Here is a 72,089-nt window from a genome sequence, read left to right as displayed (position 1 = left end):
TTTAGCAGATGCGGCGCCAGGGTGCAAATATCAGCCCAGTGCCCCCAAATTACCATGGATAGTGTTGGGGTGGCCATAGCTGCGCACTGCCAGCCATCGGGGGGGGGGTGTGCAACTCCTCCCCCATACCGCTGCGGGAAAGCGATCCCTGCAGAAGCTTGGGAGTGAAGCTGTGCGCCCCCCAGCCATATGGTTGGTGGGGCACAGCTTCCATCCTAAGCCTCTGCAGGGATTGCTCTCCTCCCGAGGAGGCTTGGGAGGGAAGCTGGTGGCGTGCAGGGAAAGGGGAGGCAAAGCCACACAGCTCCCCCACTTGCTGGGGTGCCCCTGAAGGGCCAGCGCCCTGGCACAACGCACCACTAAGCCCTATGGGTAAGACAGCTCTGATTATGTATATTGTCTTTACAATATTTCATGAGCCTAATGATCACCAATGACACAAACAATAACTTTTCAAGCAAGTACTATATGCTGGGCCTTGGGTCTCTTTGAGGTGACCTTTTTATTGAGCATTCATCCTGAGTCATTTGCACAAAGTTTGTGCGGAGGTTATATACAATGTCTGCTGCCTGCAGGGCAGCAGCTGAAGAAGGAGCAAAAAGGGTTTTCTTGTGTGTGTGTTTCTTTGTGTCTGATTAGCTGCTCTCCCTGTGCAAAGGTCAGAGGGGGCAGGGTTTCTGTTGAGGCAGGTGATTAGCTGTGGGAGGAGCTTATCAGAGCTTGCAGGAGAGCAGCTGAAGAAGGAGCAAAAAGGGTTTTCTTGTGTGTGTGTTTCTTTGTGGCTGATTAGCTGCTCTCCCTGTGCAATGGTCAGAGGGGGCAGGGTTTCTGTTGAGGTAGGTGATTAGCTGTGGGAGGAGCTTATCAGAGCTTGCAGGAGAGCAGCTGAAGAAGGAGCAAAAAGGGTTTTCTTGTGTGTGTGTTTCTTTGTGGCTGATTAGCTGCTCTCCCTGTGCAATGGTCAGAGGGGGCAGGGTTTCTGTTGAGGTAGGAGATTAGCTGTGGGAGGAGCTTATCAGAGCTTGCAGGAGAGCAGCTGAAGAAGGAGCAAAAAGGGTTTTCTTGTGTGTGTGTTTCTTTGTGGCTGATTAGCTGCTTTCCCTGTGCAATGGTCAGAGGGGGCAGGGTTTAATCCATCTTTTAGATTTAGGGGAGCTAGTCTCAAACGTTTGTTGGGGGAGACCTAGGTTTTTTGGGGGGGGAGTTATTTGTCCTGTCTTCACGCTTTTTATGATGGAGGACCGCTGTAGCCACCCCCAACGACACGTTCTCAAGATGGAGGGTGAGGGAACAGCTGCAGTCGCCTGCGGTTCCTGCACAATATTTGCCATCTTGCCAAAGGTTGCAGGCAGCTTTACCTTTAGCAACTGCATGTTGATTGCCCTCTTCGAAGACAAAGTCCAGCAACTGGAGGAACGTGTAGCTACGCTCCAAAGAATTAGAGAGCTGGAGCTCTTCTTGGAAGCAACAGAGCACACTGTCTCCACCAAGGAGGAGACAGGGGACTCCCCTGAGAAGGAGGCTAGTTCACCAACACAGGAGCCAGATATATGGAGAAACGTGACTCAAAGAAGTAGGAGGCCCAGGGTTCGCTCTGATTGTTTAGAAATACACAATCGCTTTGAGGTCCTCTCTCCTAGCATGGAAGACGACCTTGGAACGGACAGCTCACGGAAGAACCCCGACCAAACCTAAGAGGAGGCGTGTAGTGGTGATAGGGGATTCCCTACTGAGGGGAACAGAAGCAGTGATCTGTGGGCCTGACAAGATGTCTCGGGAAGTGTGCTGTCTCCCCGGGGCTAAGATCCAAGATGTAACTGAACTGCAAGGAATCATAAAACCCACTGACAAATACCCCTTCCTCTTGGTTCATGTGGGAACCAATGACACTGCAAGCAATAGCCTCCAGAAGATCAAAAGAGACTACGAGGCTCTGGGCAGGAAATTGAAGCAATTAAATGCACAAATTGTCATCTCATCTGTCCTCCCAGTTGAACGACGTGGCCCAGGGAGAGAGGGAAAAATAGTGGAAGTGAACAGCTGGCTTCGCAAATGGTGTAAACAGGAACGGTTTGGATTCTTAGATCACGGACTGCAGTATCTTGAAGATGGACTTCTGGCAAGTGATGGGCTGCACTTCACAACGGTTGGGAGGAATGTTTTTGCCAAAAATCTCAGAAACCTCATCAGGCGGGCTTTAAACTGACTAATGTGGGGGAGGGAGACAGTGCTCCTGAAGGTAGGAGTCTATCAGTTGATGAAGATGATCATCCAAATGTCATAGACCAAATGGAGCAAACAGCACACAGACCTAGTGGTGGGAGGAAAAAATCCTTAAATAAGAGACACGGGGGAATGAGTAATGGACTTCAATGTCTGTACACTAATGCGCAAAGCATGGGTAATAAACAAGATGAGCTTGAGCTCTTGGTACAGCAAACTAAATATGACATAATAGGCATCACTGAAACCTGGTGGGATAAGTCCCACGATTGGAATGTAATAATGGAGGGATACAATCTATTTCAGAGAAACAGACCAGACAAGAAAGGAGGAGTGGCGTTATATGTCAAGGATGTGTATACCTGTGAAGAGATCCAAGATTTAGAACCTCAAAGCCAAAGTGAGAGCATTTGGGTCAAAATTAAGGGAGAGAAGAATAACAGTGACCTCATTGTGGGAGTTTACTATAGATCCCCAAGCCAAACGGAGGACATAGATGATGCCTTCCTGGAACAGATGGCCAAGCATGCAAAAGGAAGGGAGATAGTAGTAATGGGGGACTTCAATTACCCGGATATTTGTTGGATGTTGTAATGGTTCTAGGGGTTGCTTGTGCGTAAGTTGCCGCCACTCTTGGCTTGGTTGCCTGGTTGAACCCTTTCTGTCTGGACAGCCCTTCACTGCGTGGCTGTCTCAGTCGCTGGCAGAATCCGTCAGTGGGCGTTTTTTGAATCTCTTCCAGCAAAGAAGTTCTTTGACGCCAAGTCTCCTCCTACTCTTCCTGCGCGGAAGTCTTCTGCGCAGGGAGGGAGTGGGCAGCGGAGTACCCGTGCTCTCCCCGCTGATTTCTGGCGAAGAGTCTTGGAGCCTCCTCTCCGAATCCCCTATCTGCCCCCCTTCTCCACTGGTGTTACGCTGATTTCCTTCCCCAGCAGATGGGCTGCCTCTCTCCCTACTGGGACCCTCTCCGGCATCCCTCTGGAGCCTTCCCTCCGCCTCTGGCTCTGATGGCAGTTCCCTGACATCCACCTCCCCCCCCCAGGACCCCCTCCACCCCCGGCCTGACCTTCTGATCCAACCTCGTCCCTTTCCTCGGCCGACGATGCGGGGAATCCATGGAAGGAGCTGTCGCCCTCCTCGGAGGATTCAAAACCCACTTCAGGCAATACCAATGAGACGGAAACATGGAAGGTGCCTAAAGAAGCCAGGGTGGCTATCTAAAGAACTTTTAACTGAGTTAAGATTAAAAAAGGATGTGTACAAAAAATGGAAAAGGGGGGAAACCACCAAAGAGGAATTCAAACAAATAGCCAGCACGTGTAGACACAAAGTCAGAAAAGCTAAAGCACAGAATGAACTCAGGCTTGCTAGAGAGGTTAAAAGCAACAAAAAAGGCTTTTATGGGTATGTTCGTAGCAAAAGGAAGAACAAAGAAACAGTGGGGTTACTCAGAGGAAAAGATGGTGAAATGCAAACAGGGGACACAGAAAGGGCTGAACTCCTCAATGCCTTCTTTGCCTCAGTCTTCTCCGATAAAGAAAACAATGCCCGACCTGAAGAATTTGGAGCAAATGATTCAGCAGAGGAAACACAGCCCAGAATAACTAAGGAAATAGTACAAGAATACTTGGCTAGTTTAGATGTATTCAAGTCTCCAGGGCCAGATGAACTGCATCCAAGAGTATTAAAAGAACTGGCAGATGTGATCTCAGAACCACTGGCAGTCATCTTTGAGAATTCCTGGAGAACAGGCAAAGTCCTGGCAGACTGGAGGAGGGCAAATGTTGTCCCTATTTTCAAAAAGGGGAAAAGAGAGGACCCAAATAATTACCGCCCAGTCAGTCTGACATCAATACCAGGGAAGATTCTGGAGCAGATCATTAAGCAAACAGTCTGTGAGCACCTAGAAAGGAATGCTGTGATCACCAATAGTCAGCATGGATTTCTGAAAAATAAGTCATATCAGGCTAACCTAATCTCGTTTTTTGACAGAATTACAAGCCTGGTAGATGAAGGGAACACAGTGGATGTAGCCTACCTTGATTTCAGCAAGGCTTTTGACAAGGTGCCCCATGATATTCTTGTAAAGAAGCTGGTAAAATGCGGTCTTGACTATGCTACCACTCAGTGGATTTGTAACTGGCTGACTGACTGAACCCAAAGGGTGCTCATCAATGGTTCCTCTTCATCCTGGAGAAGAGTGACTAGTGGGGTGCCACAGGGTTCTGTCTTGGGCCCGGTCTTATTCAACATCTTTATCAACGACTTGGATGATGGACTCAAGGGCATCCTGATCAAATTTGCAGATGACACCAAACTGGGAGGGGTGGCTAACACCCCAGAGGACAGGATCACACTTCAAAACGACCTTGACAGATTAGAGAACTGGGCCAAAACTAACAAGATGAATTTTAACAGGGAGAAATGTAAAGTATTGCACTTGGGCAAAAAAAATGAGAGGCACAAATACAAGATGGGTGACACCTGGCTTGAGAGCAGTACATGTGAAAAGGATCTAGGAGTCTTAGTTGACCACAAACTTGACATGAGCCAACAGTGTGACGTGGCAGCTAAAAAAGCCAATGCAATTCTGGGCTGCATCAATAGGAGTATAGCATCTAGATCAAGGGAAGTAATAGTGCCACTGTATTCTGCTCTGGTCAGACCTCACCTGGAGTACTGTGTCCAGTTCTGGGCACCACAGTTCAAGAAGGACACTGACAAACTGGAACGTGTCCAGAGGAGGGCAACCAAAATGGTCAAAGGCCTGGAAACGATGCCTTATGAGGAATGGCTAAGGGAGCTGGGCATGTTTAGCCTGGAGAAGAGGAGGTTAAGGGGTGATATGATAGCCATGTTCAAATATATAAAAGGATGTCACATAGAGGAGGGAGAAAGGTTGTTTTCTGCTGCTCCAGAGAAGCGGACACGGAGCAATGGATCCAAACTACAAGAAAAAAGATTCCACCTAAACATTAGGAAGAACTTCCTGACAGTAAGAGCTGTTCGACAGTGGAATTTGCTGCCAAGGAGTGTGGTGAAGTCTCCTTCTTTGGAGGTCTTTAAGCAGAGGCTTGACAACCATATGTCAGGAGTGCTCTGATGGTGTTTCCTGCTTGGCAGGGGGTTGGACTCGATGGCCCTTGTGGTCTCTTCCAACTCTATGATTCTAGGTTAAGAACTTTGCTTCAGAATGAGAACAGAAATCGCACAGCGGCAGCAGGAGGCTCCATTAGCTAAAGTGATACCTCAGGTTAAGAACAGTTTCAGGTTAAGAACGGACCTCCAGAACGAATTAAGTTCTTAACCCGAGGTACCACTGTATATTAAAGGCAGAAGAGCTCTCTTTTCCTGCGCATGCCCTCCCTTCCCTTGGAGACAGGAGACCAGATAGAACTGATGGGCGGCATGTCCAGAACAGCTGTTCTTCTTATGTCCTTTTATCTCAGCCCTGCCACCTCCTGTTAGCAACGTCCCTTCTGCCTTCCTCTCCACCTTCTCATTAGCATCTTGCCATCTTGCTGCCCTCGTTTCCCATTTCTCCCTCGCTCTCCCTTCCTGCTCTTCACGCTTTCTACTCCTGTTGGGGCTAATGTGTGCTCCGTGGCTCCCAGTCACGTACGGCGCTTCCTGTCAACAACTTCCCCGAGATACACTATATTTCATTATGCTTTAATAAGATTGAGCAGCCGGGGCCTATTTGAATTCTCTGTGTGTCTGGTCCCCGCTGAACACACTGTGGCTTGAAGTGCTCATTTTACAGGAGACGGGAACCTTTCATTTCCAGGAGCTGGTAATTTCATCTGCATTGTTCAAGCCACTCCAGCATCCGAGGGGGGCAAGGAGAGACTGCCCAACCTGTAAAAGGTACATGGAACAGCTGTCTCACAATTACTTTTAACTTGAATGTTTTCTATTCCGCTCCGCTCCTTCCACTGATCGGCCCATTCTCACCCAGCTTCAAAAAGAAAGAAAGCACCGAGAAAGAATTCTGAAAAGGTTATAACTGTCATTGCCACACAAAGCAAGCTGGCAGAAGAAATGTTCAGCTGTCAGTGTGTGTGGACGCGCGCACGCGTGCATACACACACACACACAACACAAACACAGCAAAGTGAACCCCCAATGTACACCAAAAAGCTCAAGTTCTTGAACAAGCTGAATCAAATGTTCTTTAGCCTCTCTTTTCTGAGTACAGATAGGTAGCCGTGTTGGTCTGCCATAGTCAAAACAAAACAAATTCCTTCCAGTAGCACCTTAAAGACCAACTAAGTCTGTATCTGAAGAAGTGTGCATGCACACGAAAGCTCATACCAAGAACTGACTTAGTTGGTCTTTAAGGTGCTACTGGAAGGAATTTGTTTTGTTTCTCTTTTCTGAGGTTTGTCTTGATTTTCTAGTGACAGCCAAATGACCTCCATCTCTCATGAGAATGGAATTGACCCTGTTTGACCTCCCGTGTACGCACAGAATAGAGCAATTGCTGTCCATAATGGCCAGTCTTAACTTTCTATTTCATTTTGCAGCAAAGAAGACTGACATTTACTCGAAAAGGCTGTACGGTCATAATTGAACCAGCACTCAGACTGCTAACTCTTGTTGTTCAGGTTGCAATGCTTGCTCTAAAAAAGCATGATTTATTAATTAAGAGATTTCTTACCCACCCTTCACCACAAGGTCTCAGGGTGGGTTACAATCATGCAATATTAAAATCCAATAATACAATGGAAAACTAATCAAAGAAAATACATCAGGCAATTGAGGTGGTCTCACGAAAACCACAAAACTCTTAAGTGACAAAGGCCAGGTCAAAGCGTAATTATTACACCGCTGTTGCTATGTGGAATATGGCTGTCCTACTGCTGTGAATGCCTTTGGTTAAACGTATGTGACATCACAGAAAGATTCTTAACACACTTCCTCCTTCTACACCATGCTGAATTTTATTTCCCATTTTTTATCCTTCTCCCTTTTTCTTCATTAATTATGTGTGTACTTGTCCTTTTCAGTACAGGCAACTCCCCATTTATGCAGGGGTTGCTTTCCAAGGCAGTGCACATTTAAGTGAAATCGCATATATTGGGAACACCATTGAAAAAGCCTGCAAACATAACGGTCGCTCCCTCCCAACTGCCTTGTAAAGCTCCAACTCTCCACAGGCCTCAAAGGGTGGTGCAAGGGCTCCTGGTATTGCTAGACACTGTTCTTGCATCATTTTTGCCATTTTCAAAACACTGAGCCATTGCTATTACACCCAGAGCACCACACACAAACACACACACACACTCACACACAAACACAGAGCAAATCAAGCCTGCGCTTTCCATTATGTGGAGATGGAAATATTGATTTAGGGCAGAACCACATCAACCAGCATTGCCCCCTCCCAGGTAAGGGGCTTCATTTGGAAATACCTTTGTTCTCCATCTGCAAAGCAGTTATAACAGTTACCTGTGTCACAGAGTTGCGGTTACAGAAATGCATCATTTTGTGTGCGCCTGTAGGAAGGGCCTGTATATTCTGGTTCCTCAGTGACTGGGGAGAGTCAATGTGTCTGTGCACAAAGAGTACCAACACTCATCCATTTTTGAAGCCAGCTTCTTAGCATTGAATAGGACTCATGGTTTGCAGACACCGGGATAAGGGAGTGCAGCTCTGGACTCAGAGATGGTTATCATGCCTTTGGCCCTTCCACCAAGACCCCTTTATCTCTCTCAGCGATGGCTGTTGCCATGGCCACCAAGTGATTAATCGTTTTTTGAATCTGGCGTATGAATCTCTCTTGACAAAGTTGGACTCAGACCTGCACCACTCGCTATTTTTAGAGCCTTGCTGCATAATGCAGGAGCTGATGAATGTTCTCAGATCTTCATTAGTCAGCCGCTTCCAGCTGCGAGAGAAGTTGCTTGTCTATGGACTGCAGCTTGATGAGAAGAAAATGAGGGACCTGGGAGGCACCGCCTTGGCGGAGGTAGGGAGAAAGAGAGTCAGCGGGGCCATCCGGAGCCACCTCTGAAATGTTTACAAAAGCTGTCACCCATCACATACAGGCAATTTGTTTCAAAATTCATGAGGATCCCTGGCAGCCTTCTCAGAATGTCAAACACTAGGGATGCTTCCACACAGAGCAAAGCGAGAGGGAGACAGATCAGGCTGAGGCAAGTTGAAAGTTCAGACAGTGCTCTTGTGGCAAGTTCATAATGGTTGTGGCTGAACCAGATTTGAATGCCCATATGCTCCGCATTTAACCCAGCCCTCCAGATCTTGCTGGATGACACCTCGATTCATTCCTGACTGCTCGCCATGCTGGCTGGGGTAGATGGGAGATAGAGTTCAACAATATCTGGAGGGGCTTCAAGTTCCCCATCTGTAGTTTAGTCTGATTCAAAGTTAGCCTCAGATCCATAAGGTTAAAACTTACTGTACTGGGAAATGATATATAATGAACAGAAAAAGATGTTTAAGATAACACATTTTTTTTAAAAAAACAAACCCCAGAAGATTTCTTTTGGAAATTGTGGGATCAGAACTACCTAAACAGTATAGAAATTTATGCAACCACAGCTGCAATAATGTTATTTGCCCCAAAATGGAAGGGAGATGTGGTCCCAATGGGAGAACAATGGATACAGAAGTTAATGGACTACGCAGAAATGGTGAAATTTAAGGGGAGAATAAGAAATTGAGATAACATTTTTTAAAAGGAATGGAAATGGTTTATTATTTACAATCAAAATGTAAACCGACATTGGCGGGATTAATGTAAAAACCTGCAGTTTCAAAATATGTATGGGATATATGCGGGAACCGATATATAAAAGAATATGTTGAGATAATTTGGAGTATGTAGGAAGATGAAAAGAAATGTAAAGAACCACAGAAAGAGGGGGAATGGAGCCAGAGTTTGAAATTATGATTGAATAATTGTTGTTATATAAATGAAAATTATAAATAAAAACTTAAAAACCAAAACTAAAACAAAGTTAGCCTCAGATCCTGGACCAGTCTCAGAGCATGTGAAACAATAACATGGAGAGTGGTTTCTGTAGTATAATGGCCTTTCTAAGTTGCCATACCAGAGCTGCCTCAGTTGGCTCTCAGACATTGTTTTTTTTAGTTCCTGTTCTGCATGGTTTTTCCCTCCAAAAGCCATTTATCTAAAGTTGTTTTGTGGCTCTTCCTTGTGATATGTTTTGATATTAAACCTGAATAAAGGGCCTTTACCACCCCATAAACCCTAGTTAGATGGAAGGGCTTTTGGATAAGAGGCATTGTTTCCTCAGAGGAACTGAACACAGCAGCTGGCCATATTGTCAGAAGGAATCCCCCTCTCTGCCTTGGGGTGCGGGGAAGAAGCTCAGTTCATACTGCATTTAAAAGCAAATTTATGCAATTTGCACTTTCTGAAGCAATATGTGAACCGAAACGCAGCCATCTTCAACATTCACACTACTCTGAATTTTGCAATGCAGTTCTCCAACCAAGTAACACACAAAAATGCATATACTGCGGGTGGGGATGTGCATAAAATGCATATATTTGTGAAAACAACTTAGGCAAATGCATTATATTAGGGAAAACCTTTTGCAAAAATGTGTATGTATATGACAAAAGTACATAAAACAGGGAGTTTTACACTAAAATGCTGATGACTCTTCATGATGACTTTTTTAAAAAATCAGTCTGAAGGGGTAATGTGAGGAATTGAATTTAAGATTGTAAAAAATTTGAAACGGAGAAACCAAAACTGACAGATTCACCCATCCTGCTTGAACTTCCCTCAAGAAGCCAGAGTGAAATGCAATGGGGCCTCTTTGATTTGTGTCGGCCTTTAAGCCTCCAGCAGGAATTTGAACGGGCCACACAACAAGATGAGAGACAAAGGGCAGGGCGGGGAGCATTTCAGATGTTGGACAATCTGACCAAGCAAAGTTGCAATTACTGTTTTGGTAATTACTGGGCTAGGCCTAGAAAAGTAAAAGCTGCTGAAAGCAATGGTAATTATAGCTTATTTTCAGTATGTGAGGAATTGCTTGCCCAAGCATGCAAGCTGGCATAGAAGAAGCCAGCTCTCTCCCCCACAAAACATTCGTGGTGACGCAGAGCTTGTTAAGCCAACCAGACTTTCCAGAGAGTATCCATTCCTCCAGTTCCCTTTACGGCCGTGCTTTTCCCTTCAAAGCTCAGCTCATATGTTAGGCCAGGATAAAGCAAACAAAATATTTCCACTCTTCCTTGGTGTGCCTGAGTTGGGTCCACAAGAACCTCAAGTGGAAAGTCAGTATGTGAACAGAGTCCTGGAATGGAACCAAAATGGCCCGGGTTCAAATTCTTGCTTAGCCATGAACCGTGGCTGAGTGACACTGTGGTTGTCACCTGAGCACCTTCATTTAACACCTTTCCATTCTACTCCTTTCAAAGGATACCTGGGTACAGCAGATGTAATGACATAAAACAGAACCAATCATAAAGCAATAAATAAAATTAAAACAAGACTGAGTATCATACATTTTAAAATGCTGTTAAGGACTACGTTAGAAGAAGCAGGTACAATAAAACTTGCAATTAAATGGCTGGGATAACAGATGAGGTTTTATAACTTTCTTAAAATTCTGAACCTTGGAGGAAAGAGGGGAAAAGTGGGGGTGGGGTAAATAAACAATGCAAGCTTTGACTTATTATGGGGGGGGGGAGCTGTGCTCCCCAAATAGTGTCCCTGCTCTACTGCATTTAGGAGTGCGCTGCAGCCTGAGTTGTTGCCTCAGCCCAGCTAGAGACTCAGCTAGCAGGTTACAATCAGTGGCAAAGTGTCTCAAGTTCTTATTCATGGATCTGGCTGGAATAAAACCCTCAGCCTGTTGGAATTGTTTATCTTCCAGCTTCCTCTCAAAAACAATTCTCCTCATCTGGGTCATAAATAAAGGAACAATAGCTATGTATTTTTAGATTCTTTCTGTGTTTTGTTGGTTGGCTTCCATTTTGTCACCCTGACTTTCCTTTTCCTTTCCTTTTTTTTAAAAGAAAAGAAATACACCTTGTGGAAATAAATTAAGACAAAGTCACATGTTTTCACAAGAAAACTACCCTTAGTTTGCGCTTGCCAAAAGGGAGCTCCATCAATACCACATAGCCTCGGTGTCTAAATGAAACCTCAACGTTAAGGTTTCTTCATTTACGCATTGCCAAAACTGAGGAGGAAAGAAAACACAATCTGCATAGATTTTGCAAGCAGTAATTTAGACATACAGTTGTCAGCTTATAAATCATTGCCCATCCCTGCTGCATATTATACCTAGTACAGTGTTGTCACTTCATAAAAGTTATAGTATAAAAATATTACAGCATGAGTAGTGGATGTTGGCTCAAGAGGGCAGGCGGGGCACTGCCCTACCTAGATGATTCTGCCCTCAGACAGGTCCCACTTGCCTGCCTGCCATCTTTCTTTCATCCAGGCCAGGGGGGTGGCTGCCTGCCAGTCTCCTCCTCCTCCTTCATCTCAGTGTTGTCCTTTGTGGAAACCAACAGGCGGGGCCAAGGTTGGGGACGCAACTGAAATTAGTCGGCTCTGCCTGCGACTTGCTCTGGTTCTGCCTATTATTGCCTCTCACTCCACCTCCTCTTGGCACTTTCCACCCCACCAGTCTGAAGGGACACCAGCTACCACTGAGCCTGAATGTTCACATCAAGCACCATTTTGTGAATAGGATGGCCATTGTGTGGAAACAAAATGAGAGACAAGGCAAGTGGAAAACACACTTCCCCTCTTGGTTCACATCAGTGCTGGTATGTCTAACCTGGGTCTGGTTAGCAGAACTTGAAGTTCTAGTTTAAGAAAACAACAAGCTCTGCTGGTCCCTGTGCTAAGGTGAGATATGCTAGGGTTCACCCCTGACTGGGATCAACCATTGGAAACAGGGCTGCCTGGAAGGATGACCTAGCTGGCATTTCTCCCTAGTCTCAAATGTGCTGGGGCTGGATTCCTCAAGTACTCTCTTCTTTTATGATCTCTTTGGATGTTTTAGGACTGAGCCTTGACATAGACATCAGATTCCATGACCAAGTCCTGGTTAACATTATACTCTGCAACTGATTACAGGTAGGTAGCCGTGTTGGTCTGCCATAGTCAAAACAAAATAAAAAAATTCCTTCCAACAGCACCTTAGAGACCAGCTAAGTTTGTTATTGGTATGAGCTTTCTCTGAAGTATTGGTATGAGCTTTCTTTAAGAATAATTTTTTATTAACCGACCAATCACATCAAATCAAACCAAATTACATAAATTCCAAATTATACAGCCGAATTTTAATTTTTTGTTGGGGGTATCCATATTTCAAGTTCCGAAGGAGATCCAATCAACTTCTTGCTTCTTACTGCTGTTTTAATGTCCACAAATCTAACCTTATGATGTTCACAGTACTATCCAGTCCTTTCTTATTGTTTTTCCACATCTCTTGTTGTTATTTTCATATATTTTTCCTTTCTCTTTGTGACCTCTGATAGTCTCCACAAGCTGGTTAGAACAGTTTGTAATCCTGCGTGGATCCAGTGTGGTGTAGTGGTTAAGAGCGGTAGTCTCGTAATCTGGGGAACCGGGTTCGCGTCTCCGCTCCTCCACATGCAGCTGCTGGGTGACCTTGGGCCAGTCACACTTCTCTGAAGTCTCTCAGCCCCACTCACCTCACAGAGTGTTTGTTGTGGGGGAGGAAGGGAAAGGAGAATGTTAGCCGCTTTGAGACTCCTTAAAGGGAGTGAAAGGCGGGATATCAAATCCAAACTCCTCCTCTTCTTCTTCTCCTTCTCCTTCTCCTTCTCCTTCTCCTTCTCCTTCTCCTTCTTCTTCTTCTTCTTCTTCTTCTTCTTCTTCTTCTTCTTTTTATCCAGTAGCCATATCCAGACGTTTTCCATATAACATCACCTCCATAAATCAAAACAGTCTTAGTGTCATTAATCTTCACCAATCTGCCTCCTTTCTCAAAACCTCTGAGGAAATTCACCAGGAATGCATTCTGAAAATAAGTGCGTTCCTCCTCCTGGCTATAAATCCTTTGGCAAGATGGCGACTCCGAATTAATTGCTGCGCCATTCCAAAAGCTGTTATTGCTTCTCGATGTCCATAAAGCATACTTTTGGTTAAAGTTTATCTCCACACAGACCTTAATCATCCTGCTTGGGTCAGTTCAACCGACGATTCTAATGAGGAGGGGTTCTTATAAATCACATAGAAGGAAAGTAAAAAAAGCCCCCCCCCCCCATTCAGTCCCATTGTCAACATACCCAGCCTTTGGTGTATCTTCATCGTAAAATATTCCTGTTTCTCCAACCCGTCGTCTTCTTTCGCAGAGGTCACTTAAATTAGCAGACTTCACTCCCCTTCTTCACTTGAAATATGTGCATTTGCTTCTTTTGTAATTAATTATTCCATATTGCTGCAGCTAGTGCGCGATCAGAGACAGCATCCAGGAGAGCCGAGGTCCACATGGGGGCATTCTGCCTAGGGCCCTCAACCCCTTCTTTCGAATTAGGGGGTGATTTATGGGCACAGCAGGCAAGGGCAGTGTTCCCCATTTCCTTGGGGCAACAAGGGAGGCTGCCTACTCCCATAACAGCCTCTTAATTACCCTGTGTGGGTCGGAGAGATGGTATTGTCGGCCATCTTCCAATGCGCCCCCTAGTGGCCCCCCATATTGGTATGAGCTTTCTCTGGTATCTGAAGTAGTGTGCATGCACACGAAAGCTCACTGGAAGGATTTTTTAAAATTTTGTTTCGACTCTGCAAATGAGTTAAGACAAATGACCTGTCTGTATACTGTGACCAGTTGCATAGGAAATCAGGGATCCATGGTCCTTTAATTGCTGTGCGGTAGGAGGGGTTTCAGCAAGTGAATCTTTTCCTCATCCCTGGCTGCACCCCCTTTTAAAAACAAATGTTTAAATGGTACCAGGGTCCTGCCCTCCATCTAGAGTACTTTCAGACTGTTGCTATATTTTGGGGTGAGATTCAATCACATGCTGGCAACTTCGGGTCTTCTTTCTTTCTTTTTTGCTAGTCCCCCAATTAAAGTTGATTTGGAAGCCTCACCCAATCTACCCACTTCCACCACAAAATAATAATAATAATAATAATAATAATAATAATAATTTATTATTTATTATTTATACCCTGCCCATCTGGCTGGGCTTCCCCAGCCACTCTGGGCGGCTTCCAAAAAAATATATCAAAATACTGTAATACATCAAACATTAAAAGCTTCCCTAAACAGGGCTGCCTTCAGACGTCTTCTAAAAGTCTGGTAGTTGTTGTTCTCTTTGACATCTGGTGGGAGGGCGTTCCACAGGGAGGGCGCCACTACCGAGAAGGCCCTCTGCCTGGTTCCCTGTAACTTGGCTTCTCGCAGTGAGGGAACCGCCAGAAGGCCCTTGGTGCTGGACCTCAGTGTCTGGATAGAACGATGGAGGTAGAGACGCTCCTTCAGATAGACTGGAGACCAGACCTTTTTCGATAAAGAAATGCAAAGGCACTTGGAAGTTGACATTGTCTAATCTCCCTGCTAACAAAGCAGAAGGCGTGCTTAATAAAGAGCTGGCATGGTCTCAAATCCCTGAGAACAAATCCGCATGTAAACAGGTCATCTGAAAGCGACCCTGGTCACCCTAGCAGTGCTTGCTTGGACAACGAAGTGGCAAGGCTTGGATGTGAAAGTGTCCTCCTGCTAAATTCAAAAAGAGCTCCCACATACCAAATCGCACCATCTGGGATTGTTGCAGTCAGTCTCGCTCTCCGGACGTCGAGCAAAGCTTTCCCCCTTTTGAAATTCTTCCCAGACTCCAAGTTCCCTGGCTGCATTCTTCAGGGCTCTGGCTCTCATGAGAGTTTATTTAAGTTCAGAGCAGTCAGCATTTTATTTATTGTGTTGTACAAAGAGTTCAGGAGGAGCTGTTCTTAAAATGTGCTTCACCTCCCTATACAGTACTGTGCATGGCTAAGGAGTGGGGGGTGGGGGGTGGCAGTTGTAGGTTAATAAGTAAATATTGTTCCAGCATGTTTGCATCTCTTGTTCCTCTTCTAAAAGATAACCAGAAAGTGCCAGTGCTTTTCTCCCTGCTGACAATTCTGTGTTGTGCTAATGGCTAAGTAGGAAGTCTTCCCAGCTGTGCCTCCTCTAAGCTTAACTAACCTCAGTGAGTTAAAAACAAAAAAAGCACCACCTTCCAGATATTTAAACATTTGCAGTTAGTGCTGGCTAGTTAAGTTTTACAGCAATCTATGGCATGCGTTTTGTAGGGGCAAAGTGAGGGCAGAAACTTTTACCCCATAAAATATTATACAACACACAGTATAAAACCTGAATGAAAGTATTGTGACTTTCCTTTCTGTTCTGCCAGCCCCTTCAAAGTGTTTTTTCCCTATTTATTGACATCCCGCTCAGCAAACCCAATCAGCCAATGATTGAGCTGCTTCAGTTAAATCTTCTACTAACCAGCTTTTTCTTTTTCGTGTTGATTCCGACCCATTGTGGATGAATACTCCCCAGAGTTGCTCCTGCATCTAGAGTCTGCAAAGATATGCAGAGATCATGTCTGATTCTGAACATCTTGTCTCCCAGCCAGACCTGTAAACTTCTCAGCCACTTCCTGAAGGTTATACCTTGTGAGTCCAACTAGCCATCTGCATTAGTCATTCAGACAAGATGTTTGCAGATTTCTGTAGTCACAAGAATGACTTTTGGGAGTCGTGTAGAGAAGAAGCCCCAATTTTTCTCCTTTCACATATTGCAGATAACAAGAATATCAGTATAGAATATGATGCATTCTCCAGACTGACATGTTCATAGTTAATGGAAAGTAGTGTGCTAGCACAGCTGTAGGAGGCTGCCAAGTGTGCTGATATCAAATTGTTCAGGGTGTGTAAGACAAAAAGGGATTGTGAAGCGCTCTGAAAGGATGTCTCCAAACTGGATGAGTGGGCAGTAAAATGGCAAACGCAATTCAGTGTAAGCAAGTGGAAAGTGACGCACGCTAGGGCAAAAAAATTTCAAAATTTCACATATACGCTCTGAATGGTGTTGACCGACCTGGAAAGAGGCCGTAGGGGGCAAAGTGGATATCTCAGTGAAGATGTCAGCCCAGTGTGCAGAAACTGTGAAAAAGGCGAATTCCATGCTAGGAACCATTAGGAAGAGAATTGAAAATAAAAGTTCCAGCATCATAATGTTGTTATGCAAATCGATGGTGTGGCCGTGCTTAGAATACTGTGTACCGTATTTGATCATCTCACCTCAAAAAGGATATTGCGGAGTTGGAAAGGGTTTGCAAAAGTGTATCAAGGAGATGGAGCGACTCCCCTAGGAAGGAAGGTTACAACATTTTGGCTTTTTAGTTTCGAGAAAAGTCAGGGAAGAGGAGGGACGGTAGAAGTGGTCTCCACCAATTAGGCATGGCACAGAGAAAGTGGAGAAAGAAAAGTTTTTCTCCCTCTTGGGCACAAGGCATCATTTCTGGCCTTTACTTCCTGATAGTAGGACACACCTGTCCACCATGAGCTAGCAGCTTCAGTTTCCCAGATAACATGACTGGGGAACCTCAGATCTGAGGGGAGGGTGAATCTGGCCCTTGGGACTCTTCCCAGGCCACACACCCCTCCCCAGCCATATCTCCTCTCCCTAGGGCATATTCCTTGCCAGCCCTGCTTCACAAGCTCCTGGAGTTGTTGTTGTTTTTTGCCTTGAGTTCTGATAATGCCTCTTGCTTATCTTAACAGAAGACACAAAAGGATGTGTGAGTGTGTGTGTGGAAACTAGCCTACAGAACCAAGTTAACATTTACATTTGCCTCTACTCCCCCTCACAGTTCACTGGCATCTAGCTCTCAGAAGGTGGTCTGAAAGGGAACATGACTCTTGGGCTGGAAATGTTCCCCATTCCTGCTGTAGAGCAAAAGCAGTACCTTCAATGCATGAGACAATCTTCCTGAGAGAGAAGTATTTTGTTCTTTCCCCCCTTCTCTTTCTTTCTTTTTCTGAAAGGATCAGGTTCAAAGAGGATAAGTGATTTTGCCTGGCGTTGCCAAAGAAATCGCGGAAGGCCTGCAAACACCATATAACTCTTTTGGCGGTTACTTGTCAATCTCAGCACCAAGTTTTCCTACCTCCAGGATGCTTCTCTGCCAAGCATTACGTCTCCTTTCTCTCCTACATTCTTTCCAAGAGCATCCGTCATCCGCAAGCCATTGAGATAGCTTTATATGGCTGTTGAAAGAGTCATTGCTTTATCATTTCCTTTCCTCTGGCGAGGGTCGGATGATGGGATCCTGCACTATCCTATCCCCTTCTTCGGTTCTTTTGACACACTCATTTTTAATATGAATCATTCCCCTTTTGGCTCAGACTCTCATGCTGATAATATTTTTGTGGAAAGGTTTCTTCAGAAGTCCCTATTACTCATGCATTTTCCAGATTATCCGGCATGTTTCTCGACAAATGTTATTCCAGAGGGCAGCTTGACGACACTTTGCTGCTCCCCAATCTCTAAAATACGATGTGAGGAGTAGTAGGGAGAAGAGGATCATGGGAAATGGCTTGACCAGGGGCCATCGCTGACTTGAAGTGTTACTTTTCCCAGAGTCAACGTTTAAATACTATTTGAAGAGCTGTGTCTGCATATAAAAATATAAGTGGAGGAATGCTGTGAAAGTGTAGCATCTCTGGTGATCATGATGCTGAGGAAAACAAGGCCTCATCGGTACTACACATTGAAAGCAGTATCAAACCACTTTAAACTGTCATGGCTTTCCCAAAGAGTCCTGGGAATTGTAGTTAGTTAGGGATACTGAGTGCACACAGAGCTATGATTCTCAGAGTGGATGAACAGCCAATCCCTCTCAGGGAAGTCTGAGAACTGTAACTCTGAGAGGAATAGGCATCTCCTAACAACCCTTAGTGCCCTTAAAAACTACATCTTTTGGTCACTTTGTGTTCTTAATGCACTCATTATATTTTTAACACAAATATGTGTTAAAGATACACATATGTGCCAGGGTGGAAGGGCTGTTTGCTGAGTATACACAGTGGCTTCCTTCCTTTCAAAAGTATGAAATCAAATTCCCACAGAACTCGATCAACTATCACTTACTAACGCGTTATTTAATGATATATTAGATTTCTACCCCACTTTTTCCTCCGAGTTGCTTGAGGCTCCTCCCTTCCCAGTTTTATCCTCACAACAGCCCTGTGGGGTAAGTTAGGCTAGAAAATTGTGACTGGCTCAAGGTCACCCAGAGAGCTTCACGGCTGAGGTAGCAACCAAATCTGGGTCTCCTGGGTCCTAGTTCAACACCCTAACCACTGCAACCTGCTGGTTCTTCTTAGGAATCCCTTGCACCTGTAACATAAAACTCTCACATCTCAATTCCTTTGTGAAATCTTGCAGGGTATAAACGTCTCTAGGCAGCAAAGTTACATAACAATGTTCTTTCCAGACCATGGCGGCCTGGTTCAAGTTGACCCAAGCTTCACTTCAACATCCTGTGCCCTGGAGCAGCCATTTAGACTGTGCACACCGTGCAGCTCACTTTAATCTTGTTCCCTCTGTAAAGAATGGGATGCCTCAGAAACACTCAGTTCTGTCAAAGAAACAGAAGGCTGATATCTTGGCTGGGTCCACTGCTGAAATTATCATAAAGGGAGTTGGTAAAGAATTCTCACATCTGAAGTTTAACTTCTCACTGAAAAACTTTGGACCAAGGCGACCTATTTTCTTGGATATTCCGGGACAGTCTGCTTGCTGTCTCCTTTCTTCTGGTGCTCTATAAGGCTACATTCACACAGCAGTTTATTCTGGCTCCCCAACTGTTAATTTGAATTTCCACACAATGTAAGAGCCACTTCTGGAACTCTGTGGAATACAGTAGAGGTTTGGTGCTCATTTCTGTGTTGATTGCTTGCAGAAAAAAAGAAGAAAAAATTTCCCCAAAACTCATTAACCTAGAAAACTGTGGGAGTTAAGTGATGAAATTTGAGATGGTATACTGGCATATGGCTTTTTCTTGCCGTTTCCCTACTGTGAATCATTAGGGAACAGAAGCATGCATGTGGGGAAAGGGTGGGAGAGTAGCCATGTTGTCCATTGATGTTCATGGTTGTGTCATGAAACTGAGCACAGCATGCCTGTATATCTGTCAAAAAGTCACAGTTATATAATGCAATGGGTATTGCAGTGTGAAAGGAATGCTAGAAAACAAGAGAGATATGTTAGAATTATAATAAAAAACAACAACACTAATACAGTGTTCCACATGTCTGAATGTACTCTAAAGCACCATGTATATGAGTGGGTGGCCACATGCCCTATGTTGCAGAGAACAGCGCTTTATTTAAAGGCAACTTGTATTTCATATAATTATAGAATTGTAGAGTTGGAAGGGGCCCTGAGAGTCATCTAGTCTAACCCCCTAAGCATCCATGACAGGTGACCATCCAACCTCTGCTTAAAAACCTCCAGTGAAGGAGAGACCACCACCTTCCATGGGAGTCCATTCCGCAAGCAGCTCTTACCGTCAGAAAGTTATTCCTGATGTTTAGCCAGAATCTCCTTTCTTGTAACTTGAATCCATTGGTTCGGGTCCTACCCTCTGGAGCAGGAGAAAACCAGCTTGCTCCATCTTCCATGTGACAGCCCTTTAGATATTTGAAGATGGCTATCCTCTAGGTCTCCTCTTTTTCAAGCTAAACATACCCAGTTCCCTCAACTGTTCCTCATAAGGCTTGGTTTCCAGACCCTTGTTCATCCTGGTTGCCCTCCTCTGCACACATTCCAGCTTGTCAATATCATTCTTAAATTGTGGCACCCAGAACTGGATTTTGATTTGGACTTGATTTGGACATTATACTTCTGTTGATGCAGCCTAGAATAGCATTAGGGTTTTTTGCTGCCACATCACACTGTTGACTCATGTTAAGCTTGTGGTCTACTAAGACCCCTAGATCCTTTTCACACATGCTACTGGCAAGCCAGGTGTCCCCCATCTTAAAATTGTGCATCTGGTTCTTCCTGCCTACGTGTAGAACCTTACATTTGTCTCTATTGAAAAGATCCATCAATGCTTGAGAGATAGTAAAGGGTGCAAGTACCTGTTCAAAGGAACAGGGGATGCCACATTGTCGACAGTTGCTGGACCTGTGTGCAGCTCCTCCATGTGATGAACTAATGAGTTGCAGGAAGCAGTTTCTTGACAAAGAACCTTCCAGATTGACTCTATCCACCCCAGCTGATCATTGGATCCTTCTGGGCAGGAAGGAGTCCTGACAGCTGACTTGTGCTTCTGACTCCTTTTTCTGACTCCAGCTAAAGGCTAAATAATGGCCTTTAACTTCACATGGGTTTATTTATTATTATTTTTTACCCTGTAACTACATGGGGAGATTCCACAACATTTTCTGTAGCTACTGACATCCCACAACTCCTATTATTTTCTTACGATGCTTACCCAAACCTCCCATTGTTACCATACCAGTCCTAGTTTGTGAACAGAGAGGCAGATTTTCAGCTGAACTGTTAAATTAAACCTAGGTTGGAACTGCTCTAGATTCTTGTCTACTAGAACTGTTAGAGAAACATGGAGCAGACATGTCTTGCAATGGATCTGGTTGTATTTAGAGAATGCCCATGGTCACTGTTATTTTTCTAGAAAAAGAGGTGCAGGAACTCACCATGAACACCTCTCTCCCTCTCTTAGAATGGCAATGGGGCCCCCCTGAGAGGTGCCAGAACTGAGTTCCTGTGAGCTCTCCCTGAAAAAAGCCTTGCCCATGACAAACATGTATTTATCAACACTCATTTTCTGAACAAGTGGTTATGGGGGCAGAGGGAGTCATAGAAGGGAAACAGCACAATGGCCTTCTGTATCCATGTGATTTACCTGAGACAGGTATAAGGAAGCAGTGACTGAGGGACAGCTAGAAAAGAATGTTCTGAGGTGGCTCCTGATACCACCGTGTTCCCACAAATAAATCATTCCCATATTTATCTCGCTTGAAATATACATTCTTAGTAAAAAGCGAGGAGATCTTGCCTGTGTTATTAGAAATTAGGCATCCATGGCCTTTGAAGGCAAAGCTGTATATGGATTTGGGCGTCAAGCTAATAAGGCAAAGGGGGAATTGTAAAATCCAGATGATCAGAGGAACAGATTTGGCCTTTGGGGCCAAGACCTCCCAAATCATGTTTAGTACACAGCCTCAAACAATTGAGTGTATCTGAAGAAGTGTGCATGCACACGAAAGCTCATACCAAGAACTGACTTAGTTGGTCTTTAAGGTGCTACTGGAAGGAATTTGTTTTGTTTTGACTATGGCAGACCAACACGGCTACCTATCTGTAGCCTCAAACAATGTGAGTCTGCCCATTGTAGGTTTGAGACTTTGGCCCTCCAGATGTTGTTGTTGTTGTTTAGTCGTTTAGTCATGTCCAACTCTTCATGACCCCATGGACCAGAGCACACCAGGCACTCCTGTCTTCCACTGCCTCCCGCAGTTTGGTCAAACTCATGCTGGTAGCTTCGGGAACACTGTCCAACCATCTCGTCCTCTGTCGTCCCCTTCTCCTTGTGCCCACCATCTTTCCCAACATCAGGGTCTTTTCCAGGGAGTCTTCTCTTCTCACGAGGTGGCCAAAGTATTGGATCCTCAGCTTCACGATCTGTCCTTCCAGTGAGCACTCAGGCTGATTTCCTTAAGAATGGATAGTTTGCTGAACTACAACTCTTATCGGCCCCAGTGAGCCTGGACAATGGCCAGAGAAGATGGGACCTGGTGTTCAGCAATGTCTGGAGGACCATAGGACTTAGTTTGAATGGTACTAATGCATTCCATGTGCACCATATGTGGCACATACATGCTACATTGTTAGCAAGTGAGTTGTGCAAGCCTTCTCTGACCCACATTTTCTTGAATGCATCTGCAACTTGCACAGCCGAACGCTGAGTTTGTGGCGTGGCACTGAAGTGTGTCATCAGCTCAGTAACTGGCAATTTCAAGGTCATTAAACCATTAAATGAGCTTTCCCCACAACCTCTGGGAAAGCGGTCTTAATTCTGAGCCGGGTTCTGTTTTGGAACTGAGCTCTAATGAACTTTTGATGATCTGGGATAGAGGCCGACAGCTGCCTCTATTGAATCAATGTCATATAAGGCTGGCTTTGTTAATGAATGTTTTATAGGCAGAGAAACCGACTGAAGTGGAGATATTTCAGCCTCCAACTTTTTAATTTTAATTGCATTTTCAAGAGTTCCAGAGACTGGAGCAACAGACGATATCTTTGTGATGGGTTGGAGAGTGTTTTGTGGTTTGGAAAGAATTTCAGGCATCTTCCTCGGCATTATACACCACCATCGCTATGCGAGAAGCACTGATAATGGGACCCATAGAGCTGCCTTGCAGGCATTTGATCTGGGGTGCAGCATATTTTAAACAACAAGAAGAATACCAGTGCTTTATAATGACAAATAGTTGCTATTAATAATAGCTTACACACATAAAGCCCGTTGAAGCTGAAAAGATTTTGATCGAGGGCAGAACTGCACTCAAAATATGGGGGATACCTCTGCAAGCAACCCCACCCCCCGGTTGAGTTCCATCTCTGTTAATGGACAGAATCATTTGCACCAGGTTGTTATGCCATAATATTTGTGTGCACCGCATACCACCTCTGCTGCAACGTTGACTGGGTTTAGAGGAGCAAAGAAATGTACAATGAATGCGCTTTCATAAGGCACTGAAGCGTACTGGTGAGATGCATGACACTTTCATTGCTAAACTCTACATTTCCTTGCTCTAGCTAAGGTACTCTTTGGTAGGATGGCCGTGTGTCATACTCCGTAGAGGACAGGCCTCTTTTTGAAGGCCTAAATTCAGTTTAAAGATAAAGAACCATCAGAAGGGAGAGAGAGAAGGGGCATGAAGTTGCCCCATTGACAGGGAGCATCGAGACAACAGACTGAGCAGGCACACAGTTCACCTTCTCTCAGTTCTCACTACTAAGCTGAGGTGTGTTTCTATTTTAATTATAGCTATTATTTCTAAATCTGCACCTATGCTGACAAATTAGCATATGAAAAAATTAAACAGATCTATATCCTCTTTCATCCCCTTTTTGTGTGTGTAGTGTGAAAGTGACCAGCCTACTGTCTAGGAACGTTCCAGTTGCTTGTCTAATTATCTGATGCACCTTTAAAATGTTCAGAAGAGGGGATGGTCAACCTGACTGAAGGGCTCTGGCTTCATCCATGACTGGCTTTGGACCAGTCCACCATATTGCCTCTGACAGAAAGACTATGAAGCACACTGACCTTAAAAGAAAAAAACTTCTCCACCTCTCAACAGGGTGCTGTACTGAACAGAATATTGGAGTTGGATTCAGATTTCTGCACAGCCATAAAGTTCACAACATATCTCTCTCTCTCTCTCTCTCTCTCTCTCTCTCTCTCTCTCTCTCTCTCTCTGCCTAACTTACCTCAAAGGGTTGCTGAGGGGATAAAATGAGGAAAACCCTGTCTATTCCATCATGAGCTTCTTGGACATGAACGAGGGGTGGTGAGGGAGTATGAATAAAATACCCAATTAGAGCTTACATCTCAGCAGTGCCAAGTGTTTTGCTTGCAGTGGGCCTTGCTTCTGCATGCTCTGGGGATGGGTCAAAACTCAGTGGTAGAGCACATGTTTCGCATGCAAAAAATCCGAGGTCTTTTGCACCCCAGGTAGGTCTAGGAAATGCCTCCACAGGAAACTAGGAACAGCCACTGCTTGTCTGTAAAGGCTGAGCTAGAAGGGCCAATGGTCTGACTCAAAATGAGGTCGCATCCACACCCTACACTTAAAGCACATGGTTTCCCCCAAAGAATCCTGGGAATGGGATATAACTCTGTAAGTTTACCCCCCTGCAGAGTTACAATTCCCAGCACCCTTAACAAACTACAGCTCACAGTATTCTTTAATTGTGCGGACCTAAGAACTTCCTATGTCCCACATCAGCGCATAATTTTGAGATGTAAGCAGTAATGATAGCTGCTGGATCCCATTTCTCAATTAAAACCAATCGCCGTCACTCAACTTGTTACCAGTATGAGAAAAGTTGGTGCTCAGCCCGAAGAGTTGTGATGTTAGTGCAGGAGATAAAGATCATCTAGCTCATGGTTGCGCCTTTCTCCGTGGCAGAATATGCAAGTATGTTGATGTATTATCAAAGAGGAAGCAAATTAGCGACATGCATGCACAGGCCCAGATCTACAACTGATGAGGTACTTGGAAATACTGAGGTGTATGACGTGCCTAAGAAAAACACTCCCTTCAGATAATGCATCCATGTGTTTCTCAGACCAGCTCTTTTATGACCTTGAGGAGAAGCTAATAAAAAAGGAAAGGTATAAAAGAGGCACCAGAGAGTCTAAACTTAATAGACAGAATGAGAATTCCTAAGGTGAGTGTTTCCATCTGCTGTGCCCGTAAAACTCTCTTCTTCAGTCCCAGCTGTCAGTGGCGTGAAAAGAAGGGTTGCCTTTGTAGGGTTTAGAGGAGGAAGAGGGTCAACAATGGAATCTAAGTCGGGTCTGGAAGCTCAGCAGAGACTTCTTCACTCTGAGGTTGTTATGGAGAATGGGAAATTTATATTGTGCAAGTGCTAAGGCAGCTGCCTGACAGATACTGCAGTTCTATATGTGGCCCAATGGACAGACTTGGAGGTTAGAGGCCTTGGTTTGAGGCTCACCTCTGCAGTGGTCTCACTGTGGTGCTAGCTAATCTGTGGACCTCCATTTATTGCTGGCCCATAACTCCTACCTTCAGCTATGGGCTGCTTATTAGGGAATGGACCTTGGCAGGTGGCCAACCACACCAACCATTGACACAGTGACATGCAAATAGATTAACATTTGTGCAATGAAGAACTTAAGAGGAGCCTGAGGGATCAGGCCAATGGCCCATTTAGTCCAGCATCATGTTCTCACAGTGGCCAACCAGGTGTCTGTGGGAAGTCCACAAATGGAGCATGATTCAGGATTTGGCCTCCTTTGGTTTTTATATTTCCACTAAAAGTAGAAGCAAGTTTCTAATACAATTACAAAGTATCTGCTGATGTCTCAAAGCAGGACCTTCAGTGGCCAGGGGAGCAGAAGTCAGGCTCCTAGGCCTCCCCTTTCCATCCTCATACTTTAGCTCTCTTCCTTTCAATTTGCCACTCCCAAATGTGACAGATTGCAATTCCAGATTCTATATTTCCCTCTGGTCTCAAACACTGCTATCGGAACTAACACTGCAGGTTAATACAGAGGTAAACTCAACCCTGATTACAATTGGCTTTCAGGCTGGAGGAGGAAAAAAGGCATTGGGACAATAAAGAAACAAATTCCCACATTTTAAAAAATGTACCCTCTTACGCTGGGAATATGTGGAATTGCACCTGTTTGTGTGTGTGTGTGTGTGTGTACACACACAGAGAAGGAGAGGTCTCACTTTCCAAATTCAATGCATTCCCAGGAATCATTTGTTAGGTGCGCGTTCACATAATTAGCTTATGATTTCCATTAGTTCCTATGAGAACATTTCCAATCCATGATTTGTCTGTTCTCCCTCCCCCATCCCTTCCCCATGGTTTCTGCCCCAAACTGCTGCAGCTAATCAGCAAAAGCAAAACAAAGAAAAAACGGATTTGCCTGATATCTCCTGATCCCCGATTTGTCCAATCTTTCTCCCTTCCTCCATGCTTTCCACCCAAAATGGTGGCTGCTGACCATCGAAATACAAACAGGTAAGGAAGTGGCCAAACTCTGGCTGTTCAGATAGTTGAATCAGCCATTCGTGTAGCGGTATTTGGGTATAATGATTTTTGTTCAGATAACTGGGATTTTGGATACCGAGTGTTCCAATAGTGGGAACTTTGTGTACACACACATATATTTGGCCTTTAAAACATTATATTTAATATTTAGTTGTTTTCTACTGTGGGTCCAGTCCCCCCATCTCTATTACAGGTCATGATAGGCTGAAATATGAGAAATGCTCATTGCCTGTGTAAAGTATTACATTAGCTTATTGAAGGGGGGGGGGGAACAGCCATGAAAACTGATTGTAAAAAAATAAAAGCATCTACCGTATTTTTTCCATGTGTAACTTTTTTCTGAAAATTTTTAGTGACCAGTTCTGTCAGCCAGAGCAGGGGATCATCAAAAAGCAGCTCAACAGCTCAGTAAACTTACAAAAGAAGCTCAGCAACTGTTTTTGCCATTTCTTTTTTTAAAAGCTCAGCAACATCTTTAGTTTTTAAATTTCTCAATTTTGGTCCCCCCCCCCCCCAAATAAGGGTCATCTTATACATGAGGTCATGTTATACACGGAAAAATGTGGTAATTGAAATGAATTGGACCCTCAAGGGCAGAAATGTATACTGAACAGCTTACTTACTTTGCTTATTTCTTTTAACTGTGAGCAAAGTTATTTAAAGACAGAAAAAGATAGAGTATACAACAATGAAAATTACTAGAAACCATCTATACACCAGTCTATAACATGGTCATTCAAATAATTACTTTTGATAAGTTCTGCAGCCCAAAGAGCAGAATTGGTTACTTTCAGAGGCAGTGATCTTATCTTATAAAGTATTGTTGCACACCACCCCAATCTCTGAGTGGTGCAAGATACCAGGGGTTCAAGGCACTTACTCAGGATTTATGTTTCCTTCAGAATGAGGCACAGCGGAGACTGTGGAGTCCTTATGATATATGGTTTATTTACACTTATATACAACCTGAGCCTGCAATGGAGAGGTTCGCAGCATTAACACCCCAAGAGGGTCCTACTTCTCCCATAACCACAGAAAACATCACTCTGACTGCCAGCATATGGCTTTTCCACTGCTAGCTTCTAGCTCATATCATGCCACATTTTGCAGCAATTTGTGATTTCTTTTTAATCCTTATGAAAAGTCACCAGCATTTTATCAGTCCGAATTTCTTCTAATAAATACATGTGTGTATGCAGTTTTCACTCGTGTACACATTTTTGCATCCCAATAAAATGCATTTATGTATGTTATTTTCATTTTTATATTCATCTTTTACCTAACAGATGCATGTTTGGCCAACATTGGTAGACTGGAAAACTGCATTGCAAAATTAGGATGAGTGCGGATTTTGAAGAATGGCTGTTTCAGTTCTCATGTTGTTTTTGAAAGTACAAATTTGATAAGTCCAGTCTTAAATGGGAACTGGATCAAATTTATCCCCCATCTCTAGTCAAAATTGTAGCTGCTGAGTGACCGACAGTCATGGGTCCCAGTGAATCCATCCTTTGTACCACAGTTGCTGTGCCATCTGCCTCTCAGCCAAGAGATAAAAGCAGGACCTCAACCATTTCCCTTTATTTTGCCTTCCCATCTTAGCTAACTGATACATAGGCTCCTCAGATAATTCAAGTTGCTCTGCAGAACACACCTCTCCCATCACCACCCCCCTAACACTATTTTCCATATAGACCTTAAGGAAATAGGATCTGCAGAGCAACTGTCCCCTAGCTGACCCATCCTGCCAGTCAATCTTGGGGGGCATTGAGGGGGGTGAATGCAACATCATCTCTTTAACCCTCATGCAAACCACCAAGCAAGCAAGGCATGGAAATAAGGGGCTCTGGCTTCTGAGACAGGCTGTTAAGTCCTAAGCTTATAACCTGATCTCGGAGGTAACATTATCCTCTTCTGTTTAATAACAGGCCATTGAGCAAAACTCCATGCGCCTGTCCGCTTAAGTAACCAGAGTAACAGACTACAACACGTCCGGTTTCAGATTCCACAATGAAAACTAGGGTTACTGCCTCCCACAGAAATATCCAGGCTGTGCCATCTTACTAGCTGCATAAGCTGTATTTTCCCCCCTTCCTGCCAAAGGATCATCTTGCTTGATCATAATTCAGGCAGGAAACCTTTTAGGGCATGAGGAAGTGCTATTAGTGGTGCAGTGGAAAAGAAGACCTTGTTTGATGCAGGAGACCCATGTGGGCTTCTTCTCTGGTCTGGCGCTGGTGGTCTCTGCCACTGGAGGCTGGAAACTTTATAGCAGGGGTGAACAGGCTTGTTGGATCTACTTCTGTTTTTACAAGAATCCCAAGGTCTGTCAGCCCCAGCCAGGTGCAAAAGGCATACTGCTAGAACAGGATGCTTTTGAGCAGATTACAGGCTTAGGATGTTATGGAGCCAATGTCAGAACTAGGACCTGAGCGACAAGGGTTCAAATCCCCTCTCAGCCATGAGAGTGATCTCGGTCCAGTCATCAACTCTCAGTCTAATCACAGTAGAGTGAGGGTCATATGTAGATGGGGAAGAACCACCTTGAATTCATTGGAGGAAAGTTGGGGTATCAATATAATAAACAAATGTTCACTACTACAACTGAACTAAGGTCACAAAAGCCCACTCCTAGCCAGGCCTTTGGCTGATGAATATTTTTTGGTAGACGACAGATTTTTTCATGTGTTTGTGGGAGGAAGAGAGTTCTTGTTTTGTTTTTGTTTTAACTATTTATTTATTTTGTGCTTCTATCCTGTATTTTTTATTTTGTGAATCACCCTGAGATCTCCGGATGAAGGGATGGTATATAGATTTAATAACTAATAACTAATAATAATAAATAATAGTTACCCTAAACTTTAAAAAAACAACAACAATAAGCTTGTACTGATGTCTGCCCACCCAGTCAGAATGGCATTGCAGTGCTTATTGCTAGTATCGGGATATAAATGGTCTAACCAGCAAACAAACACAAATTTCATTTAAAGTTTTATTGATGTCTTGTTTTCTGGACTGGCATCTAAACTGCATGTTAGGCATGTCTACTCCAAATTAAATCTATACTAAGCAAGTGTGTTTTATTAAGGAATGTTTAAAGCCAAGCAAGCAAGCTCCCAGCCCCAGGAATTGGTACTGGACCACCTCTTCTAATGCTTTGCTGTTTGGGAGAACATCTGGAGCATCTGTCTTCTTATAAGCCAGAAGCGGAGCATGGCGGAACCCCACATGACTGAAAGCTGGAGAAATGCTCAATCGGTCTCAAATTCTCCAGGCTTGTCCTTTTTCCAACCCCATATTTCACATTCCTGTGAAATGGAGGGAGTCTGTTTTTCCTCAAGTTAGCTTTTTTTACCATTAAAGGATTAGAGTGGCTCAAGGCAACCTTGTAGCCAAATTGGAACGACACGCATAAAATCTTCCTTTGCGGGGGGTGGGGGGAGGCATTCACTAATCTGAATTGCAGTTGGACAGTATGTTGGTGTTACTGTCCCTTCTCTCCTTTCATATTCTTCCTTCTCACCTCTGCCAATGCTTTATTACTCTTCCACCCCCAGAAGAACATTTGGGGATGGGCTTTGAAGGACAGTTTTTCACAATGTCAGCCCCCACCCTTCACGCCCAGTAATGGAAGCACTGCAAATTACAACAGAGGAACTCATTAGCATACGTGCTGGTGAATCAGCATACAGTCATACCTCATGTTACGTTTGCTTCATGTTACGTTCTTTCAGGTTATGTTCTGTGGCGACCTGGAAGTACCGGAAATCGTGCTTTGCACATGCACACAAGCACCAAATCGTGCTGCGCACCTGTACAGATATGGCACTTCAGGTTGCACTCTTTTCATGTTGTGAACAGACCTCCAGAACGGATCCTGTTCGCAACCAGAGGTACCACTGTATATCTAATTAGATGGCACCTAAGCTGGCATAAGCTGGCATAAGACCCAGATGTCAGAGAGCCATACCTGCAGAACTAAAGGCTCAATACTCTAACCAGACTCCAGAGTTTTACTTCCTTCCTTGCTGGAGGCCTAGTGGAATTAAAGAGGAGCAGCTTAACATAGGTTGGCAATTCCCAAACGATGGACCACTAGGGGTCTGTGAACTTCATTCACATGGTCCATGGTATGTTTGTAAAAAAATTCATTTAAAAACCATGCAGCATCTAGCAGAGTTGTTACAACCAGCGGAACAATTAAGTGGCTTGCCAAAACCCTCAGCAATTTTTCAAGTGGTCTCTGGGGTGTGGGTGTAGGAAACCACACCTACGTTACTGTCCCACTTTAGACAGGTGATCCAAGGAAGCTGAACAGGAGGATGGCATCTGAAGACAAGTGCAAAGGCAAAGAGCCCACTGGTTCTGTTCCTTGATAAACAGATTTTATTTACAGGAAGAATAAGAAAGCAAAACAAGGAATGAAGAGCAAAGCACTGGTCACCGAGAACTCCCTCAGAACAGCAATGGAGGATTCCTGGAGGGCTTGTTCATAGCACCTTCCATGGTCCTGGTCTACATTAAGGTTTGTGGGGGAGATTATGCAAACTGCTTTTATATCTTACAAATGTAAGCATTCTCAGCAACTGCATGACTAGACCTGAGTGCTCCTTTAACAGGTGACGGACCCTGGAGCCCTGCCATCCCTGCCTGGGACTAAGGCACAGATAAGAAATTAGTCACCAGGTGTCTGAACACAAGATAAGAAATGCAGTTGGCTAATTAAAGAGTCCCAACCATGCCACCACCCCCACTCCCAAAAGGAAGTCTGGGCACAAGAGGAGCAATTGCTGTGCACCACTAACTGCTCACAATACAAAGGTCTTTGGCATATCCATTACACAGGGTGGTACAATTGGCCACTTCTCCATTGGTTTTGCTCTGTTTGGTTTGGAGGAAACTGCCCTCTCCCTATCTATAAAAGAGGGAGAATGACACCAGACCTAGCAGGGCTGTCCTAAGGCTCCCTGCAAATTAAAAACAACAACTACAGTGGCACCTCGGGTTAAGAACTTAATTCGTCCTCAAGGTCCTTTCTTAACCTGAAACTGTTCTTAACCTGAAGCACCACTTTAGCTAATGGGGCCTCCTGCTGCCGCTGCACTGCTGCTGCATGATTTTTGTTTTCATCCTGATGCAAAGTTCTTAACCCGAGGTACTATTTCTGTGTTAGCGGAGTCTGTAACCTGAAGTGTCTGTAACCCGAGGTACCACTGTATAAACTGAATAATAAAACTAGCTGATAGCAACTCAGATCTTTTATCTATCTATATAAAATATTATAAAATCCATCATTCCTGTTTCAGTTTAGAAATATCATTAGAGAAGGGGGGAGGTCTGGTTTCCTCCAGATGTTAACTTATTCTCTCATGCACAGAACATTTCAATAAAACTGTTCTTTCCCCACTTGTAGCCACAAATATTTGTATTTTGCAGACACATTCAGACACAGATGCTCTGTACTGAAATCTGTCCATGTCCCTTTGTGCCAGGGGTTTCCTTCCTTCCTTGTCTAAATGGGAGAGGCAAAGACAATAGCCATCAAAGGGTTGGGGGCTGGTCCAGGGCTTTCAAAAAGAATTGCTTCATTCAGAACCGGCAAGCCTAATTTCCCTTTTTCCAAGTTTCTGCACAGAATGACAGCCCACTAAGGTAATAAAAAACATAAAGGAAGATCTGTAATAGAAATGAGTACAGCAAGCTTCCCTGAGTAATTAAAGGTTACCTCATGCTGGAGCATGGATTATTAATGCAATCACATTTGCTTCACTGAGGATCATTAATATAGCCTGCTTGAAATTGATCACATTTCTCATCTGGCATTTGTGCATCAAAGCAACAAGCCCCAGAAAAATAAGTCAAGTGGGACAGAAAGCTTTTTGTGACCAGAGAAGTTCTTGTGTGGAATGCTCCGCTGCTCCTACTTGGCCACACTGGGTGTCTTTTCATTGAGGACCATATCTTCAAGGAATCACTTGTTTCTTCACCCATTCAGCAGTATTCCATAAAAACATGGGGATTTGTGACAGCTTCCCCACTATTGGGAAATGTTCTTAGCTGTGTCAGTACTCCAAGTGTTCCCTTGAAATTCATCAAATGTTTCGCCCAAGTCGTGATGCTTGAGTTCCCCTCCAATTTTGCTGTGGGCAGAATTTAGTGGCAAGCGGCCTAAGGTGCAAAGCAGTTGTGTAGAATTTTGCTCGTTTTATTGGAATTCTTTTAGCTGCCCTCAAAATTCTTCAGATGTTTTGCTTCCTTGGGGACTTCCAAATTCAACAGAACTAATTCTCCATTAGTTCTCCTCTGTTACCATGCAGAGGTGCCCATGTGTATGAAAGCAAGTAATGTCGAGGGAAGGGCTGTAGCTCAGTGGTCGAGCATCTGCCTTGAATGCAGAAGGATGCAGAATCTATCCCTGGCAATTCCAGATAAGGCTGGGAGAGAACGCTGCCTGAAACCCTGGAAGGCTGCTGCCAGCTGGTGTAGACAATATTGAGCTAAATGGACCAATGGCTCAGTATAAGACAGCTTCCTGTGTTCCTGTGTTATACCACATGGAAGGTTATTCTCTAACCTCATCCACTGTGTGTGTGTCTGCACACATGGAAGACTAGTTTGAGCAGTGTTGACCAGTGGCCATTGGGATTGGTAGGGCAAAAAAGCAGGGAGACAAGCAGCAGCTGGAGCCAGAGTCAGTGGCAAGTGGAGGCAGCTAATTACAGTTTTGTCACCATTCTGTTTCCTGTTGAGTTCTACAAGGGCAACTTGGCGGACACTTCCTGGCTGCTGCTATTTTTGCGTGAGAGTCAGTCACATACCAGCAAATTCAGGCTGTGCAATGAAAGTTGATTTGGAGCTCTTGTACAACAAATCTGCTTCCCTGGGCGTTGGAGAACAGGATCAGGAAGTCACAATGCTATTATCTCGAATTTCACAAACTATCTCGTGATCATCTCCAAATGAGCTTATTGAAATGGTGGCACTTCTGAGAACAGCATTTCCTGCCTGAGGGTAACTAGTCACAGTGAATTGGGCCAGATTGTTCTTTCCACACTCAGCTCACTGTTGTAGCCACAGGACAACAAAGTCCTGTAACTTAGGTCACCCATGAAATTGTGAGACGGGGTGGGGAACTGGTGATCTTCCCGTCCTTGTTGTGCTACATGTTGTTTGGGGTCTGTGACTGATGGGAGTTGGAATCCAACACCTTCTGAAGGGCCACCGGTTCTCCGGTCCTGCCCTAAAGACAAATATTACTCAGTCTGTTTTGTTCACACACATTAAACTTAATTTCATTTTGTAGTTAGGCAAAGACACAATTTATACAGTAGAAAGGTACTCCCCACCACAACCACATACAATTCATGAAGATTTAATCAGAAACACTCTCCCCCGCACCCTGCCCTGCTAAAGAGAAACTGTGGCACAATTTAAATGTGAGGCAAAGCCATACATGTAAAGCACCAAGAATCCTGGGAACTGTAGTTTGTCCCTCACACAGCTATAGTACCCAGCAACCTTAGCAAACCAGAGCTCCCAGAATTCTTTGAGAGAAGTGTATGCTGTAAATTCATGGTGTATATGCAGCCTTTTAAATCAAAAGACAGTTCCATGAAGACTTAAGATAACATTAAGGAATAATCATGGTATACAGGAGCGGAAAGCAAAAGAGGACATTAATTTACACTGTCGTTCTGGCTGCCCTATGGATGGGTGAAACAGGCATATGAAGGTGAGCTTTGAGTCCGCCCTTAATTATTATGAAAGCACTCCTTGCTTTTTAACAGCGCTCTCCTTGTATAGTAATTAGCAAGACTTCTCCCCAAGGAAATGCCATGCCAAAGTTCTGCCTAGAGAGTGCCACATTTCCAAGAAAGTGCTAATTAGCTGCTTCTTGAGTAATCTGGTTCAGGCAAGCAAGCAGGTGTCAATGAAAATCGGAACACATCTGCACAAACATGTTCCCTTCCTGTGTGGCGATGGCACTAATTGCATCTCACTGGGTCACCATTTTGCGACCCACATTGCATAATAGTCATTGATGCCAAACGCCCACGTGGCATCTCTGGCAGGTTGTTCAGGATCAGTTCTGCAGGCTGTTGGCCAGCATCAAGTCAGCTTCAGCTAAAAGTGAAATGTTATGAACATGCCATGAGTTTGACCCAGACGGTAATGCAGCTGGGTGCAGTCAGCATGGATACTGTCACAGTAGGGTCACAGGAAACCATAGTCCTAGTACCTTCTCCAGTAAACCTAGGAAGGAAAGAGGGAAAGAACAACAACCAATGTTTTCACAGCATTTGTCAAAATCAATATTAGCACTAATTCTTCCTGCATTGCAAATGATTGGACTTGATGTCCTATCCCTTCCAACTCTACAGTTCCCTTCATTTCCAAAGCCTGTTGGAAATCCCAGACAACTCCTGCCAGTAGACATTGCTAACAGCTTCTTATGTTCAAAAGTCTTCATGCTACAACTACCCTTTGTAACATCAGATCCATGGTGCTTTATCCCAAACATCTGTAAGGAACTTACACATCCAGTATACAAGCCTAGACACTTACGTGACACTGGGGCTTTTGGATTAACTGAAGTTATGAGTGCAAGTGCTAATTTCCATTGTTCATCTGTCAGAAAGCTGAGATCAGTGGGCAATTTCAGGACATGGGCACACACATTAGTAACCTGGCAGGTTGATCCCAACAACTAAAAATGTCCAGTTGTCGTTGTCTTCTTCCTCTGCAGGGATGATCATCGACTGCATCCGGGGACACGTGTTTGTGTTTTGCGGTGTGCAGCCAGGCCCCAGCAGTTGTTCAGATCTTTCATAGTTCCAGCAGCTGGTACGAGTCTCAGTGGGGTTTAGGCTGTAAATATGGAAAGGAAACAAAATCCTTAAGCAAACACGGCTCTTCTGTAAAGCTAATTCCAGACATACTGTCCCACGAACACATTTTGCAAAGAAGCCAGTTTTTGTGACTCAGAAATGTTTAAAGCTGTTGCAAAGTGGGATCAGTCTGGTGATTTAGTAGCATCAGCTGGCTCTTGAAGCTACTATCAGCCATTATCTCTCTCTCTGCAAACCAAAAAACAATAAACTGGAGCAAGCAATACTTTCCTGGGCTGCAAACTCCACTGTTTGCCAGTTGCTTTGAGACATTTTCACATGATGCTCCCCAAAGGGGAGTTTGTGGCCCAAGCTAGTAATGAGCAAATCATCATTGCTATAACAATAAGAGCCCAGTTCTTTTCCTTTCTTTCTTCCTGACTTTAGATTTTTTGCCACTTAACCCTTGAGCAGCCTGTAAATGCTACTGAAGTTCCCGTTCAAGCTAATCCCATTCAAGCTACTCTGTTGGATGTCAAGCAGTGATTCCATATTTTCTAATTAATCTAATCACTTAAGCAGACCCTCTAATTGTTCCTATTTTCCAGGGACATCCCTGATTTAGAGAAGCTGTCCTGGTTTCTGATTTGATCCCGGAGTATCTTGCTTTTCCTTAGGATGTCCCTATTTTCATTGGAGAATATGGAGTTATCCAACTCCCAAGCTGTCTGAAGGCAATCCTGTATAGGCAAGGTTTTTTATATTTAATGTTTTATTATGTTTTTATATACAGTATGTTGGAAACTGTCCAGAGTGCTGGGGCAACTCAATAAGATGTGTGGGTTACAAATAGTAAAATTATCATTATGGAATGGGACGTCCCTATTTTCATCGGAGAAATGTTGGAGGGCATGCTTAAGTAAAGTTCTAATTATACTTCAATACTGGGGTGGCATGCATGAGTTTCCCTGACTGGCTTCACAAGCCTGTTTCTCTCACCCTAGTGCTGAAAAGGTGGCAAACCCAGCCCTACATAATTGACAACAGGTAAAGGACCCTTGGATGGTTAAGTCCAGTCAAAGGTGACTCTGGGGTTGCGGCACTCATCTCACTTCAGGCCGAGGGAGTTGGTGTTTGTCCACAGGCAGCTTTCCGGGTCATGTGGCCAGCATGACTAAACCACTTCTGGCACAATGGAATATTGCGATGGGAGCCAGAGCACACAGAAACTCTGTTTACCTTCCTGGCACAGCGGTACCTATTTATCTACTTGCACTGGTGTGCTTTCAATCTTCTAGGTTGACCGGAGCTGGGGCAGAGCAATGGGAGCTCACCCTGTAGCGTGGATTCGAACCACGACCTTCTGATCAGCAAGCCCAAGAGGCTCAGTGGTTTGGACCACAGCGCCACCTGCTCCTAGTGGGAAGACCTAGTCCAGGCATAGGCAATCTCATCCTTCCAGATGTTTTGGGACTACAAGTCCCATCATCCCTAGCTAACAGGACCAGTGGTCAGGGATGATGGGAGCTGTAGTCCCAAAACATCTGGAGGGCTGAGTTTGCCTATTTCTTACCTAGTTAAATCTCTACTCAGCCATAAAGCTCACTGGGAGAGTCAAGATCTCTCAGCCTAAACTGGTTTTTGTGGATGATAAAATAAGTACAGGGGCCTAATATCTCCTCGGTAGTTTGGAGGGTGAGTGAGCTATAAGTGAAATAAATAATAAAATATCAATTGGTACACATTGCCAGGGGAGTGGATACCACCTGATCCATCTTGAACGTTTTCTCTATGGAAGCATATGACATCATTCTCCCGGGAAATTCCGTTCTCCCTTCTCTTCTTATTCCTGCATTGCAGGGGGTTGGATTAGATGGCCCTTTGGTTCTCTTCCAGTTCTACCATTCTATCATTCTATTATGCTAGCAAATGGACACACGGGATTGGAATTGTTTCAGACAGCCCAGGAAACACGTGCTTGACACCATCTTGGGACCACTGAAATGTCCCAAACAAAGACTTTTAGAAACTTGGCATCTAAAACATGTAATGATTTTTGTCTCTCTCATGCTTTCTAAAGTTTATTTTTTTCAAGCAGAGTTTGAAATATTTTCTTTTACGTCCGAATGCCATGTAATTCTGGTTTCCTAGCAATAAACCTGCTTTCCCCCCATCTTTACTATATTGCTCAGCCTATGGATTTAAATCTGTTGTTGACAAATAGATATATTAGAAATCAAGGCATTGTCAGGCGCCCAGAGGGCTAAAGGAAAACCTGTTTGGTGGGGATAGGGGTGAGTTCACACATTCAGTTTGCTAGCACCAATTACCAGGTGGTGAGCTGTGGTAGATCCTATTAAAATCCTAGTCTGGTTCCTAATTTGGGAGCATTTGCCTGTGGCGGACAAAGGCAGTGTTCTGTGGTGTATTATTGCATGATGACTGATGCTCCCAGTTCCACAACTTTCACAAATTCACATCATCCATTTCTCCAGGAGCCACATGATCAATCAAATATGTAAACTCACCCGGACTTCCGGGTCGGCGCCATCGCCGAATGGCGGACTCCCTCCGAGCTCCGGAGGGAGCCTGCACGGCAGGGGCTGGGTCCTACCGCACCGGCGATGCGGGGACCCTTAAAAACCACGGCCACGGGGGCCGTGGACATGGAGACTCGGCTGACACCGTTAGCGCCCTCCCGACTCGTGAAGGAGCCTTTTTAAAGGCTACGGATCGGGTGCCGGGGAGAAGCGTGGTGTTTTGAGTCCTCTGCTATCCCTGCCGTGCGAAGCCGCATGCCATTCGGCGGAGAGCGCTGGCTTCTTCCTTTGAAAATTCGGACCTAAAAGAACAACCTGTAAGTAATTGGAACTTGGACTAAAAAGAGGGACAAAAATTTTAAAAATTTCGGAGCGAGCGGGGGAGGCGCAAAAAAGGAAGTCAGCCACCCCCTCCATTGTAGAAGGGTCAAAGCAAAGGATCTGATAACTAAGATCGGAGTAACATCATTTTGGCAAGTTTTTAACCTCACGAGTGAAGAATATGAGATTGAGCTGGAGGAGGAAAGGAGAATTCGGACTTAAAAACAACCCCCCCTGGAACCCCGGGAGCGATCGATGACGGAGTTTGGAGAGGAGAAAGGCAAGTTTTGACAGCTGTCAAAGAGCTGTCAAAGCGGAAAATAAGATAGAGACTATGTTACAAGGACTTTGCTGGTTATATTTGTTATAAATTGGATACAAATTGTTTTAAATAAGGATTACAAAGTTACTAGGGCTAATGGATGCGATCTGGAAGAGAACTCAGTTTTTGCAATCCACCTAGAGGAGCCGATGGACATTACAAGTTTTAGCTGGAAATTGGAACTGAACTGTTTATCTCCTGGGAAACTGCAGAAATGGAACATTATTATGACTACAGAGGCCACTACACCGAAGAAGACAATGGAATCATCTGTTGTGGAATGAAAGGAACTTGACGTAATGTTTTGTTTCTGAATAACAAGCCTCTGTAAAGGAACTAACTTTTGGAATTAGGACATTTGTGCAGGAAAGCAGGGACAATAAGAACAATAAAATAACAAGAATTGGACCAAGTTAAAAGTGGGGACATTTGGGACATCCAGATTTGACAAGCTTAAGGATTATAATTTGGAGTTTTTCACTCCTGGATATAAAAATCTGGATGGAAAAAATGGGCCTCTCTTTGAGACAGAATCCTTCCATGATTGGACATTCGAAACTAAAGAGGACTGGCAAAGGACTATGATTTAGAGAGATGTGGAAATATCGGACATTGAGGAACATTGGGAACGCAACCGGGAAAAGGGGGGGTGGGAAATGTGGAATCCTTAAAGGCGTAAACTATGTTTTATTTAGGCTATATACATCTACATGGTATTCTAAAGTGGGGAACTCGTGGTGGGAATAAGCCGATTTTAGGGGAATGGAAAATAATGTTTTTTTTTAAAAAAAAAAAAAATTGGGTTAAGGATAACAAGTTTGAATTGAGGAGAAGAACTTGTTGAGATCATTTGAGAGATTTGGAATACAAGGGGGGGAGGGAAGGGGAAGTCCTGAAAGGATGTAATTGGAAAAAGATTTGAAATTGGATGTTTTATTAATTTGTAATTAATTGGAAAACTTTAATAAATATTATTAAAAAAAAAAAACAAATATGTAAACTCACAATTAGGCATCCTCAAAGACTGGGGTGGACAAAAAATATATATGCAATTGGTGCGTGGAAAAATATTGTTTTAGTTAATTGGCAATATTCATGAGCAATCAAGGAATCCTGCCCTTTAAAAATATAAATATGTCTTAGATTTTTCCATGCTTTGTTTTAGGATGGTTTTTCATGTATGTTATTAATTTAGTTTCCTGCTTGGCAGGGGGTTGGACTCGATGGCCCTTGTGGTCTCTTCCAACTCTATGATTCTATGATTCTAGTTTTGTCAGTCACCTTGGGTTGCAATGGCAAAAAAGAGCAGCTAATATGTTTAATAAATGATAATAAATAACAATCCTAACACATTTGATCAGTAATTGATCCCATATGTAGTCTGTCATGTGAGAACACTCGTTGCTGTTTAAATGACCCTAAACTCTGCATCAGTTAAAGCAGAAGAGGGATTAAAACCCTCTAGATGTTGCTGAACTACAACTCCCATCACCCCTAGCAAGCATGGCCAATGGCCAGGTTTGATGGGAGTTGTAGTTCAGCAACATCTGGAGGGCCAAAGGTTCCTTACTCCCAACTTAAAGCAGGCCTGCTCATAAACGAAACACAGCCTGGCTGCCCTATATTGTGGCCTGCCATCTGCCTGACAACTGCAAGCCAGTAGTGAACCCACAACTATTGTGCCCTGGTGGGCTGAACTTCAAAATGTTGCTGTTCATAACCATCTGAACTGGAATACAAATTTGTCCAGCTTCTAAATTTCAGGTGCATTACGAATCGAGCACAATTATTCCCACGAGTTTCTGTTCACAATGTAAAAATGAGGTTCCATCAGTGGGACTAGACTAGGGGGACTAATCTAGTTTCCTAAGTGTTCCTGGTAAATTAGAGTATTAAAGCCTAGCGCCTCCTTCCCAAAGCCTGGGAAGCTTCTGGCTGGCTGAGCAGGGGAGGCACGATGCTCAGGTGCAGGACATCGGGACATCAGGACATTGGGATGTCACAGGTGTGATGTCAGCCCCACCCACCCCCTGCAACCTGGCACCTCTGGCCCTAGCTGCTCCCCTAGCTGTTCCATACATTCAGCATTAGGGATTTTTAGGTGGAAGAGCCAAAGTTCTTAAATGATAACCCCTTAATTTCAGATCACTGTGAATTAATGGAAGCCATTGGTCTATCAAGTTCAGTATTATCTGCACCAGTGGCTCTTAAGCTTTATTTCCTTTTTCTTTTTTGAATCAAGGACCCCTTTGAGAATCAGATAAAAGTTATCTCTCCCTCCCCAGAAAAATGTACTTACACACAAATTCCCATGTGCAATTTATTTGCTTGTTGGGGGGAGGGCTTTTTTGCAGGGGGTCATGGACCACCCCTGAAGTCACATATTAAAGAATATCTTTTATGTTAATCTCTTATGCTCCGTGATGGAAAAATTGGTGAATCTCTTGCTGGTAAGAGCTGTTTGCCCATGGAGCAGACTGCCTTGGGAGGTGATGGTCTCTCCTTTGCTGGATGATGGCCCGTTGCCTCCTGCATGGGGTCAGTCTGGAGAGTCTCAAGGACTCCTCTCCTCCCAAAATCCTCTGCTTTTGTTGTGTGAACAATATCTGTTGTGTGTTTAACATCCAGAAAGATTCACTCTGTAAGAGACAGCTTGTCTATGTTGTAGCTTCAGTTTGCAAAGAAATGTTGCTTATGCGCTTGCCTGTTGCCGAAGGAGTTTGGCTTGATGGTTTATTGCTTCTGCTATACTTTCAAACATTGCAAAATAATCTTCAGTATAGCTACTGTGTGACATTCATTGGTTCGGAGGCAGCAAAAACGATTTCAGCAGGGAGAAATACAAAGAGCTTAGTGGGGGGAAACAGGCCACAAATCAAGAGACACCCTGCAGACTTTTTTTAAGGATCTCAGATGTGAAATCGTTTAATTAAAATGTGGAAGCATTAAAGCCAGCCTCGCTAACAAAGGACTGGAAGGTACTTGTGTGACACCAACCTACCAGACTAATGTCTGCCCCAGAAAAAAATGTTGCAAAGCTTAACCACATAGAAAAGTAAGCCCCAGATGAAGAAGGCTGCAAACCCTCCAAGTGCCCCAATTTTCCAGGGACACTCCCAGATTTATAGAAGCTGTCCTGGTATCTGATTCCAGACTGTCACGCTTTTCAATAGGATGTTCTTGTTTTCATCGGAGAAATGTTGGAGGGGATGGAATAGGACATCCATATTTTCATTGGAGAAATGTTGGAGGCGATGAGGTTGGGCAGAACTTATTCACAGGGATGTCTGGGCTCACTAAACCTTTTGATTTTTTTAAAAGAGCAACATGTGAACAGAGGGGATCCTACAGAGATTGGAAGTCATAGGAAGCTGCATCATATATTGAGTCAGACTGTTTGTCCATCTAGCTTGGTAGTGTCTGGCTTCAAGTGCATGATAGCTTCAGTGTCTATGTTTCTATTCCCAGGAACAGACAAATCTTGAGACTTACTTAGGTCCACCACTCTGCCATTAACAGCCACCCAGCTCTAAGGTAGAGGTGAAATTGGCACTAATCACAAGCTAGGATACCATACCATATCAACATTGGCTAAATAGCACATTTGCAGCAAGCCTGAGTAAAGTATATCAGCAGTTTTCACCAATATTGGAAAGAAATGACTGATATGCCTGGATAAAACCCAGAAGCAGCTTGCTAAGTGGGGTGAATCCCCTATGCTAGCTTCCTGGCAGGTAGATCACTGTTACTTAGCAGCTGGGAGAGGGGAGAGGTTGGCGCAGTGCAAACACATGGGCAGAGTCATTCCAGTGTCCATGTGTTTGCACCACACTGACCTCAACACCACCTCAGCATGGTAAGCAGCAGTGACCCAACTCCCAGGAAAGTAGCATAGAAACTCTACTCTACCTAACGAGCTGCTTCAGATAAAAACTGGAAACAGTTGGAGTATCAGTTTTTAGCACTTTTAAACTTGCCATACCTGTGGCATTTTTATCAGATCACTTTGAAATTGGACACTTTTGGAGACCCCATCAGGTAAACCGTGCATGCAAATGACTGACTCAACAGGTGGCCTTTTTTTAAAGCTATAGAATTTATCCTGCCAAAGCAAATGCACATAAAACCCTCATTAGTACCATATTGGCCCGAATATAAGCTGCACCTGAATATAAGCCACACCTTTAAAATTGGGGGGGGGGGGTGAAGAAAAAAAGAAGAAAAAATACCTTAATATAAGCCGCTCCATTCCTTGCTGCTCCTGGCTGCATACTGGGGGGTGAGGGTGGAATGAGCCACGCTCCATTGCCAGCGGCTTTCCCCCTGCCTCGCTCTCTCCCTTCCTGGCTTGGGGGAGAGGACGGGGGACTATGCATGGGGCAGGCACCACTTTGCCATGCTCCTGGTGCTGTTTCCCCTGAGCTCCTGGCTGCATACTGTAAGGTTGCAAATACACTTTAACTTTTCACAGTTGGAATTGGGGGGGGGGGAGTGAGCTTGATATTCAGGCCAATACAGTATATCCATATTGCATTGAGGGCTGTTGTAACAACAATAATAATAACAACAACAACCTTATGTATGTCCCACCCATCTGGCTGGGTTTCCCCAGGGAGAGGCAGCATGTTGTGGCTGAGAAAGCATCCGTCCTAAACTAGTATTGCTGGGGGTGGCTGAAAGACAGTAAGGTATGACAGCCCTACCAAGTTCCTACAAAAATGAGGTTATTCCAGCATCCTTTTAAGCTGTTTCTGGCTACCTACGGTCCAAAGGGACACTTCAGGGAAGGGAAGGCTTGCAAATCAATGCCATTGTTCCAATGGGCTTGACCCAAATTGATGAGCTACTTTTCTCTGCTCAGTGCTGCATGGAACAAACTGCAAGGGTTTGCGGAACATGATTTTATTAATAGCCTACATGCCCAAGCATTTTTCTTTCTTTTTTTGGTTCTCACGAGTTATTTTCTCTGCCTTGCTTCCTGTGATCGCTCAGTTTCAGGGGCTGATTAGACCAACTGGTGGGATAAAGATGAGATTAAAAGAAAATATCAACCTCCCCCCCCCAAAAAAACCCCCAACCCTCTCCAGGAAATCAAGAATGCTTCTATTAAAAGTTTAAAATCTGCAGCGCAGTGTGGGTAGAAAAAGGAGTTTGGCTGAACACTGGTTTCTTTGCTTCAGTTGTAAAAGATGGGGCCGGCTCCATGTTTTGAAAGGGGATGGGTGGGGAAGGATCTTGGGCAAGGTGTCTTCAGTGAGGTAGGGCATTTCTGTGGCCCCTGTCCTCCTCTCCAAACACCTTTACACACTCGCTTGCTCTCTCCCTCCGGGCTCAATCCATAAAACCACTCTGGTCATTCACTGTGTGCATGCTTGGAGACAGTAGGTAAACGCAGGGAACGCCGGCCAAGAGGGTAAGGAACAAGAACAAGTTTGCCCAGAGGGCTAGTGAAGCCCAAGCAGGAGTGCATGGACCTTGGCAGATGCTCAGTGATGCCTGCTCCTGGCAGAAGCACCTCACTTGTCAAGTGAGACAAATTTGGGCTGGATAATCTACTCAACATAGGCTATGATAGACGCACAAGGCCGGCTGGTTGCCAACTTTTCCCTCAACAGCACTCCTGTGTTTTTGAACATCTGCTTTGGAGGTAGAAATGCAAGAGAATAGCTTTTCCTGGTATGGAAATAAAGTAATGGGGAAATCCTTGCCTGCTAAATAACCAGCATCAAACAGTGAACAGTTGCTGTACACAGAGCTACCTTTAAAGAGTTTCCAAAAGGTGCAGCTGGTCCAGAATGCAGTAGCAACAATGTTAGTGGGAGTCTGCCCTTGGGATCATGTTGCTGACTTGATCCTGCAATGCCTACGCATTGGTTGCCAATTTGCTTCTTTTAAGCCTTGGAAACATAGGAAACGCACATTCTTGAGCCATCTATCTCAGTTCTGTCTATACTGACTGGTACAGCTCTTCAGGGCTTCAGGCAGGAAGCACTCTCAGACGTAGCTGAGGGCATGTGCCCTACCAATGAGTTATAGTTCCCACCACCAGTGGCGTAGCATGGGTGGGGCCACAGGGGCAGTTGCCCTGGGCTCAAAATTCTTAGGGGCACAAAATTTCGAAAGAAAAAACAAGAAAGTAGAAATAATAAATAAACAATACTGCACCCCCCTCCCCCTCATACAGAAAAGCTCCCAGTGTTTTGGGGGTGGACCGAGGAATGGATTTGGGTGATGGCTGGTTGCTAGGGCGCAGTCTGCATGGAAAGAAACCCGCTCCCGACCAATCCTCTGTCGTGTTCGCCATACTTGATGCTCACAGCTGCCACTCGGGTAGGTCGCCAAACTATTGCCCCTTTGTTCCAGCCTATCAATGGGAGGTGCCGAGGATACCCCAGGCACTGGCAACCTACACTACACCACTGCCCCCCACCCAGTGGCGTAGCGTGGGTTGTCAGCACCCGGGGGAAGGCAAGTAATTTGCACCCCCTAACCCGTGGATTTGCGCCCCCTAACCCTAACCCCTAGATGTTGCGCCCGGTGCGGCCGGGCCCCCCCTGCACCCCCCACGCTATGCCACTGCCCCCACCCATTCCTATGGCTTCCCAGATCTTTGAGGGATCTCCTCCTCCTGAACCAACCTACCTGGCTTCCCTCTAAGATCGTAAGGAGGGACCCTTCTTTGGTCGCGGGGAGGGTGGAAGCACAGCTGGTGGAGACAAAAGACTTCTCAGTGGCTGCATCTATATGGTAGAACAGTTTGACCATGAAACGTAGATGGACCCCTCTTTGAATGTCTCTGGCCAGTTTGTGAAAATATCATCCCCCCTTCTTGTGCAGACTTTTGCCTTGCTGAGTACTTAATGTTTTATTTACAGGTTGTGGTTTGATTGCATTCCCTGTCTCTGCTTTGTTTTGTTGTTGTTGCTTTAAAAAGCTTCTTATTTAATGCATTGTTTTATACCATATTGTGGTTTTAAAGTGTTGTAGACTCCATTGAGTTGAACATAGGCACCGGGAGAGTGTGATTGAAGTGCTTATTTTAAATTAAAGAAATTAAAGACACAGGAGAAGCTTTGGGGGTGGGAACTGGGGAAGCACATTGGCTAAGTGCATCACTTACTAGCTCTAGGGCTTGCTTATCCCAAACAGAAGTATATAAGAGCTGTTGAGAATGTCTTGTCACATTATATGCTCTTGGTGCTGTTGCTACTGCCGGGTTGACTCCCACAATATAGGGGTGTCAGAGGGGATTCTTCTGCTGATTGGCCAGCTAGTAATGGTCGGACAGGATTTGACAAATGGGGTGAGAAAGCTGGGTGGGTCACAGTGTGGCAGGTCGTGAGAGTGCAGGACATCTGTTGAACACCTGTCTCTCCTGAGATTCTGCTGAATACATGCACAGACACAAAAATACAGAAACACACACACACATTTCAACTGCATATTCTCCACTCCTTTGCAACTGATCACATGCACAGTTGACCGCCAGATGGGCAGGGTATAAGTAATAAATTATTATTATTATTATTATTATTATTAACCTGTTGACATTCCAATGAATTTTAAAACCTTTATTGTCTGCAACTTTCATGTCTCTCATTTCATGCCTGGTGCTTCAGCCAGTCACGTTGCTCTCTATATCACTAAGATTTTCTTTTTTAAAAAATCCCCATAAACACACCACTGTATTCTCCTGAGGCAGAAGAGTCCTAATAGAATTATTCTTAGGCTCTCCGAGTACAATATCTCCATTTAACTTGCTATTGGAAATGCAGCTCCAAGCTGTTTACTGCTTGGTCTCTTTGTGGCTCTGAAGTCTCCAGAACCGAGAGACTTGAACAGATTGCATATGAATGCATGTGTTTTTAAAGGGCTGTGGATCACTGTCACAGACTTCAGGTCATTGTTGGCTGGCGTGTTTGTTTCTGTGAGGTCTATGGAAACTCATCTGCTCACATTGGCTTATTCAAAATTAATCAACAACTCAACAGAACGCCGCTTCTCTGGTGGTCTATCACATGTGTCTATTCTAACTCACAGCCCCCTGTGATACTCCCAATTAAATGTTATTTTTCTGTTCCTTTAATGAATATAATTATTAACAATGAAATGTATAGCTCTCCCGTCCTCCCAAAGGAGCCCAGGATATCAGATGCACAAACAATAAAGCAAAACATTGGGGGAAATTCCAGTACACTTCCAAACTATGAGTGCTGCACTATGGTGTCATGATGCTAAAACATTTTTGCAATTTCTCCAGTTTTTTTAAAAATTAATTCATACATTTATTTATTTAACTGCTGTTCTTCTTGCTGTGATACTATGAAGCCAATGGGATTTTGTGCCACCAATTTGTTCATTTTTTTAAAAAAAACAGCAACAACACAGCAAGTTGTATTCAACTTTTATTCAGAGCTGATCCACTGAAATTAATAGCGCTACATTAGTCATGGCCATTGAGATTGTATTTGGTGCAAAAGTAGTTGTAACAGGTGATAGACTAATCCCTGGAGAAAGAAGTCTCATTATCATGAACAACAGAATATGAATGGACTGGATGTTCTTATGGAACTGCCTGCTGGGATATAGCTACCTCAGACTTGAAAAAATATGTCTCAAATCTAGCCTCAAAGGCATTCTGGGATTTGGTAGGTCACCAACATGAAACTTTTCATTTAGCTTTATATGTTGTTGAAATATTTGCTGCCTTATAGGGTAGCTTTGAATATTTGATTTCAGCTCTGCTGTTTTTATAACGATGTGTTTCACTGTTGTATTTATTATTTTATGACATTATTGTTAGCTGTCTTAAGGGATCTGTGGAGCCAAGCAGAAAGAGAGAAATTCCAAAATTATATTTAAAACCTTATCTGTAAAGCAATGTAGACTGCTTTCCAACTCACCAAATAATTTGTTTTCAGAATGTGTCTTAAAATATTACTCTCTTCAAATTAGATACAAATTTGTTTGTGCTATCTTGCTTCATTACATGGTAGTCAAACTCTTACAAGACAAATCCCATTCCTTTTGTTTTTATAGACTTTCAAGGTTGGTGGATGAGGGGAATGCTATGGACATAGTGTGTCTTGATTTCAGTAAGGCTTTTAACAAAGTCCCCCATGATACAGTGGTGCCTCGCAAGACGAAAAGAATCCGTTCCATGAGTCTTTTCGTCTAGCGTTTTTTTCGTCTTGCGAAGCAAGCCCATTGACGGATTAGCGGATTAGCGCTATTAGCGGCTTTTAGCGGCTTATCGGCTTAGCGGATAAGCAGATAAGCGGCTTAGCGGCTTAGAAAAAGGGGGGAAAGGGGGGAAAACCCGCAGGAACTCGCAATACATTTTCATCTTGCGAAGCGAGCCCATAGGAAATTCGTTTTGCGAAGCACCTCTAAAACGGAAAACTCTTTCGTCTAGCGAGTTTTCCGTCTTGCGAGGCATTCGTCTTGTGGAATTCGTCTGTATTCTCGCAGAGAAGCTGGTAAAATGTGGGCTGGACAAGGTAACTGTTAGGTGGATTTGTAGCTGGTTGACTAACTGAACTCAAAGAGAGCTCACTAATGGTTCCTCATCATCCTGGAATAAAGTGACAAGTGGAGTGCTGCAGGGTTCTGTCCTGGGCCCATTGTTCAACATCTTTATAAACGTCTTGGATGAAAGAATTGAGGGGATGCTCATTTAATTTGCAGATGACACCAAACTGGGAGGGGTAGTTAATGCTGCAGAAAACAGAATCGAGATTCAAGTTGACCTTAACAGATTGGAGAACTGGCCCTGACCATGGGCCAAAAACGGTTTACCAGCCTTGGTGTTTGGGAAGCACCCCTGCTCATTCTGTTGTGCAAGTCCCTTGACTTCTGCCCCTAAGTCCCCTTCTAATGGCCCCACTGAGGCAAACTTTGAAATCAAATGGCACAGAGTGAGGAAAGAATCTGGCTCATATCATGACAACGGTGAACTCGGAACTCCTCCTGCAATTATTGTACCTGATGGCTCTGTGTGCACAACGCATTGTGTTTCCGTGGAAGATGTTCATAGGGGCAGCTCAATTTCAGGGAGGCCTCTGCTAATTCTTTACATGTCCTTAGTTCAACCTCGTGGTGTGTACAGGCAATAAAGAGCCATGGCAAATCCTCTCCATCACACAACAACCAGTCTGCTGTGTTACTGTAACATGAGAGTTACACATTCATCAACAGAGTGGCTCAGCCCAGCCTGCCCAGGCTTGTCTACACAATAACTCAGAGAAAATGAGACAATTATTTCATTATTGTTACTAATGAGTTATAGTCATGTGCCGCCCTATCCCATGGCCTCAGGACGTCTTGTAGGCTCCTAAAAACCAATTATGTAAAATGCAATTGGGCCCTGAAACAAATGTTGTAGGGTTCACTCTTTCAATCAGTCAGTTCTTCTCAATTCCAGGGGACCTCCATTCTATTTCTCCTGTGGAGGAGCCACTTTGAGGGTTTCCACTGCTTGAGGTGGTGCCTTCAGTGAGTTTTGTCCCCATCCTCCTCTCTACGGAGTTCTGTAATGGCAACACTGAGACTAAGGAGAAAGGCAAGTGGGGACTGGCTAAGGGCAGCACATTATTCTCCCTAATAAACTAGCCTCCACTGCCCTAGGCCCACCATGCCAGGCAGCTATGGGCAGCCATTTTGAATTTCCCACAATGTTGGAGAGTGATGCTAGCTGGGCCAGGAATTCTAGGTATGAAAGAGTTGCTGGAAGCCCCACCTCTGCTATCCGATAAGCCCACATTAGCAGGACATCAGCATAGGAGATAAACTTTGCAAGAGTCCCCTCAGACTGGGAGTCAATCCTTTCCTCCATCTCAGATAGCAGACAGTTTAGATTCCCCTTCCATCTCTACTTCCTCCTTTTGCCCCTTGCTTCCTTTTTGCCTTCATGTTCCACCTTCTTTAAGCTCTGTGCTGCCTACTTCCCACTGCCATCACTACGACCATCGGCATCACCATAACTTTGTAGCCAGTCTTCAGGAATGACGAGGCACCACATACAAAAGAGACCCCATCACTGGAGTTACTTGGGAAGGAGCATTGGAGAGGGAGGGCTTTCACCACCTCTGGCCGCAATCCTCTGCCTGCCCCTAGGCTATTTCGCAAGAGTCTATGAAAAGCAAGACAAATATTTGTTTCCATCTTAACCTAATGTCCGAATCCGATGAGGAGCCTGTAGACCCGGAGATTTTTTTATTAAGTAAGCTAGATTCTTATGTAAGTGACTTGCTATTTTTGTCCAAGGTTTAGTGATGTGTTTTGTAGAACTAAAAATACATAACTAAAAAGTTAAGAAAACACACATTTCCCTGCTCTCAAGCCCCATTAAACTGCCTTGTACTTTCTTCTGTACTTCCTTTCCCATCAGCAGTGATTGACCAAAGAGTTTATATTTACTAAAGAAAACAAGGGAAGCTCTTCCTCACTTTTTCTTTCAGTCATTTCTGACTTCAGAGTCCTGAACGTGTGACACTCTAACAACTTGCATCTCTGTGATCCACAGTGGCATGAAACTGAGGGAAGGTGAGATATACAGGGGTACGTAATACAAGTAGAAAGGTTGTAGATTATTCCCATCCATCTCAAACAGGTCAGTCGATCACGTGGATGAACAACTTCATAGACAACTCAGGATCAGGCTGAGGCACAGGACATGTGCCTATTTGAATCTTAGACCCACTTTGGAGGTCCTGCTCTCCAGGTACCCCCTGCAATATGGTGAGGTGGAGAGGCCGCCAGGAGAGGCCTTTTCAATAGGGACACCCCTGTGATGCAACATCCTTCCAACAGAGGCTCATTTGGCACCATATTTGTGGCCTTTTCAACACCTTTTTTATTCAGCCAGGCCCTGATTGTTTATTTTGAGATGATGGTGAGTTCTATTTGCATAGCTTCAACTTTTTAATGGTTTCGAGGGTGGTGTTTTTTTCTTTTTCTTTGTATTTTCTTTACTAATTTATTTTCAGCCACCTGGAGAATGCCATGTTATGGGGTGACATACAAATATCATTAATAAATTCAATAGATGCCTTTTGTTTATTTGTTTTCCTGCATTGACATTCCATCCTTTCTTCCATCATGGAACCCAAAGCTTGGATGCATGTGGTTCCCATCTGGTTGCCCATCCAGGCACTGACCAGACCCAGATCTGCTTAGCTTCAGCAAGGAGGTGATCTGATGTACCTTCAGACCATACCATATCCCCTTAAGAATCTTTTAAAAATATAGTCATTTTCACAAAAGTAAGTTACTGGACCTTCATTTGCTAAGCCGCTAATGCAGGAAGTGTGTGCTTCAAGGCAAAATCGGAAGGGCTATTTAACTTCTCCTGTGTCTGTCAATCTCCTCCCTCAAAATGCCGGCCAATTCCCTCCTTCAATTCCCTCCACTACTCCTTCTCATCCCCCACAATCACTGGTCAGAAATTTCATACCCATGATAGCCTCCAAAGCCTGGCAGAAGAAGTAAGCTTTTAGCCGATGCTGAAAACCAGCTAGAGCAGATGTCAGCTGGATTTCCAGTTGATGGGCATTCCAAAGGGGAGGTGAGTCATCCTTCCCACACTAAAAAGAGATGTGGAGATGAGACCCTCTTTTCCTGATTACCACTAATATGCCTGCAGCTCCAGAAAAGGACATTGTTGTACTGATAATGTCCCCTAGGTGTAGTTGGCATGGGAGTGGGTGGGTGTGAGAGAGAGCTTGCTTACTGAGTTTGCAGCCTACCCCAGCTTCTGCAATACACAGGAGACTTGGGAACCTTCACAACAGGGCCCTTTATTACAACCAACTGCGAGAAGATTCTAGCACCTGAGGAGCCACAAGGCACTCTGCCTCAACTCCAGGGTCTGAATCAAAAGAGAGATGCAGCAAGGAGATTGGGGCTGAGTCAATCTGGTGCTCCTAGCTGGTGCACTCACACAGGACCCCCCCCCTCCCCGGTAAGCAGCAGAAACACCACTGCACCCCAATTCTGAGAAAGAGAAAGAGACCCTGCTCAAGCCTACAAGAGGAAAGGGAAATTAAAGCTCGCAGACTCTCTTAATGCACCACAGAACTTGCGTAATCTGTTCCAGAACCCCGTTAGGAAACATCAGGAGCAGAAGAAGAACCTGCTAGATCATGTCACTGGTCCGTCGTGTCAAGCATCCTGTTCACACAATAGAGACTCAGGTGCCAGTGGAACCCACGGTTAGTACAAGTAGAACCCTTACATAGGATCTTGATCTCAGTGGAGTTACCTTGGTACACAGGCAGATGGCAATGTTGAGCATCCATGATGGAAAATGGAAGGGTGAGTCTTAATTTGAAGGTTTTGGAAACATAAGCTAAACACTTGCCACCACACCCTAATTGGGATGGCAATTATCTTAGATCTCCATCTCACAGACAGGATGGTTGCAACACAGGGAGCAGAAGTGACAGTTCTCAAGGCTTGTATACATCAACCATGGAAAAAAATCATCATTTTTTCCTCAGTTGCCTTTGCACGATAAGAGACATTCAGGTTGCAGAGATGTTGCCTTGTCTGAAGGCTTCATTCAGCTCTGAAGCTGAACTGTAATATAAAAGCTGGGACAAATATTAGAGATGAGAAGAAGAAGAGTTTGGACTTGATATCCTGCCTTTCACTCCCCCTCAGGAGTCTCAAAGCGGCTAACAATCTCCTTTTCCCTTCCTCCCCCACAACAAACACTCTGTGAGGTGAGTGGGGCTGAGAGACTTCAGAGAAGTGTGACCAGCCCAAGGTCACCCAGCAGCTGCATGTGGAGGAGCAGGGAAGTGAATCCAGTTCACCAGATTACGAGTCCACAGCTCTTAACCACTATACCATCCTGGCTCTCTAACTCCCCACAATCTACTTTGGGGATAATACAGAGCAAATAAGTTTGTTTCCAGGATACCTGTTAGCTATGTAGGAAATTATCCCAAGTAGTACTATTCAGTGATAGGGAGATGGTCTTCTATTTATCAAGTGCAGTCAATGTAACCATTGCCTATAACTGGACTAACATACCCCTAAACTGCCCTGTTTGAGTGGGACATCCCAGAATTACAGAAGCCATCACAGCTTCTGACTGGAATGCTGGGATGTCTCATTTTGGCTCCTGTGAGAGCACGGTCCCAAAAGATGCACATTGCAGGGGGGGGCATGTTCTCACGTGAGTCACCTGGCTACTGCAAGATGGTGGAGCTGAAAGGAAGCCATTTTGGGGGCTGTGCTCTTGCACAAGTTGCCTGGCTCCTGTGAGATGACAGCCACAAAAGACACCTGTTGGGGGAAGAGGCTGAGGAGTCTCACAAGTTGGCTACCTCCCACAAGATCACAGCTCCGAAAGACACACAGCCTGATTTTCCTCTGAGGCATGTTGAAGAGTATGGAATAAAATCAGACCTCAAATTTTGGAGAACTGTCTGACCAAAGTTTGAGTCATTGCCTGTATGGTTAAATTGACCAGTGTGTTCTGGATCTGAGAGGATAGACAGAATTGACTGTTTTGTTGAAAATTTGACCTTTTTATCATGTATGATGAAGTACAAGGAAATTTAAATCCATATGCTTTGTTGGGAAAACTGTGAGATATTCAGTGACAAACTTAGTGAAGTATCTTGGAATATTAGTCATTATTAATTTCATTAAATGTATCAGATTTTTCAAGTTTAGTTTTTTTTAGCACACTGCTAAATAAAAGACAATAACTATCGGCAATGGAAGCTTTGTATGTCGTGACATCTTCTCGACTTTTAGCCTGTATTAACCACTTGGTCTAAAGGGGTAGGAGGTGAATTTTCAGAAGGCAAAGTCCTCAAATGAAATAACAAGCTGGGTGTTTGCCACCTCCCCAAGTAGTTTTGCCTGTAACATGGAAAAAGAAGGTTCATTTGTGGAAAGTTGTTGAGGATACACAGCCCAAGGCTGTCCAGAAGGTACATCCATCCTTAAGGCTTTCAAGTGACTAAGGGCTGTTTCTGCGTGTCATTCCCAGGTCTGAAAACAGCCTGGCAATAGTTAGTGCACACGTCTATTTCAGTTATAGGAGTGCCATGTGGGGTCATTCCTATGTCACATAAACATAATGTGGGAAGCTGCTCTCATGCTGCTCCATAATTATGCTGTGGACCTTGTATACTTTTTCTAGCTTCCAGAACAGATCATAGACTGATTTGACCCCTTAACGCTCCGTTCTTTTGTCTCCCTGCCATTTTTTCAGGGGCTAAATATAAATTGCAGAAAGCTCCTATCTCCTAGCCTTTGTGGTGTTTGGAAATGAACTTAAATGAGGTTCACCCATTGCTGGTTAAAAATCTCAGCCATTTAAAATGATCCTTTCTAATTCTAGTGCTCCCTTCAGTAGAAACATCTATCCACAGTGGCAGGTATAATGATGATTTCAGTCTGTACAAGGAACGGTTATTTATCATCATCGCTTCTCTCTCCTCCTCCCCACCCCGCTGTCGGCTGGTCACCTCCTTATGCAAATGCCCCGCTCCATCTCAAGAGGGATGCGAAGCTATAAATAAAACACAAGAAGCTATTTTGGAGGAAAGAAACACTTCTTGTTCCTTTGTGTAAATATCTATTATCTCCCCCCATTTATTTCAGCTTATCTAATCTCTGCAATAAATTCCCAAGCTAGGGCCAAATAATTTCATTCAGCTTTTACCAAGAGCTTGGGAACACAATGTGCAGGCTCTCTTTTGGGAGTGGGAGTCACCGGCCCCAGATAGTCTGACAAATTTGTGGAGGAGAAGCAGCTACCAGCCACAATGGCTGTACTCTGCCTCCACAGTTGGAGACAGCGATGCTTTTGACTGTCAAGGCTACAGGAGAAGAGAGGGCTCTTGTGCTTGGCTCCCGCTTGAACATTTTGGTAGCCACTGTGATGCTGGACTAGACAGGCCATTGGCCTGATCAAGCAGGGTCTTCTTACATTCGTAGGACACACTCTGTTATGGGCCTCTCATTAAAGGTAAAAGGTAAAGGAGCCCTGGACGGTTAAGTCAAAGGCGACTATGGGGCTGCGACGCTCATCTCGCTTTCAGGCCGAGGGAGCCAGCATTTGTCCACAGCATGGGTAGGCGAACTAAGGCCCGGGGGCCGGATCCGGCCCAATCACCTTCTAAATCCGTCCCACGGACAGTCCAGGAATCAGCGTGTTTTTACATGAGTAGAATGTGCCCTTTTATTTAAAATGCATCTCTAGGTTATTTGTGGGGCCTGCCTGGTGTTTTTACATGAGCAGAATGTGTGCTTTTATTTAAAACACATCTGTGGGTTATTTTTGGGGCATAGGAATTCGTTCTTTTTTTTTCTTTTCAAAATGTAGTTCGGCCCCCCACAAGGTCTCATGGACAGTGAAAAAGTTTGCTGACCTCTGGTCCACAAACAGCTTTCTGGGTCATGTGGCTAGCATGACTAAACCGCTTCTGGCACAATGGAACACCGTGACAGAAACCAGAGTACATGGAAATGCCATTTACCTTCCCGCTGCAGCGGTGCCTATTTATCTACTGGGACTTGCGTGCTTTTGAACTGCTAGGTTGGCAGGAGCTGGGACAGAGCAATGGGAGCTCATTCCGTCACAGGGTTTTCGAACCACCGACCTTCTGATCGGCAAGCCCAAGAGGCTCAGTGGTTTAGGCCACAGCGCCACCCACATCTCAGTAAGCAGATCCCATTCCCTCATGCTTTCACTTGGAATGACTGAAAGTAACTCAATGGGGGTTCAAACCAGAAAAGTCATTGTGAGCATGTTCATGCACAAGAATTCCATGTTGTAAGGTCTTTTTTCCTGCCACACCACAGCCCTATGTGCCCCACATATTTTACCATGAGCCACTCCCTGCTGCTTGAATGCACATGTTACATTGTGTCTGAGTGTCTTTTTCAGTACAGTGGTACCTCGGGTTACAGACGCTTCAGGTTACAGACGCTTCAGGTTACAGGCTCCGCTAACCCAGAAATAGTACCTCAGGTTAAGAACTTTGCTTCAGGGTGAGAACAGAAATCGTGCTCCGGCGGCGCAGCAGCAGGAAGCCCCATTAGCTAAAGTGGTGCTTCAGGTTAAGAACATTTTCAGGTTAAGAACAGACCTCCAGAACGAATTAAGTTCTTAACCTGAGGTACCACTGTACTTCTGCTTTATGGCGGAATGGCTGGATCCACTGTTAGTAGCCATGAGCAGGGCAATGACATGAAACCAGCCAAATGGAGGGTAACTTCAGCACTCCTGGGGCTACAGAATGGGCCCATCCATTGTGTAGCAATGTTGCACTGTCCTGCATTTCAAAGGGCTACAGATTGCCTGAGGAGCTCATCTGGGCCCATCTTAAAACACATTTTGGAAATTTCATATACTTCAAAAGGCTACTGTCAGCATGCTGGATGGCGCCCAGAAATTCAGCTATTGGTTTCCAGGTGCAAAGAAGCTAACCTTTCATAAAGCCCTAATTGGCCTAGGCCTGGGAAAGCTCAGGAACTGCATTCTTCCTTTACAAACAGGCCCAAGATAGAGGCTCTGCTCTTCATTTCCACCAGAGGTTCAGTGGAAAGGTTTATTGGAGGAGGTGTTTAGTTTAATTCATTAATAGTTTAATTCATTAATTTATGAAGTAGGTTACAGATAGGTAGCCGTGTTGGTCTGCCATGGTCAAAACAAAATAAAAAAATTCCTTCCAGTAGCACCTTAAAGACCAACTGAGTTAGTTCTAGGTATGAGCTTTCGTGTGCATGCACACTTCTTCAGATACCAATGGTATCTGAAGAAGTGTGCATGGTATCTGAAGAAGTGTGCATGCACACGAAAGCTCATACCTAGAACTAACTCAGTTGGTCTTTAAGGTGCTACTGGAAGGAATTTTTTTATTTTGTTATGAAGTAGGGTGATGCTTCGGTAACACATACACATTTAAAAGCATGAGGGAGTTGTGGGGCCATGTGGGCTAGTATTTCCTCTGCCAATGTTGTGCCTGGAGGCCATGCATCTGTGCATTCAGTCTGAAGGGTCTCTATTGCATATTGGACTTATGCACACAGAACATAGATCCTTGGATCCTGATTAGGCATTGCAGTGCTGGTTATGTGTTCTTTACATGCAGGGGATGATTACCATCTCAACCTTCCTATTGTAACACGTGTAGGCTCTGTTAACAACTTGAATGCGTGGAAGTCACGGCCTCAATGTGTCCCTATCCATGCGTATGTGATATAAATAGGGACTCAGCAGACCTGCCAAAATATCGATTGGCCGAAAGGAAAGTGCAGTATGTGGAGTTACAGAAGCGCTATCATATCACAAAGGAAACAATCAGAGCATGGTCAAGATCATGGCGAAAGTCAAGGTGGCCTCAGGAATATTGACTTTCAGCTAGGGATTATCACGCTGGCTCTTGAGGGAGAAGCCACAACAAGCCCACATCCTTTCCTTGCTGCTGATAACAGCAGATAAAGCGAATGGAAACTCGCATGCCAGATTACACACTTGTAGCTGACTCTGTAAGCAGCAAGTTCAGGAGGTTGTTAGCAAAGAAATGTCAACACAGAGCTATAAAGAACACCACCCTTGGGAATGGTGCTTTAAATACTCTCCAGAGCTCCAATGAGCCCCTTTTCCCAGGATGGGGACTTTGCTGTCTAAAGAGTCCTTTGTGGGTTTCTTTCTTCCTTTAATCTCTTTTTAAATATAAAAACCTTAAGGTCCAGTCATACGAGAAGGCTGGGGGGGGGGAGGAATCAGGATTCATCTATGGTGCCAGTAGAAAACAGAACAGGGTAATTGCTAGAGCTGTGGCCATCCAAATGGTGTTAAACTACAACCTGCGTTATCCTAAACCATTGATCATGATGGCTGGGGCCACAAGTGCCCCATTCCTGTGCTAGAGTAAGGTTGGAATCCTATATACACTGACTAGGGAGTAAGCCCCTTTGGGTACAATGGAACTTACTTTTTAGAATTGTGCTATTAGGCTGCAAATCTACCTGCCTAGAAGTCAGCCCTATCAATACCAATTAATGTCTGACTAAACCTGGATAGATTTATTAACTGCAAAATGCTAATCTGAAGATCCAGTCAAGACCAGCACTTACCATGCCAAATCCTGACCAATGTACTAACACCCATTGGATCCCTCATTCAAGTTTCAAATTTGCTCAGCAGCAACCCAGTTAGGCCTAAAAAGTGAAAGCCACAAACTCAAGGTTACAACTGGAACTGATCACTCAATTTATTAGGGTACAGTGGTACCTCAGGTTACAGATGCTTCAGGTTACAGACGCTTCAGGTTACAGACTCCACTAACCCAGAAAGAGTACCTCAGGTTAAGAACTTTGCTTCAGGATAAGAACAGAAATCGCGTGGTGGCAGCAGGAGGCCCCATTAGGTAAAGTGGTACCTCAGGTTTCAGGTTAAGAACGGACCTCCAGAACGAATTAAGTTCTTAACGTGAGGTACCACTGTACAAAGCTTAATGGCATTATGAAAGCTTTCAGAGTTTAATAATTTTCAGAGAAAATAAAATAAGTTACATTAAAAAATTGAAAATAAAGCAACTGACATATGATGAAATTTTAAGCAACTTAAAGCAATTTGATACCATTTGTATGAAGTGATTAACCTCCTCCTAACTCCCTGCAGCCCATCTAGTTGGGAAACAGTTCCAAGTTACCTAGAATATGAGATCAATGAAATTCATAGTTACCAATCCAAGGCAATAGGCTGGGCCTTGTGGTCTTCAGTTGGGTGCAGCAAGGCAGGTAGCAAGAAAGAAGATGAAAGAAAAACCATACTATTCCTCTCCGATAAGAAATAGCTCAAAAAACTAAATACACATTTTATATCGCTGAATAAATGGACCGGGGGGCTGGACCTTTCCATTAATGTTGCATTAATTTCATTACTTGCTTGGGAAGACAACCCACATAAGACATGGACTATGAGTAACCACAGTCTATCCTGAAGGGGGCAAGAATGCTTAGGACCCCTGCTTCAGCAGCAGCTCTCTACGCACGGCACTCTGACACACTTCAGCACTTCCTTGCCAAAACATGTTATGCCTTCACCTTTATTTTAGCTTAATGACTGCTTTTCTGCTGCTCTTATCATCCTTCAGGATGCCAACATTCTGGCGATTGGCAAAATCTAGCGTGGCGTTCCAAGCAGCTTGCACAAAAACGATGTGAGGCATAAAATGGGGGCCATCCATCTTAATCAATCATGGCTGCTCTAACTGTATGCATTAAACTGACAGTAACTGCTGGTTGTGTAGGCCTAGCAGGGTGCAGATTAACACATGACCCTCTGCAAGTTCTAACTGGGGACCCACAGACCAGGCTGGACTTTTGAGGCCACTCTATCTGCTTATTTATTTAATAATAATAATAATAATAATAATAATAATAATTTATACCCCACCCATCTGGCTGGGTTTCCCCAGCCACTCTGGGCAGCTTCCAACAGAACACTAAAATACAATAACCTATGAAACATTAAAAGCTTCCCTAAACAGGGCTGCCTTCAGATGTCTTCTAAAAGTGCCACTACTGAGAAGGCCCTCTGCCTGGTTCCCTGTAACTTGGTTTCTCTCAGCGAGAGAACCACCAGAAGGCCCTCAGCACTGGACCTCAGTGTCCGGGCAGAACCTTACATTGCTCTGCTTTAACAAAAAAAGCAAACACTAGAACAGTTCAGAAATCTGCAGGCAGTATTTTGGACAGCTCCTCCTTGTAAGGCCTACTTGAAGTCTCATGTCAAGCTGCAAAGTTTTTAAAAATATAAAACAAGAACACACACCACTCAACAACCTCTTAATTATCTTAAGGAACAGCAAGAAATAACGCCTTGCTTCCCCCCCTTCAAAAATATGCAACTATTATAGATTTTTGAGTTATTGTTGGCCTAATAAAGTTAGTATTGCCCTAACATGGATTATGTAGGAAAGTTAATCCTTTTACTTCTCCCATAAAAAGCCCCTGGCCCTATTTTTCTGCAAAATTTAATCCACTCTGGAGGGGTTCCTATGCATGTAAATTAATTCCACTTTAATCAACAGGGGAGGCGTTAGACAGTAGTTGTTTTTAGATATCCCATTACAGTGAATGGAAACAGAGCTTCATAGCTTGGAGCACAAAGCACAGACTGAAGCAGAGAGCAATTCAGAGACCAAATGGATTAAAAAGAAAGAAAGATGCAAATGCAAAACCAATTTTGGGGCCCATGCACACCCATAAAATATCCAAGGGTTAAAAACAAACAAACAAAGCTTGTGGACTTACACTGGAACTAAGGCAACACTGCTTCTTTGCCATCACCTTGACACTCCTCCCTCCTGAAAGGTTTTGCTTCTAGGACCCTGAAGCTGGCAGTGCGCTAAGCCTTTTCTTGGCTGGAGTTCCTATCAGGGCTTGGCTCTAGGAAAGGTGGAACATTTCATGAGAGTGGTTGTCAAACCGGATCACTACTTCCATGCACCTCATCAGCCTTTTTGTTTGGACCATTTATGAAAACATGGCCTGCTTTTATTTCATTTGTGAGCTGGCTCCCCTTTTGAATGCACTGTTGTGGTTCAGCAACTCTGGGCACTCTTTGGCTAACTCTCAAACTTATTATTCCCTCTATGAGATGAGGATGGGGGTAATGGGGACAATGAGTTCTCTTGCTTAATCACTTTAAGGGTGGGGAGCAAAAAAAATGAGTTGTTCCAACAGAAAGAGCAGCTTAAGAAGGGAGAAGAGAAATGGTCTGTTTATGTAGACTCTACATTGTGGAGGACGTAATGAAGTTAAGGGAGAAAAACTATTCATAGCAAATAGTACATGTAGTATTGTGATGCAAAATTAAAAGGTGCTGTTTGCAGAAGTGTTTTCGCTTCATTTTTTCCCTTCACCACAGAATTCATTTACCATTGGCTGACCACAAGTCTGAGACCAGCTGGCTTATTTTGGCTTACACTGACAAGTGTTTACCAAATACAGTGGTACCTCTGGTTAAGAACTTAATTCGTTCTGGAGGTCTGTTCTTAGCCTGAAACTGTTCTTAACCTGAGGTACCACTTTAGCTAATGGGGCCTCCCACTGCTGCCGCATTGCCGCCACACGATTTCTGTTCTCACCTTGAAGCAAAGTTCTTAACCCGAGGTACTATTTCTGGCAGAGTCTATAACCTGAAGCATCTGTAACCTGAAGCGTCTGTAACCCGAGGTACCACTGTACTTGCTATCATGGTTCATCCAGATGTGGGTCTTATATCACAACTGGGTTCTTCCATTCCAATGTTTCACTCTACCTCTTTGATATCTTAGCTTCCACATATTCCATTTCCCCCCCAGTCATGTATATTCATTGCTATTCCACCATTTTCCATCCACACCAGTTGACAGAATTTGATGGAATGTATCCTGAGAGGGGGTGGCTGTATGTCTCTGCAATCATAAATCATGGAATTGTAAGGTTGGAGAGGACCTCTGCAGTGCAGGTATCACACTAACGAATCCCTCACAGATGGTCATCCGACCTCTGCTTAAAAACCTCCAATGAAGGAGAGTCTACCACTTTCTGAGGGGGTCTGCTCCACTGTCAAACAGCTCTTAGCATCACAAAGTTCTTCCTGATGTTTGGTCGGAATCTCCTCTCTTGTAAGTAGGATCCATTGGTTCAGGTCCCACCCTCTGGAGCAGCAGAAAACAAGCTTACTCCATCTTCCTTGTGACAGCCCTTCAGATATTTGAAGCTGGCCATCATTTCACCCCTGTCTTCTATTCTCTAAGCTGAACATACCCAGCTCCCTCAACTGTTCCTCATAAGGGTTGATTTCCAAATCCTTTATTGTCTTGATTGCCCTCCTCTTTACGTGTTCCAACTTAGCAATATCCTTCTTAAACTGTGGTGCCCAGAACTTGACACAGTGCTCCAGGTGTGGCCTGACCAAGGCAGAATAGAGTGATACTATTACTTCCACTGATCTCACACTATACTTCTGTTGATGTATAACATAATCACTCCCCTCACCTTCCACTGCCTTTCCCCCCTCTGGGCATATGCACTGGAATGTCTGTATTTGAACACGCACGCACCTTTTTAAATTAAAAGTGTGCAAGAGGAAATGTTACTAGTCTTATTTATCATGTTTCACAATGGGCCAGATGGGAGATTTTGCAGCCATCCAGGCCTCTCTCTCTGGCTCTCCAGGCTACGCTTCCTCACCAGCCACACTCCTTAACAACCTGGCTTTGCATCCTCAAGTGTTTTTGCCTGGCTGGAATGTGTCCTTGCACTTGCCTGAATGGGGGATGGTGTAGGTGGGTGTGGGTGTAGAAACTAGCCTACTGCACAAAGGTAAAAATTACACTCACTGCTTTTCTCACTTTTGCCTGTGACCCCCCGAGGGTTGCCCAGAAGGGAATGTGGCCCTCAGACAGAAAAAGTGATGAATGCAACGAATGTCATGTTTACCTTTTCATGGCAGATGACACCATCTGTTGCCAGCACTGCTACCCAGCTCAAGAGGTCAACACCCACATATAGTGGGTTAAGAATTTAATTCGTTCTGGAGGCCCATTCTTAACCTGAAACTGTTCTTAACTTGAGGTACCACTTTAGCTGATGGGGCCTCCTGCTGCCGCCACACCGCCGGAACACAATTTCTGTTCTTATCCTGAAGCAAAGTTCTTAACCTGAAGCACTATTTCTGGGTTAGCAGAGTCTGTAACCTGAAGCGTATGTAACCTGAAGCGTCTGTAACCTGAGGTACCACTGTACAGTGGTACCTCAGGTTAAGAACTTAATTCGTCCTGGAGGTCCATTCTTAACCTGAAACTGTTCTTAACTTGAGGTACCACTTTAGCTAATAGGGCCTCCCGTGCCGCCACCACACAATTTCTGTTCTCATCCTGAAGCAAAGTTCTTAACCCGAGGTACTATTTCTGTGTTAGCAGAGTCTGTAACCTGAAGCGTCTGTAACCCGAGGTACCACTGTATATGACGGCTGGAGCTTAAACTCCAGCAAAGTCGGACTTCCCTAGCGGTGATGTGAGGGGCAGCAATTGGGATTGACTCTACATGCCACCGCCCCCCAAAAGCTGTAAAGCTGGGCACTAAGGTGGGGGAAGGGTGTCTGGACATTTAAAAATTGGTAAGGCCATTTGGAACCCTGTTCTGATCCCTAAACAACGTCTTCCTAAGATACATCTGGAGCCGATAACTAGGCAAGAGATGGCCAAGGGAGGAAAGATGAATGATGAGCAAAATGAATACCTCGTTGTGTTGTGGCTTCGGCTCCTGTCGCTGCAGCCTCCGAAATGCCTGCTGCGTGACCTTGAGCAGGCTACTTCGTATGCGGTTTTGATGGTGCAATCAATTAGTGTTTCCCGCTGCTTTGAGATCCCCCAGATTAAAGGCCTCCGAAATATCGCTGCCAGGCTTATTTACAAAGAGCAGAAAGGGGATCTGCAGGCAGCTTCTGTTTCAGTTTTTTCCCCCTCGGCCTTTACTGTGTAAGGGACACTGGCCCGGTGAGGACGCTGGGTGCTGTCCTGAATGAGAGGGGGCGGAAGGGGAGAAGGAAGCTGTAAGAGAGAGGCTGGTAACAAGAAGGTGCCTTTTGTAAGGAGAGAACATTTTCTTCCAGGGCAGAGAAAGGCATTACCTGAGGCACTTTGCATTCTCCATTTTTCCTTTCTATCTCCACCACCCCTCCACTCAGACCTGTCCCTCCCCAGGGCTCTCTTTTCACAAGACTTTGGTTGTTTAAGCCTAGTTCCACCCCCCCACCTGCCACCGCCGCCTCCCCAGGGATATTTCTGACGTTAATACCTCTGAAGCAAAGAAAGATAACAGCGGCAGCAGCTTCCTTCTGGTATTGCTAACTGCTCACATAACAAAGGAGGAGGGGGAGGTCCATGTTCCCTCCAGCGTGAGTTAAGAAAGCAGAGAGTTGGAGATGTGCAAGGTTATCAAGCAGACAGTTCCATTTGTTCAGTGCTGTGCACTCTGCTAAGGGGGAAAAAATGAAGTACAGTGGTACCTCAGGTTACAGACGCTTCTGGTTACAGATGCTTCAGGTTACAGACTCTGCTAACCCAGAAATAGTACCTCAGGTTAAGAACTTTGCTTCAGGATGAGAACAGAAATTGCATGGTGGCAGTGCAGCAGCAGCAGGAGGCCCCATTAGCTAAAGTGGTAGCTCAGGTTAAGAACAGTTTCAGGTTAAGAACAGACCTCCAGAACAAATCAAGTTCTTAACCAGAGGTACCACTGTACAGTATTCTGTTCAAAAGGAAGAGTTCTGCAACTAGCTCCAGTTATGCAAGTCAAGCCATTACCATACCATTTTCTTATTCTAAACCACCCTGTGATCCTTGGGTGAAGGCCAGTATAGAAATTCAATAAATAATAAGAATATTCTGCAGGATTTGTCCTGCTTCTGTTAGTGTTTTGCAAGGCACTAAAGCCCTCCTGGCTGCTTAACACAGGAGAGGGGGGCATAGATTGATAAAACTGAAGAGTTGGAAGGGACCCCAAGGGCTATCTACTCCAACTCCCTGCAATGCAGAAATCTTTTTGCCCAGCGTGGGATTCAAACCCATGATCCATGGTTAAGAGTCTCATGCTCTACAGACTTTGCTATCCATGAGGCATTCCGGGGTTTCCCACAATGCTGCTGCCTTAGCTGTGCTTTGGAGCATTATGTGGAATTTAAATGATAGCGGGACTCAGCCATCCTGTGCTGTTTGAGCTTGTGGGCCAGGAATTTTAATTTAAAGGGGGACCTCAGAGCAGGCAGCAGTGATCATAGCAGGTACTGATCACAGCCTTGACCCAGGTCATGGCTTCCTCCTGGGCATGTGGCTTGCTTTCGGGTCCCCGTTAAGCCCAAATTCATGTGAATGCTCGTGGTTCCGCTAATGAAGACCAGGCTGCCTTCTACATTCCTCGAGCGAATGTTTTCTCTTGTTTAGAGTTGCCATTGAGTTTTGCCTGAAGTGAAATTGAAAGCAAACTTGGAAGTCTCACTCAGGCAAAACATCAATAAAAATGGCTGAGGGAAGATCAAACACTTTTGATATGATTAGCAACGTTTCCCAGGGGTAGTAGTGAAGGGTGAACTCCCTTGGCTTACCTCAGCTTCCACTCACTTTTTGTGGTTTTTCCTTAAAGTGCTTGGAAAAAACACACCGCATGAGCTCTTTTTGGCTATACACGCATGACGTTTTGTTCTGGAATCAATGGAGACCAGGCACTTGTCTGTTTGTTTTTTTCCTATGTAGTCCACACGCAAACTAGATATGTTGCATATTTTATGCCCCTGAAAAGCACTTCTTAAGAAACTGGTTTAATTTCAAAAATACAGTAAAAGCTCATTGCTGATTGATTCTGGATCACCCCATAGTGTGCCCCTTTGAAAACAGTTGTAAGGGGCTGACGTTGTGGGTGGACTTGCATAATCTGTACCAAGATAGCAATCACCACTCCCTTTTTTTATTTACATGGGTCATGTGCAGGGAGGAAAAGGCATGGATAATCTAATCAAGGGGAGGGTTTTCAAGTATATATCAAGTAACGCACCCACCCCTGTAAGTAGCAGCATCTAGAATAATCTAGATTGAAGTCTAGACTGAAAAGCAGCATGTTGAAGGCAAGCATGAATAATTCCGGACTGAGGAAGCACTACAAATGGGTTAGTAGTGGGACACAAACAGCCACATCTTTCTCTTCCCCTCCCCATCTCAATCACACTGGAAGTCAGCGCCTCCTGTGGCGGCTAGCGCCATGTGACACATGGGGCGGAAGGCAAGGAGGTCAACAGTAGGTGGTGCCAGAGCCAATGACAGGCAGAGCCAACTAATTCTAGTTCTGCCTTCCTCCCTGCTGAGTTCTACAAGGGAAGCACTGAGATCAAGGAGGAGGAAGCAGACAGCCATTGCCAGCCCCTGGACTGGATATAATAGGGCTGCCATACATATCCGGGATTCGCCCATCGAAAATTGTGTCTGGGAGGATAATCAGTACAAACGTCTGGGGAATTCCTTTAAAAGAGCTCAACAACTTTTGTATCTGTATTTTCACTTTTTGAAGCATGGGAAATCTAGATGTAAGTAAGAAGGCAGGCTGAAATAAACATTGTTTATTATATCTGATCTATGTATTTTAATTCACTTTTAGTAAACTTGAACCTGTGCTGAAGGTAAGGCATAAACCTTCTAAGTGAACAACATTTTTGAACACACCAGTTTAGCATGAAAAGTTTCATGGTTGGCTGTCAAGCGACTTGGACCTTCAAGATAGAGAACAATACAAGGTTCTGATGAAATAGTGTCTCCTGGGGTGGTGTTGGGTTCAACAAGAAGGCCCACAACAAAGGAATATGTCCGTTGGCGGATCCTCTTAACCAAACAGTTGGGAGCTGAGGATCTTGGGAAGAACTTGATTGATTTGGTCACTATAAATGGACAATTCTGATGGAACTGTCAGGATGAACGTCATTGACACAGCTGCACTTAGTTATGCTGCTACTTGCCTGTTTGAAGGCAGCCAATAGCCCTTTCAGTGCTTTGCACAGACGTCGCACAACAAATTCCATATGGCAACAGTGTTCCAAGCTAAGCCGGAAATGCATTGGTGGCAGGGAGATGAAGGACTTTATGTAGCCTATTAATTCAATCCCCCGAGTGTCGTAGTTCCCAGCTGCCACTGCTTTTGATAAATTACCACATTGCACATTGTAGCCATGCTTTTTTATCTGAAGGTCTTTTGGCAGGCGGCAGCCAAAGCATGCCAAACAGGCTTCCCTCTTCTCCCCCACCCCTTCCAAATATATAGATGTCCTCCGTGGGATGTGCACTAGATACACTGCCAGGCAGGCCATTGCAGATTCCCCATTTCTAGAATAAGGGCTCAATGTGCTTAAAACTTTCCACATGAATTAAAGATATCAGACCTGCTGTCCAGAGTCTACCCTGGAAGAGAGCTGTTAAGTTGTGGGTTGACATAGCAGACAACACAGCGATTTCTCCAAGTAGCTCTTTATTTCGTAAGCTGGAATAGAACTGACTGCAAACAGCTCAGCCGGCCTGCTTTTATAGGCAGCCGGCTGTCAACATTGTAACAACAACAGCCCAGAGTTCCCGCCTAAAATAACTGACGCGGACCTGAGGGAAAACTATCTACAGACCTGAGTGAAAACTATATACAGTATCCCCCTGCTGGCCCAGGGTGAAACGTCACTACATAACACCCCTCCCCACCGAGACAAGGCGTTAGTTACAATCGTAATGGTTTCCTTATATACAGCACTACGCGTAATGGTTCAATTAGGCACAAAAGCATATTGGTTACATTTCCCATACTTAGACCAACAGTGATACATGTCCAACAACATAGTCCTTTAAATAAGTTGGGCGCTTGGGAACTCTGCCAGACCGCCGGGGACTGGTAGCCAAGTCCGGAGGGCCACACAGTTCTTGCTGAGGCTGTGGTGCGACCCTAGGTGGCGTTGGAACCAACTCCCCTGGATCCGCTGCTGTGGGTGGAGCCTCCGCAAGTGGAGTGGTCTGAGTCTGTGGTAAGTCTGGCAGACCCTCTGAAGCGGCTTGGTTCGGCTCCACGCTGGCAGTTTGCGAGGGAGGTGTAGGTGGGGCCTCGCCATCTGTACGTCTCTCTTCTGGAGCCGCAAGCGCAGTTGGGGGCACCTCGGTAGTGTCCAAGTCCCCAACCCTGCGCCTAAGCTGGTCTATGTGCCGTCGCCACAAGCGTCCGTCTTCGAGTGCCACCTGGTACGAGCGAGGTCCAGTGACTCCCACTACTGTGGCTGGCACCCAAGGAATGTCCCCCACATAGTTCCGGGCAAAGACCTGGTTTCCTGGGACAAATGACCGTGGCGCGTTGGCACAGCCTGGGGGTTCAGCCACGGCAAAGTCCGGGTGTAGCCGGTCGAGCGGTGACCTGAGGCGGCGGCCCATAAGCAGTTCAGCAGGACTCCTCCCTGTGGCCGCATGAGGGGTGATGTGTTGCACGAACAAGTATTCGGCGACCCGCTCATGCCAGTCTCCCCGGTCCAGGCGCGCCAGTGCCTCTTTTGCCGAGCGCACCATTCTTTCCGCTTGCCCGTTGCTGGATGGATGAAAGGGTGCCGTTAGGGCATGGCGGATGCCCAGTCCCAAAAGATACCGCTCAAACGTGCCTGACGTGAACTGTGGTCCGTTGTCAGAGACAAGGACATCAGGACACCCATGCGTTGCAAACAGGCCTCGTAGCACCCGGATGACAGCTTCGGTAGTGGTGGAGGGCATCAGGGCGACCTCCAGCCATTTGGAATAGGCGTCCACCACTACCATAAAGGTCCGGCCGTGAAAGGGGCCAGCCAGATCAATGTGCACCCTCGACCAGGGTGTCTTTGGCGTCTCCCAGGTGTGTCCCTTAGCTGCCAGTGGTGCAGGCCTCGACTCTTGGCACGCTTGACAGGCGGACACCCAGGCAGTGATGGCATCGTCCATATTAGGCCACCAGACGTAACACCGAGCCAACGCCTTCATTTTGACAATTCCCGGGTGGCCAACGTGCAGAGCCTCCAGGACGCGCTGACGGAGTCCCTGGGGAATCACGACGCGGTCTCCCCACAGCAGACAGCCGCGATGAGCTGAGAGTTCATGTTGTCTGGTTGCGAAGGGCTGGAACTCCGATGCAAAAGGCCCTTGTGGCCACCCCCTCCACACCCAGTTGAGCACCCGGCTGATGGTGCGATCCTGGGCAGACGCGGAGGCCACAGTGGCAGCTGATATAGGCGCTGCCGGAAGATCCTCAATCAGAAGGAGCGATGAAGCTGGAGCCGGGTCTTCCACAAATGCTGGAAGAGGGCAACGGCTGAGGGCATCGGCATGGCCCATCTATTTCCCCGGGCGATGGATGAGCCGGTAGTGGTAGGCAGCCAGGAAAACAGTCCATCGCAGCATGCGTGGCGAGAGGACCGGTGGAGTTGGACGATCACCGGCGAGGAGGCCCAGGAGTGGCTTGTGGTCAGTGATGAGGTCAAAAGTCCTGCCATAGAGGTATTCATGGAACCTCTTCACTCCAGCCACAAGTGCCAATGCCTCCTTGTCGAGCTGGCTGTAATTCCGTTCCGTCAGAGATAGTGTCCTGGAAAAGTAGGCGAGTGGTGCTTCTCTTCCATCTGGAAAACGGTGACTAAGGACAGCACCGATGCCAAAAGGTGAGGCGTCGCAGGCAAGGACCAGCGGCCTGGATTCACTGTACTGTACCAGCACACTGTCTGATGAAAGGAGAGCCTTAACCGCGTTGAAGGCCGCCGTCTCCCGATGACCCCAGGCCCAAGGCGTCTTTGTACTAAGGAGTCGGTGAAGAGGCTCAGCCACTGTGGCTTTGTGGGGCAGGAACATGTTATAAAAGTTCAGCAGCCCCAGGAATGCCTGCAACTCCGTCTTGTTCTTTGGGGTGGGGGCCTGCTGGATAGCGCGGATCTTGGATGTGGTCGGGTGAAGGCCGGAGGCATCGATAAGATAGCCCAGGAACTCTACCTGTGGAACGGCGATCTGGCACTTCTCCCTCTTTACCTTGAGCCCGGCCTCTTGGAACCTGGTCAGCACGGCACGGAGGCGCTCAAACAGCTGCTGGTGTGAGTCTGCAGACACCAAGACGTCATCAAAATATGGTACCACGCCCGGAAGCCCTTGCAGGAGACGCTCCATAAGGCTTTGGAAAATGCCAGGAGCCACACTCACCCCGAACTGCAACCGGCGGCAACGGAATGCCCCCCGGTGGGTGACGATCGTCTGGGCTTCAGCAGTGGCATCATCGACTGGCAGTTGTTGATAGGCTTGGGCAAGGTCCAGCTTAGCGAAGACCTTACCCTCACCCAGGGAATGCAGCAGGTGTTGGACAACAGGAACCGGATAAGCGTGCTGCTGAAGTGCCTTGTTGATCGTGCACTTGTAGTCAGCGCAGATTCTCACCGACCCATCTGGCTTGACAGGCGTGACGATGGGGGTTTCCCACTTGGCGTGGTCAACCGGCTCCAAAACTCCTTGGGCAATCAGTTTGTCCAGTTGTTCGTCCACTTTAGCCTTGAGAGCAAAGGGAACCCGGCGTGGCTTTAGCTTGATGGGGGCGACTTGTGGATCAAGGCTAAAGGAGATGGGCGTACCTGTATATTGCCCCAAGGTGCCGTCAAAAACCTCGGCAAAGTCTTTGACCAGACCCTCAGTCTCTGCGTTAGAGATGCAGTTGATGCCGGTGACTTCCAGGCCGAGGGCATCAAACCAGTCTAGCCCTAGGAGGCTTGGCCGCTGACCTTCGACCACCACCAACCGGAGCAGGCCCGAAAAATCCTTGAAGGCGATCCGGAACCGGCCAACGCCTACCACGGGAATGTCGTTTCCCTGGTAGTCTCTCAGGTGTACGCGGTGAGAGTCGAGTTGCCTTTTGGACACTCTGGGTACCAGTCTTTTGATGGTGCTCCACGACACGATGGACAGGGCAGACCCGGTGTCGATCTCCATGTCACATGGAGCTCCTTCAATGAGCACCGTGACATTCAGCTTGCGCCGCGTAGGCGAGTCGGTTTGGCCAATCGTGGTTCCAGACGGGCAGCGGCAGTTGGTGAGAGCGAAACAACTTTCCTTGGCAGACTGGAGTGAAGGCTTGGACTTGCGAGTCGATGAAGGGGGGGTGTCAGACGGAGCCGATCGGCAGACCTTAGCGATGTGGCCCCTTCTGGAACACTTCCTACAGATGGCGTCTCTGAATCGACACTTGGCACGGGAATGGTTGCCTCCGCAGCCGGCACATTCCGGTTGGCCCTTGGACTTCTGTTGGAACTTCCTGTGCTCCCGCTTTGTCTGGTGCACGTCATCGCCTTCACTGGAGGATGCCTCATCACTGCTGGCCTCTTCATGATGCACCGGAACTGGCTCCCTAGCAAGACGCGGGCTGCTGCACTTGCGGATCTCCTGGGCGGAGCGTTCAGCAGCTTCTGAGGCCACAGCCTCCTCAATGGCTTTCTGCAGCGTGAGGTCTGGCTTGGCGAGGAGACGCCGTTGCAGATGGATGTCCCGGACCCCGCAGACGATTCGATCCATCAGGGCATCGTCTAAGTCTCGGAACTCACAGTGCATTGCAGCCTGTCGCAGGGCGGTGGTGTAGTTGTTGATTGACTCCCCCTCTGCCTGGTTCCGGTGGTAGAACGCATGGCGGGCAGCAATCTTGGACGGCTTTGGTGCGTAGTGGTTGCGGAGCTTCTCTTGGATCGTGTCCCATGGTGTTGCCTGGACTGCTTCGGGCGCAACCAATGCTCGGGCCGTCTCAAACACCTCAGGCCCACAGAGGCTGAGGAATAGGCCCCGCTTACGATCCTTTGATACTGCTGTCAGCTCGTTGGCTTGGAGGTAGCAGTCGAACCGAGCGAGGTAGGAATCCCATGATTCAGAGGCTGGCGCAAACGGCGGTAGAGGCACAAGTGAAGCCATGATTCCGATGCCGGCGTGAAGGGCGATGGATGGAACACAGTGCTCTAGCCAGAACAGTCAGCTCTGAATTGGTTCTGTCCAGTGATTTCGCTCAGTGATTTCGCTCTGTGATTCAGCTCAGTGATTCAGCTCAGTTCAGAGGCTGGCCGCATCTGGCTGTGCTCTGATGTCCATCCATCCCACCTTCGTCGCCAGTGTTAAGTTGTGGGTTGACATAGCAGACAACACAGCGATTTCTCCAAGTAGCTCTTTATTTCGTAAGCTGGAATAGAACTGACTGCAAACAGCTCAGCCGGCCTGCTTTTATAGGCAGCCGGCTGTCAACATTGTAACAACAACAGCCCAGAGTTCCCGCCTAAAATAACTGACGCGGACCTGAGGGAAAACTATCTACAGACCTGAGTGAAAACTATATACAGTATCCCCCTGCTGGCCCAGGGTGAAACGTCACTACATAACAAGAGCCATGCTATAAAGGTAGATAATGCCACAATGAGAAAGGTCTTCGTTTTCCACCCTTGGCACAGTGGAAACAGTGTGCCCTCTTGGGCCCTGCTTTCTGCACAATTTGCTGCCTTGGCCATGGAACGGACTGTGCTATTGTGACATCCTTGTCGTTTCTCCTTTTTCATCTCTGTAGCCGACTTGAGTCATTCTGCATGAAGGGAAGCATAGTGGTGCAGCTTGAGTTCCCTTTCTTTTATCCGTCTCATTAGCACTTAAGCCTTCATGTGTCCTTTCTAATCCCACCGTGTTTTGCTTGTGATCAAATATTGTAAATTGCTGGTAAAGGTCGTAGGACACATTGGGGATTGTTTTGAGATTGAATACTAATAAGATTGTTGAACACCATCAATGGGTTGGTCCTTTTAAATTCAGGTTACAGTAAATGTAATTACAGCACCATGCATGCTCACTCGGATGTTAGTTCCATTGAGTTGAAGGGAGCTTAAAATAAGGTAAGTGGGTCCAGGACTGCAGCCTTGAAATATACTCAGAGTCGAGAGTGGATTTCATGCTCTTTATTCCACTCATAGTGGTGAGGAGGAATGAAAGTCCCCTCAAAGTATCTGCTTTATATACATTATTTACACAAAGCGGCTGCACGTGACTGACTAATTCCGGAATTCTCCTGTAGGCCAATCAGGTTGTGGATTCACTTCCATCTGGAGCTGGATTGGGTGGCTCCTGCAGACCAATCATACTGCTGCATTGTTCTAGGACCAATCAGACTGCTGCATTTTGGATCCTATTGTTCTAGGACCAATCAGACTGCTGCATTTTGGATCCTATTCAACTCAGTACATAACAAGCCTTAATCAGTCTTCAGGGTGTTTCCATGTTATTTTTACAGACACTAATTTTCATAGCTCTTTTCAGGTGTTCAAAAACAAGAGGGTAGAGAGAGCAGTGTTTCCCAAACTTGGCTCTGCAGCTGTTTTCAAACTACAGTTCCCATTATCCGTTGTTTAGTCATTGTTGTTGTTTAGTCTTGCTAGCTAGGGATGATAGGAGTTGTAGTCAAAAGACAGCTGAAGACCCAAATT

Source organism: Podarcis erhardii, assembly GCF_964252035.2.
Source record: "Podarcis erhardii genome assembly, chromosome: 3".
Taxonomy (NCBI): Eukaryota; Metazoa; Chordata; class Lepidosauria; order Squamata; family Lacertidae; genus Podarcis; species Podarcis erhardii.
This window is presented reverse-complemented; position numbering follows the sequence as displayed.